We start from the raw sequence: 72,089 nt of genomic DNA, 5'->3' as shown, positions 1-72,089 counted from the left end.
GAGGGCTCGTGGAGCCAGGACCCAGACCTCTGGGGAGGGATCTGCTAGGCTGGTGGTTTTGGGGACTGGAGTGTGAGAGGTGGGGGTGGGGGACTGTCATAAAGCTGCTTTGGAAAGTGCTAAAAAAAAGCTGCAAACTGGATTCAACTGCTGCTGTAGGAAGACCCCAGCCCTGTTGGAATAAAGAAGTGAGGCTGGGGGATGCTCACAGGAATAGGAAGAAGGCAGGAGGCTAACAGATGGGAGCTTCCTTTTCCTTCCTGCCTCCTACTCTCTCTTTCTAGTGCCCTCTATTGGCAGATCCTAACAGGGAGCAGCTGACAAAGTAGAAACACAGAGCCCCAGCCCCCGCACCAAGGGGCTGGGTATTAAAGAGTAGATTTGGAGCCAGGAGACAATAGCTTATAACTGGCACAAGGGGTGTGTGTTAGAGAGAGAGAGAACAAGCAGTGCAAAGTAGGACGTTCATCTCTGAAAGTGAAAAGTGAAAGCAATTGCTCAGTCGCGTCTGACTCTCTGTGATCCCATGAACTGTAGCCCACCAGGCTCCTCTGTCCACGGAGTTTTCCAGGAAAGAATACTGGAATGGTATCCATTCTCTTCTCCAGGGGATCTTCCTGATCCAGGGATTGAACCTGGGTTTCCTGCATCGTAGGCAGATTCTTTACTGTCTGAGTCATCAAGGAAGCACTAATAATTGGCACAAGGGGTGTGTGTGAATGTGAGTGTGTGAAAGAGGAAGAGAGAGATAGTAGTGGGAAGGAGGAAGTTCATCTCTATTTCTAGTCTGATTTTTATCATGAAGGCATTTGGTTCTCATGTGGTTTCTGTGTTTATTCTCAACTGGTTAAAAATGGAAAAGGAAGAACATTCTGATTGATTACTCCCATTGTAAACTCCAGGAGATTCCTTACCTGATTCTTGTTTGCTGTGAGAACAAAACTTAAAAACAGAAGTAAAATTCCAACTACAGTCCTGATCATACAGCAGCTAGTCATTCTTTTTTCCCCTCATCCCTCTTCCCTTTAAAACTAACGCACCAGATAGAGAAATTTCTTCCAGCAAAATAGTCTTTCTATGAATAAAATATTAAACAGTTGATAGAGATTAATGTTTTAAAAAATCTTTCACGTGTATTCCATTTAACCCTCAAAACAGCATTGTGGGCAAATTAGTTATTTCCATTTGACAGATCTATACCTCAAAGGAGTTGATAAATGACCCCAAGGGACAAAGCTGAACTGCAAAGTTAACTCTGTGCCAGTGTTTCTGAAGTGTGGCCCTTTGACCACTTGATTTGGAAACCCTTCTGACATTTGTTAAAATACATATTTCTGAATCTCACAGTTAATTGATGGATTCAGAATCTCTGGGATTCTCCAGGACTTAGTATTTCTCACAAGCTACCCAGATAATTGTAATGCACAATGAAATTTCAGGCTCATTGGCCTAGACCATATGTTTCTCTAATTGGTGATAAAATGTATTCTGGCAAGGGCCCTTTAATTGATTTCCTGATAGTTAAGATTCTACTCCTGACATGATTTTCCATGATTTCAATATCCTTGTAGATCAATAATTCTGTAAGTGTGGTCCCAGAACAGCAGCAAGAGGATCTCACGGGAACATGTTTGGAGTGCAGATTCTTGGACTGTGACAGATGTGGGGGCGACCCAGGGTGTAGGGGAGGCTTCCAGGTGATGGTAATGCAAGCAAAGTTTGTGAGCTGTCATTCTAGAAGAGTCGTTCATGGAATGGCCACTGAATTGTTTGACTTACTCCCCATGACTAATCAATTGCCCAACCTAATGCCTCACGCCATTGGTTTTCCCCCCCTAGACCTTGTGCTTATCAGGAATTGCACCCTGTCCACAATCACCATGTTCTATCCCATTCTTCTTTTTGTCTAACTTTCCAGTTCATTCTCTCTAGTTCTCCAACTCCAACTCTTTTTTTCTTAAAATTGGAGTATAGTTGCTTTACAATGTCATGATAGTTTCTGCTGTACAATAAAATAAATCAGAGATATGTATACATAAGTCCTCTCCTCTTGGACATCCCTCCCATCCTACCCCTTCCCACATGTCTAGGTCATCACAGAGCACGGAGCTGACCTCCATGTGCCGGGCAGCAGCTTCCCACTAGCTATCCATTGTACTCACGGTGCTGCACTTATGTCGAACCCAGTCTCCCGATTCATCCCGCCCTCCCCTTCCCCCGTGTCTGCAAATACTTTCTCTGTGTCTGTGTCTCTAATGGATAAAGAATATGTGATATATATATATATATATGTATATATATATCATGGAATGTTACTGGAATATATAATGGATGGAATATATATATATATGATGGAATATTACTCAGCCATAAAAAGGAACAGCTCTTCAACCCCACGGAAGCCTCCAATTCATTGATTCCATCTCATTATTCTCCTTCACTCTCACACATTGGCTTTCCAGGCTGGATATCAAAGCCCATCATTAGATTCTCCTCCCTGGATATCCCCTCTCCTCCCTTACCTACGCTCCTTTCATTGTCTTAAGCCCAGCAGAACCTCAGTGCTGGTTGCACTCAATGTTTTGCCTACTCTAGGCTTGCACCCAGAGAGCCAAACATACTAAGAGAAAAATATAACCAAGCTGACACATCTCACTTTAAATTCATGGCCCTGAACCACGGTGAGCCTTGAATGCAGCCTGGAATTTCCAGCTATGATAACTGTGATGGGACTTGGGAGTGTCTAGAGGATGTTGGACCAAAAATCAAGGTGGACGCACTGATGAGCCACATGAAGGAATCTCAGCTCCACAACCGCTGCTCTAGAAGATAGCTAATTTCTCTGAGTCTCAGTTTTTCAACTGTGAGAAAAGAGTGAAAATATTAAAAGTGGTGAGGTTTGGTGATGGGGTCAAGACATGATGGGAGCTGAGACACCAGTATCTACAAGTATCTACAGTTATAATTAGAAACTTGTAGAATCCAGGAGTTTCACAATGAGCAATGTTGACATTTCTGTGTTTTATGTTTAGGAGAAAGAAGAGAGAATCAGCCAGTGCCTAGTTGCCTCCAACTCACTTTTCACCACAACCCAGCTTGTAGAACAAATCCTGATCGTTTTAAGAAGAAATTAAGGTCCCAGGACCCTGATGCCACACTGCAATACAATGTCTCTGCCCGGTCAGATTCATCCAAGCACAGTGATTGTTTCCATCTCCTGAGAGGTGACAATAAGATAGGATTTGCCTGAGACAACAAAGCTTGACTTTACAGAAATGTATTATTTTTTGCACATATTGACTAGAAGCATGAAAGAGGATGGAAGTTTGGGTGAACTAATCAACTGATAAGAGTTGAATAGATAAAATATTATGGATGGCTCCAATCTTGCCTTGTGTTCCCTGAAAGAAGCCTAGCCAGTTTGTAGAACAATAATGTTCAGTCCTGATGTTATGATCACCTAGAAAGCTTTTAAAAAATACGCACATCTGGGACTTCCCTGGTGGTCCAGTGGTTAAGACTTAGCCTTCCAATGCAAGGGGTGTGGATTTGATACCCAGTTGGGAAGCTAAGATCCCACATGCCTCATGGCCAAAAAACCAAAACATTAAACAGAAGAAATATTGTAACAAATTCAATAAAGACTTTAAAATTAGTCCACATTAAAAAATCTTTTTAAAAAATTCATTCATCTCTTTACAATTTTTAAAAGAAACAAACAGATAAAAATTTAAAAGATAAAAAGTCCCACATCCGAGCTCCATCTTAGATCTACTGAAAGAAAATATTTGGGAGGTCAGGTTCTGGCATTGCTTCATAATTTTTGCTTGTTTGTTTCCCAGATGATTCCAATGAACAGCCAGGATGAGAGTCATTGTATTAATAGCGGACAAGTAATTCTCAAGGTAGTGATTTCCTGACAAGCAACATAAGCATAACCTGGGAATTTTTGAGAAATGCAAATTCTTGAACTGCATCCCCATCCCACTGAATCAGAAATTCTTGGGTTTGTGTCCAGTGAGGCTTCTAGGTGATTCCAATGCATGCCCAAGTTGATGAACCTCTTGCTGTGACAGTGATATAAAGAAAGTGTATATTCATGTGTGTCTGTAAAGAGTTATCTGGAGTCTTCAAACTTCATGTCATTTCCAAATATCACAGTCACATCTTTGATGGGCTCCTGTTTCTTACATTACTCACCTAGAAAATGATGTATTTGTAGAGACACAGCGCCCACTGTCTAGTAACAGAAACCGGGGAAAGTTCTCTCTGCACTGCAGTCTTATCTTCACAGAGCCCAGCACTGCCTTCGAATATACCTGCATGTGACACCAACCTGCTTTATAAAGCCATCTGCTCGTTAGTCTTCCTCAGGTCATCAGACCTTGATGCTCTCAAAGGCAGTGATAATGTCTTACATGCACTTGGTGTCCCAATATCCTGTAAGAATCTGACAATAAAACAAAAATGGGTCAATAAATGAATGAGGAAACAAATTGATGAATTGCTGTTGTTGTTAAGTCATTAAGTTGTGTCCAACGCTTTGTGACTCCATGGACTGCAGCATGTCAGGCTTCCCTGTCCTCACCACCTCTCAGAGTTTGCTCAAACTCATGTCCCATGAGTCAGTGATGCCATCCAACCATCTCATCCTCTGTCGTCCCCTTCTCCTCCTGACTTCAGTCTTTCCCAGCATCAGGGTCTTTTCTAATGAACTGACTCTTCACATCAGGTGGCCAAAGTATTAGAGCTTCAGCTTCAGCATCAGTCCTTCCAGTGAATATTCAGAGTTGATTTCCTTTAGAATTGATAGGTTTGATCTCCTTGTAGTCCAAGGGACTCTCAAGAGTCTTCTCCAGCACCACAGCTCAAAAGCATCAATTCTTTAGTGCTCAGCCTTCCTTATGGTCCAGCTCTCACATCATACATGACTGCTAGAAAAGCCATAGCTTTGACTACATGAATGGTGAGTAAAGTCCCCTAAATACAAATTATGATCATCATTGTTTATCGAGCACCTCTTTAGAAAGGGATGCTTTCACCATGATAATAACCTCACATACACGACCTATTGAAACCTCATTGACACCGGGATATCACTGTTCCCTTTTTACAAAGGGAAAAGACTTAGACACATTATCAGAGGCCACATGACAAGTAATTGACAGAGCTGGTGGGGGTGGATTTGAAGTCAAGTGTCTCAGAGCCAGTTTTAGCCACTGCTCTGTACTGCTGTAGGTTTTAGAAGAACCAGAGTCTGGTCATGGCTAAGCAATCACTCTCTTGGTGACCTTGGACAAGTCACTTCTCTCTGGGTCTCAGTTTTGCTATTTGCTAAAAGAATTTTTCTGATCATAGCAAGGACTTGAAGCATGGACCTCAAATTCCTAGAAGTGATAGAATTACTATAAGAAATCAATAAATCCAGCCATTTGGGGACTTAAGCCTATGCCTGCATGCTAAGTTGCTTCAGTTATACCTGATTCTTTGTGACCCCATGGACTGTAGCCCACCAGGCTACTCTGTCCATGGGATTATCCAGGCAAGAATACTGGAGTGGGTTGCCATCTTCTCCTCCAGGTGATCTTTCTGACCCAGGGGATGAACCTGCATCTCTTATGTCTCCTGCAGTGGCAGGCAGGTTCTTTCCCACTGGCACCACCTGGAAAGCACCATTATGCTTATATGCAGTGTTATTTTTTTTTTTTAAGTTATTGAAGTATGGGGCTTCCCAAGTAGTTCAATGGTAAAGAATCCACCTGCCAATGCAGGAGTTACAGGAGGCGTGGGTCTACTCTCTGGGTTGGAATGATCTGTTAGAGTAGAAAACGGCAACCCACTCCAGTATTCTTGCCCAGGTAGCTCCGTGGACAGAGGAGCCTGGCAGGGTACAATCCATGGGGCTGCAAAGTGTCAGACACAACTGGGCATGCAAACGCACAGCATGGCTGCTTTGCCGTGTTGTGTTATTAATAGTTTCTGCTGCAAAGCAGTGAATCAGCTATACATGTATGTCTATTCCCTCCTTTCTGGATTTCTTTCCCATTTAGGTCACGACGGAGCATGGCGTAGAGCCCCCATGCTATATAGCAGGTTGTCATTGGTTATTTATTTTATGCATAACGTGCATATATCTCAGTCCCAGTCTCCCAGTTCCTCCCACCCCTGCTTCCCCTCTTGGAGTCCATACGTCCATACACAGAGTCTACCTCTGTGTCTCTATTTCTGCTTTGCAAATAGGTTCATCTGCACCACTTAAATGTATGAAGAGAGTGTGGAGAATTGTATTCATTCCTCAGCAAACATTTACTGAATGTCCACTGTAACTCACACCCTCTGCTAAGCGCTCTGGGCCCAGTAACTTCCTTCATGGACTTCCCACGGAGAACAGGAGACAAACATGAGCACGCAGGCCGCGTAGAAAGGACCAGTGCTGGGAGTGCTGTGAAAATAGCCACCTCTCTGTGAGGGAGACTGAGGCGCGCGGAGGCCATTGTCTCGGACTGGTGGTCAGGGATGGCCCCTCCGAGGTGGTGATGATCAAGCTGAGGCTGAGAGATGAGAAGGCATCAGCCAGCCACGTGGGAGGAATGTTCCCAGCAGGGACAGCAGTAAAAATGCCCCGAGCCGATGGAATTCAAACATGTTTATTCCTAAACACTAAAAATAAAACCACTGTTATTCGAGGGCCGGGCATCATTTCTGAAGATAAAAAAGAGCTCACATATGGTCTTCACGGTAAGTAATGCTGATTCCCATGGGGAATGAGCCCAATCTCAGCAGCTTAGCACTGAGCTCACTTGTTCCTTACATCCAGTCCAGGCCAGCGTAGGAGTCTACGGGAGGCTCTGGTCCATAGGGTCTTCAGGGACCCAGGCCCCTTCCAACTGTGGCTTCACTGGATTCTGGGACAGCCCTCCTCCTTTTTTCATATTTTTAATTGGTGGGTCATTGCTTTACAGTGCTGTGTTGGTTTCTGCCATCCAACAACGGAATCCGGTCATCATTCTACGTATATTCTCCTCACTCCCCTCCCCACCCTACCCCTCTAGGTTGTCACAGAGCACCAGGCTGGGCCCCAGGTGGCATGTAGCAGCTCCCTACTGGCTATCTGTTTTACACGCATGAGAGTGCGTGTACGTCAATGCTGCTGTCTCAGTTCACCCCATCCTCTCCTTCTCCCACTGTGGGACGCCGCTGCTCTTAACTGCTTCAACCTGGGAATGATACACGTTGTCCCCAATCACATTTACTCCAAAAGAAGCAGCCCCTCAGCCCCGCTTAGCAAGTGCAGCATAGCCCATCACAGTACGTCCCCTGCATACAAGCCTTCACGTTGGGAACTTAAGACGCAAACCCGTGTTCACGTGTCCAATTATGCCGGTTGGTTCACGTGTCTGATGTGCACGGTCACCTGTGTGCACCCTCTGCACTGTGTGCCTGACTGAACAGGGCTGTGTAGAGGACAGAAGCACAGAGTCTTTACTTCAAGCCCAAGATGTCCAGAAGCAGCGGTAATGTAGATGGTACTACTGTATTTTTCAAAGTACTATACTACAAGACTGAAAAAATATATTTTTTTGTCTTTATTACCTGTTTTGTTGTGTGAAAAGTATTACAAACCTATTATAGGACAGTACTATATAGCTGAGTGTGTTAGTTGGAGACCTGGGCTAACATTGTTGGACTTAACAAATTGGATTTACAGATGCACTCTTGGAATAGAACTCATTTGTATGTAGGGGACTTAATGTATTAGAAGAGCCTGCTTCAAAATGTGACCTACCAATTTTCAAGAGAAATACACACGGTCAATAAGTAGATGAAACATCAAAATTAGAAATCAGGGAAATGGGTATTAAAACAAAAGAAACAAAAATATTCTTGTTAATCAAATTGGCCAATTTTCTTAACATTAGGAATAGTAAATATGTATATGGAACCTCAATATTCGTTAATTAAGAATAGCTTTCAAAGATGGTGACACGTGAATTCTGTAGAGTACTACTATGTGATTGTTCAAAAGAATCATCTATAGGGACTATCATGGGAAGAGGTTTGAAATATGTTAGGTGAAAAAGGAATGCAGGGAATAGAGTGGGTTCCACTCAGGACCAAGTCCATGCAATTTAAATGCATAAGTGCATGTTCTGGAAGCAAGTCCACAAACAAATTTTAACAGAGGTGGTCCTTGATATGGAAGTTGAATACAGGAGTCAGGGGGAGAAATAAAGTGAAAGAAAGGGCCTTTGTCCCTTTTGTGTGTGTGTGTGTGTGTGTGTGTGTGTGTGTGTGTGTGTGTGTGTGTGTGCGCGCTAAGACACTTGAATCATGTCCAACTCTGTGCAACCCTATGGAATGTAGCCTGCCGGTCTCCTCTGTCCATGGGATTCTCCAGGCAAGAAAACTGGAGTGGGCAGCCATGCCCTCCTCTAGGGGATCTTTCCCACCCAGGGACTGAACCTGTGTCTCTTAAGTCTCTTGGATTGACAGGCAGGTTCTTAGCTGCTAGCACTGCCTTTGCTCTTTATAAATTTGTACTATTGGATTGCTTTGTTGTGTTTGCTTTTTGATACAAGCATGCATTATATTTGGAATTAAAGTGAGGAAACAGAAAGAACAACCTAGGGTTGTGAGCAGTTGTAGGGAAATTGCTATTATTATATCCCACTGATGGAAATGTAAGTTGGCACCTCCTGTCTAGAGGGAAATTTGGGAATATATGTGATTGGAAGCTTTAAAAAACATTCATACCACCTCTAGGAATTAAATAGGAGGAAATACAATGCATATCCATACAAGTTTAGACCTAATGAGTAAGGAATAGTTTTTAAAAATTATGCAGCATCTTCTTATAAACTACTAAGTAACTGTCCAAAAAAATCCTCTATACATAAGGTCATGAAAAGATCCTTGAGATACTCTATTTCTAAGGGCAAAAAGGAAAGCCAGCAATAGAATATATCATTTGTAATAGAAGAACAGTGGAAACAACTGAAATGTCCAATGTTAACTTCACAGCGGACACAAATATTGGGTTGGAAAAAAGTTTATTTGGGATTTTCCCATAATATGTTATGGAAAAACTAAACAAAATTTTTGGCCAACCCAATAGCTGCTGTTGCTAAGCCAGTTGCTTAGTTCAGTTACTAAGCCATGTCCGACTCTGTGTGACCCCACGGGCTGAAACACCAGGGACCCTGACCTTCACCATTTTCCAGAATTTGCTCAAACTTATGTCGATTGATTCCATGATGCCATCCAACCATCTTATCCTCTATCACCCCCTTTTCACCCTGACCTCAATCTTTCCCAGCACCAGGGTCTTTTCCAATAAGTTGGGTGTTCGAATCAGGTGACCAAAATATTAGAGCTCCAGCATCAGTCCTACCAATGAACATTCAGGATTGATTTCCTTTAGGATTGACTGGTTTGATCTCCTTGCTGTCCAAGGGACTCTCAGGAGTCTTCTCTAGCACCACAATTTGAAAGCATCATTTCTTTGGCTCTCAGCCTTCTTTATGGTCCAATTCCCAATAGTACTCAGGAATTTAAAGTGATGCTATACTAAAACTTCTAGTGACATACAGCTTTCAGTGAGTAGGTTTTAAATTAAAATCTCGTTCTAAGTATAGTGATATAAAATAGGTGTGTAAGATACATTTAATATATTTAATGGAATATGTACATGCATATGTGTGTGTGTGTGTCTATTTTATGCTATAGTAATGTGTGAACTCATGTCAAAACAATTGGCCAGAGAACAGTGTGGACATTGGTCACTCACAGGTAAAGAGCTTGGTAACAGCCACTTCATCTAAAACTAATTTTCCTAGACCAGTGCTCTAAATATCTACAAGTAGTTTGCAAAATTATCCCTCTTTCAGATGCTTTTCATTACTTATAAAACTGTGATTTTGATAAACCCTAATTAGATACTCTAAAATTAATCAAGATTGGTCTCAAGTTAGAAGTAATTTTTGTTAAAAATACTTAAATACAAAAAGAAGGAAAGACAAAGAGTAAGGTTCAAAAAGATGCAAAAGATGTTGAATTTTAGACAAAAACATGAACTGACACATAACTCATGAAGAAATATTTTTTAGCCAAACCAGATTTAGGCAAAGGAATCTATTTTTTTTTCCTTTTTCTTTCTTTATCTGTTGTGTTTTTGTCTGTTTGATTTCCTTCTTTCTTCCTCATTTTCTTCTTCCTTATCTATACTTTCTAATTTTTCTGCAGAGATATTAATAATAAGCTTTTCATGATTTTAATAATAAAGTTAAAAAAACAAACTTATTTTTTAAATAGTAAAGGATGATTATCATACTGATTCAGTTCAGTTCAGTCGCTCAGCTATGTCTGACTCTTTGCGACCCCATGAACTGCAGCACACCAGGCTTCCCTGTTCATCACCAACTCCCAGAGCTTGTTCAAACTCATGTCCATTGAGTCAGTAATGCCATCCAACCATCTCATCATCTGTCGTCCCCTTTTCCTCCTGCCTTCAATCTTTCCCAGGGTCTTTTCTAATGAGTTAGGGTCTTTTCTAATGAGTCAGTTCTTCATATCAGGAGGCCAAAGTGTTGACGCTTCAGCATCAGTCCTTCCAATGAATATTCAGGACTGATCTCCTTTAGGATGAACTGGTTTGATCTCCTTGTAAGTCCAAGGGATTCTCAAGAGTCTTCTCCAACACCATAGCTAAAAGCATCAATTCTTCAGCGCTCACCTTTTTTTATGGTACAACTCTCACATTCATACATGACTACTGGAAAAACCATAGCTTTGACTATATGGACATTTGTAGGCAAAATAATGTCTCTGCTTTTTAATATGCTGTCTATATTCGTCACAGCTTTTCTTCCAAAGAGCAAATGTCTTTTAATTTCATGGCTGCAGTCGCCATCTGCAGTGATTTTGGAGCTGAAGAAAATTAAAATCTGTCACTGTTTCCATTGTTTCTTCATCTATTTGCCATGAAGTGATCCTGCCATAAGATGATAAAGTAGAAGGACGTGTGCTCATTTTCTCCTGCGAGAATTCCAAAATTTCAACTTGCTTCTAAACAACTGCCAATAGGAAATGTTGGATCCCACCAGAAAAAGATATTCAAGGTCAAACAAGAAGCCCTAACGAGAAGGTAGGAGGAGCAAAATCAAATTTAGAATCAAAACCCATATCCACCAGAGATGCTCAGAGGGCCAAACAAAACCTTGTGAGCACCAGGACCCAGAGACCCCACAAGAGACTGAGCCAGACCTGCCTTTGAGTATTTGAGTGTCTCCTGTGGCCTGCCACAGGGACAGGGGCTCTGGCTATAGCAGACCTGGGAGGTGTAGTGTGTGGCATAAGCCCTCTTGGAGGAGGGCTTATTAGCTCCACCATAGAGCCTCTGAGCAGATGATCCACAAACTGGAGAATAATTATGCAAAAGAAGTTCTTGCACTGTTGCAAAACTTCTAGGGCCCACAACAGTTTTTCCAACCTGGGGGTCTGGCAAACGGACTGAGAACCCTCAGGGAATTTGACTTTGAAGGCCAGTGGGACTTAGTTACAGAACTTCCACAGGACTGGGGCAACAGACTCTTGGAGGGCGCAAACAAAAACTTGTGTGGGCCAGGACTCAGGAGAAAGAAGTGACCCCACAAGAGACTGAGCCAGACTTGCCTGTGAGTGTCCAAGAGTCTCCAATGGAGGTGTGGGTTGACAGTGGCCTGCTGTGGGGTCACGGGCGCCGAATACAACATTCGTAAGAGCTGCAGCATGCTGGCATAAGTCTTTTTGAAGGAGGTCACCACTGTTGCCTTTATCCCTACCATAGTTTGGCCTCAGGACAAACTACAAGGAGGGAACACAGCCCTACCCATCAACAGAAAATTGGATTAAAGATTTACTAAGCATGGCCCTGTCCATCAGAGCAAGACTCAGACTCCTCCACGGTCAGCCCCTCCCAACAGGAAGCTTCCACAAGCTTCTTATCCTACTGATGAAAGGTGGGCAACTCTGGGCTCTTGAGATCCAGCCCAACTATGATGTACTTTATTCTGTGAACATGATCCATATAGTACCTACCGTGTGCTAATGTTGAGGTCAGCGTCATTTGAGCAATCCCTTATTGCCACGAGCCTGATGTGATGTCACCAGTGTGGCAAATCCCCTTCCCCACTACTGCCCACGTGCCGGACTGGTGGTGGTCTCGGGGGGATGCTCAGTCTGTCCAGGGCATCCATGTGGCTGATGGCATGCTGACTTCTGCAGCTTCTAGTAGGAATCTGGGAGTCATTATACCCCACTCATTAGCATTGAAAAACCATCTGGTGGTCATTAAAAAGCAAACATTACATATAATATATTAAGCTTGAGAAACAATTTAATTAACATCAAGATCTAGTCAAAATCCTCCACATAAGGGGGATTCCCAGATAAGGGGTGACTTTGCTTTTCCCTTTATCCCTTGAACAGATGAGGAATTATGTCAGGCAGCAGTCCCGCTGGCTCCAGGCAATGCCCCCTACAGAGTCATTTCAGAGCTCAATTCAGAGGTCATTGGCCAAATGGCCATTTCTTTTAGGAATCTATGTAGTTGAATTTTTAAAACTTCTGATAGCTCTGTTCATGAGTAGAATGATGCCATTTCACAGATTCCCTGAATATGCTGCCACAGGGGCACGATCATGCATCCCCCTGGCAGGCACAGATCCAATGAATTTCTACCCTGGGATTCCACGTGTTGCCGTTGAAAGAGCTCCAGATAAGGAATCAGTAAAGTGTATCCACTTGGAGCAGCTCATTTGCCATGGTCTTAGGCAAGTTGCTCAACTTCTCAGAGCCTTTCCCTCCTCTCTCAATAGGCTGTCTCACAAAACCAGAGTTGAAGTAGCCCAGGCTCCATCTACCTTCCAGGAAGCAGCATCTCAGAGTGTGAGGACTGCTCTTGAGAAAGCAGTTTGCACCCCAGTGTACTTAATTAATGACACAACCAGAGGGCACTTTTGTGGAGCATCCACTTTGGTGGAGCATTTGAATGAAGTTAACGCATCCCATCTCAGACATGTGTACTCCTAGTTCTAGACGCAGGTCACCCTTGCCCATGATATCTTTCAAGGTGCAACTCAGTGTGAGGAGACTGGGCAGACAGCAGGCTAGAGCATCCCCATTCCTAGGGTCCAGCAGGTTCCTTCATGGCCCCACACAAGGCTCTTTGGTTACTAGATTCTGGCTGGCCCTCAGGTGTGAATCCTGGGACCCTCTCTAGGAATTCCACTTTTTGTGCATTCAAGAGGAATCCTTCTGTGCACAGACTTGGGGCTGTATGCCCTCCTAGGACTGGGAATACACAGACTGGGAACATGGTCCCTATTGTTGGAGAATTCACAGGTTCGTGGAGGAAACCAACAAACAGGAAATTACTGTCCATTGAAAAAATTACTGAGATACAGAAAACAAGGCATGCTCCCATCCCCCGCCACTCAAAGTGTGGTCCTGGCTCCAGAGGGGCCACCACCAGCAGCAGCGGCACCTGGGAGCTTGTTAGAAATGCAGACTCTCAGGTCCCATCAGATCTACTGAATCAGAGTCTGCATTTTAACAAGAGTCAGGTGACTTGTGTCTACAGTCAAGTTTGAGGGGCACTTCAGCAGAAGACTAAAGGACATAATCAACAATCCCGATGGTTATGGCGTGCAGAGCTAAAGCCAAGATGGACTCAGGCAAACCAGAGCAGGTAGTCATCCTAAGCCCCTGAACTATGACCTAAGGGATAAGGAGACATTTTTAGGAAGACGTGAAGCCTGAGATGACCATAGAGGAGCCAGGTGGGTAGAGAAGGATAAGGTGGGCAGTCAGTCTTAAAGCAACAAATGTGTTTGGTGAAGGTATATAGCCTTATCCCCAGAGGTCTAGTTTAGCATCAAACGCCTCAGGGGCTTGGGTGTGTGGGACCATATGAAATAATCCAAAACCTTCCACTCATGCTTCAGTGAAGTTACCCTATTTTTAGTAGTTGATTTGCATGTTGAGGGTTCTGTTAAATTTTCATTTTATATCTCCCAAAGTATTAAAAAGTGCTAAAAAGAAAAATGGTTTGAGAACTTCTGTTATAGGGAGAAAAATAAGGCTTTACAGCCAGGAAGACCTGGGCTTAAACCTCACCTCTTTGGATTACTGGTTGTGTAAGTGTGAGCAAGTCACATAAAACCTTCTGAATTTCAGTTGCTCATCTGTAAAGTGGGGTCCTATTGAAATCCACAAGATGACCCTAAGGTTTGATGGTTCACCAAAAGGACTCATGGAACACCAGAAACCTGTTATACTTGTGGTTATGGTTTATTCAAGTGAAAAGATACAGATTAAAGTATCCAAAGGAAAAAGGTACTTAGGACAGAATCCAGGAGAGACAATGTCAGGTTCCTATTGCCCTCCCAGCAGTGGGATCATATTTTTTGTTGTTCATTTGCTAAGTAGTGTCAGACTCTATGTGACCCCATGGACTGCAGCATGCTAGGCTCCTCTGCCCTTCACCATCTCCAGGAGTTTGCTCAAACTTATGTCCATTGAGTCAGTGATACCATCCAACCATCTCATCCTCTGTCCCCTCTTCTCCTCCTGCCTTCAATCTTTTCCAGCATCAGGGTCTTTTCTGAAGAGTCAGCTCCTCACCTTTAGCAACAGTCCTTCCTGTGAATATTCAGGGTTGATTTCCTTTAGAATTGATTGGCTGGTTTGATCTCCTTGTAGTCCAAGGGACTCTCAAGAGTCTTCTCCAGAACAACTTAAAAGCATCAATCTTCAACACTTAGCCTTCTTTATGGTCCAACTCTCACATCCCTACATGGCAACCAGTTCCATCACTTCATAGCAAATAGAAGGGGAAAAAGTGGAAGCAGTGGGGTCATGCGAACAGCACTTAACCATCCCAGCAATGATATGCAACAGCAGGGACAAACTATTGCCAACCAGAGAAATTTACCTGAGCCTTGGTGTCCAGGGTTTTTATTGGTGTTCCATCACATAGGCTAATGTTTGTCATGGTGCACCCACATGACTGACCTTCACCAGGTCTTCAGGGTCCCCAGAGGTTGTACTCATATAGGTCCTGGAGAACCAAAGCTGGGGCCCACCACATGTCACACCATTAACATAAGCTGTCTAGATGAGCTGGTGTGAGCCATGGTCAGGTACACAAAGTCAGTCTTCCTAGGTAGGATAGCCCAAGGATTCAGACATCATGTCCCAGAAGCAGGTCCAGGGCTGTTCCTCTCTTCGGTAGGTGTAAGACTTGAACACCCTGAGTCTGCTGAGTTAACCCTTTACCACACATGGGGATAATAACCTTCACCTTGCAGGAGACCGGTATTTGTGTGCTAACACACAGCAGGCAATGGATGTAAGAAAACTTTTATAATTCCCTGAATAAAAAAATACCTGTGTCTGAGCCTTTTCTGTATGATTCCACAGCTCCAAACATTTATTTTTCCTTAGGCAAACCAGCTCTTTCCCATTGGTAACTGTTCTGTTTCAAGCCCCTCCCTCAAGAAAGCCTCGTACAGGACAATTCCATCATCATTTTTCTGGCTTGTTGTTGCAGCTGCTTGCAAGCCATTTCTTATGGTTTCTTTTTCAAAAAAGAAATGTAGTATATTTTTGAAAAAAATGATGTATACTCGTTGTGAATTCAAGCAATATAGAAAAGCACACAAAACAAAATATCACATCAAATTAGCCCGCTCAAAACTAACCATCAGTATTTTTAGGTGAATGTCATTCTATATTTTTTCTATACAGAAATATAGATAGAAGACAGAATGATAAGATGTTTTCCTAAAAATATACTATAAAGTACCATTTTTCATTCAAAGTGCTTTTTTTCCCAAATTTACCAAAATAAAGAAATTAAAACAAAATGGAAGGAATTGCTAGTCTTGAAGCTTTACCATAATAGATATTTTAAAATACTCTGGTATTAAGAATTAAAATTAGGAAAATCCTAATTAGAGACATTAGGTGATTTTAAACTACAAGTTGCAATTTTCAGCAGCATTGATTGACTCACATAAATGATGAAACCATTAGCACTCACAGGCTTCCTCCCACCATCTCTCCTACCATCACCTGATTTTTGCTAGTTAGACACTCATTTTTACACTGTCAATGTTTGTAATATTTGCATTATGCTTTGTAAGAATCATTTCCCCACTATTTAGTATCAGTTCTATATATAACTGGACTGAATGCTCACTGTTACCACATCCTCCACTCCTGAGTTCTGTATACTTTGATTCATTTCTTAAGTGACTTTATTTCATTTTTAAGTAATTTTTTTCCAGTAAGAACTCAGGGGTGCAATATTTCCTGAGCTATGTGAGTTACCTAAGAATATCTACTGTTGTCCTGTCCTTGAACAATGTCTTGGTTATCCCTGGTATTCTTGAGTCACACTTTCCTCCAGAAAATATAGACACTGGTCTATTACCTTTGACTATTGAATAATGCTACAGTCAGCCTCTGTCTCCTTCCTCCGGGACGTCCTTCTCCTTCCTGGGTGCTCAAAAAGCTCACTCTTTATCCTTGAATTTCAGCAACTGAACCAGGATATGTCTCTGCAATTGCATACTCTTTGTGCTTAGATGTCCTGCATCAAATTTCCTTGAAGTAGGGCAAGTTCTCTTAATCTGCAGAGTCATGGATTTTTAAAATTATGTCCTTGAATATTTTTTCTGTTCTATTTGGTGTGTGCTCCACCTCAAGAACTACATACAGACAGCTCACACATTCATATCTTTAAAGCCGGACCTCTCCTTGGCATTCCGGAATTAGATATCCAACCACCTGCTTATAGCTCCCCTTAAATTAAGAGACACCCAAAATCAAATTCTAGATCCCACTGAAAGCCTGCTCATGCCACAGTTTCCTCAGTCTCATAAATGGGAAATTTATCCTTCCAGATGTTCAAGTCAAAAGCCTTGGAGTTATCCTTGGTTCCTCTCTTGCAGAATGGAAGTTCCCCATATCTGATCCTTCTGCAAATCTTCTCCTTCAATATATCAGATTCTGACCACTTCCTACAAGCCTCCCTTTACCCTGGTCTAACCCATTACCTCTTGCTGCAGGTCTGGTGGTAGCCACTGAACTGGTGTCTTGCTTCTACCCTCGCTTCACAACGATCTATTTGCAACACATCAGTCAGAGTGATGCTGTTTTCCTCTGCTCAAATCCACCTATGGATTCTGTATGCAAATACCCATGATGGCCTAGTAATGCATACTTGGCTCTTCTGGAGCTCTGGAGCTCTTCTGGAGAAGAGGTAGCTCTTCTCCAGCCTCATGTCCTAGCATCATCCCCACTGATGAGTCCATTGCAGTTGCAGAGGCCATTTTGTGCTTCCAAACTGATTGGGCACTTTCTCAACCACCCTGTGGTCTTTACACTTGTGTTCTCTGTCCCCAGAACTCTGGACTGGCTCCCTACCTTCACTCAGGTTTCACCTGCAGAGTTACCTTACCCCAAGGGTCTTCTCTGATCACCTGTGAATAATAGCAACGCCTCCACCACCACACCCTCCATCCCTTGTGCCTTGTTTTCTGCTTCTCTTTAGCATCTATCACCATCTGACATGTTGAACTGTTTGTTTATTGTTTGTAAATGCATTGAAGACAGAGACTGTCCACATGGATAGACTCCATGTTTGTAAAATGAATATGAATGAACATTGGATTTAACCTTTTCACTCTCCCTATATGTTAGCAACTATCTGAGTTTTTTTTTTTCTCTTTTTAATCTGCCTTCCTTGTGTTAGTTTTAAGTCTTTTCACATTTTCGGTAATTGAATTTTCAACGATGTCTGTTCCTTTTCTTCCTTTTTTAATTTAATTTTTTGGTTCTGTAATGAAAGTATATTTTATTTGACTATTTTTCTTCCTTGAGGCCACAACATCCCTTTTCATCATGTTCTATTGCTTTATTATGTCATCTTTGAACACTTGTTTGTATTGAATCCACACTCTCATTAGACTCCTCAATAACTAGGAACACTGGTGGGGAACTGCCTTCTGTTTCTTGGGTTATGCTTTCTTCTAGACTGGGTTCTCGGGTTACTCTTTGCATGCATTTTTCTTTCTGCTTTTTTGTGTGGTTCGTATAGTTGCTATGTGCCTGCTAGGTCGCTGCAGTCATGACTGACTCTTTGTGACTCCATGCTCTGGTGTCCACTAGGTTCCTCTGTCCATGGGATTCTCCAAGCAAGAATACTGGAGTGGGTTGCTGTGCCCTCCTCCAGGGGATCTTCCCAACCCAGAGATTGAACCCAAGTCTCATGTCTCCTACATTGACAGGCAGGTTTTTTTTTTTTTTTTTTTAAAACAGACTGGCTCTGGACAGAACTTCTTTTGCTCTGATATTTTACTAGTGACTTTTCATTTTCTTCCTCGAAGGCATCCTTTGAGAATAGATCCTGAGTGTTCCTTTTGGTGTATCTTTTCAGGCTTCCCTGGTAGCTCAGTTGGTTAAGAATCCACCTGCAGTGCAGGAGACCTGGGTTCAATCCCTGGGTTGGGAAGATCCCCTGGAGAAGGGAAAGGCTACCCACTCTTGTATTCTGGCCTGGAGATTTCCATGGACTACAGTCCATCAGGTCGCAAAGAGTCGGACATGACAGAGCAACTTTCACTTTCAGGAACCTGAGGTTGTGGATGGTGATGGGCAAGGAGAAGGGGCAGGGTTACAGAGGAAGGGAGATCTGCCAATGAGTGTGGAAACTTCTGTCAATTAGACAGAAACTGTTAGAACCCGGAGCAGTTGCTCCCACCTCTGAGCTTGTGCTGAACGTCTTCTTCTGGGGCCCACTTACTTGGAGGGTAGAGGAAAGTGAGCTATTCTATGTTGGAAAAGACATACCTTTAGCTTCATTCCTGAGTCAGCCCTGGAGCTGTATTTCATCAGAGCAGATCGGCCTCTGATGCCTTTATTTCTGTGTCTCACTAGTCCCACCTTAAAAGCTTTCACCATTAATTCTCAATTAGAAGAGGGAAAGGAGAAAATTCAGTTTGCATCTCCCTAGATTTGCATGGTGTGTGTAAGAATTCTTATATTTGTTTGCTGCGGCTGCCAGAATAGAATACCACAGTATAGGTGGTTTAAATAGCAAATGTTTATTGTCTCACCATTCTGGAGGCTAGAAGTCCAAGATGGAAATGCCAGCAGGGTTGGTGTCGCGTGAAGCCTGTCTCGTTGGCTTGCAAAAGGCTGTTTTCTGCTGTGTCTTTTCCCTGTGCACAAGCTTTTCTGGGGATCTTCCTCCTCGTATAAGGTCACACAAAACTGATGCTTTTGAACGGTGGTGCTGATGAAGTCTCTTGAGAGTCCCTTGGACTGAAAGGAAATCAAACCAGTCCATCCTATAGGAAATCAACTCTGAGTATTCATTGGAAGGACTGACGCTGAAGCTTCAGTACTTTGGCTACCTGATTCAAACAGCTAACTCGTTGGAAAAGACGCTGATGCTGGGAGAGATTGAGGCCAGGAGGAGAAGGGGGTGACAGAGAGATGAGATGGTTGGATGGCATCACTGACTCAGTGGACATGAATCTGGGCAAACTCTGGGAGACGGTGAAGCACAGGGAAGCCTGGAGTACTGCAGTCCATGGGGTTGCAAAGAGTCAGACATGACTAATCAAACAACAGTGAGATTGAATTATGGCCTCACCCGAATACTGTAATTTTAACTTAATCACTTCTTTTAAGATAAGATGTTGAAATAAGGTCACATCCTGAGGTACTGGGGGTTAGAGCTTTGCACGTGAATTGGAGGAGGAGGGCACACAGTGCAGACCACAACCTTTAGAGAGATTAGTTGACCTCCTGGTTACACTCTTGGAGTGAGAGCCTGGTCAGGAGGTCACCACTGTGCTCCCTGCGTGTGGCTGCCCTCAGGAGCACTTGTTTCTTTCCGGGGCTCACGTCGTTGGGCTGTGGTGGAACTGCTTTGACTTTTTGCTCATTTTGTTAGGAACCCACGGTGTGTGCAAAGGGGGAGTAGACATTGTTAGTCCTGATCTGAGATTTATTTTCTGCTCTAAATCCATATGTAGTGCCCACCAAGGATCGGGTACTGTGCAGTGATGCCAGGGCTCAGTCACAACACGAGAGTCTGCCTGACCCCTCCTGCTCACGTTTCCTGCCTGGCACCTTCTCTCTCCAGCAGATCATGACTGATTGGGAGGGAATGTCCACATCTCCCTCTTATCCACCTCCATGATGAGCCCAGTTCTTTGCTTGGAGTGTTGGGTATTCAGTAGAAATCACTTAGGAAAAAAGAAACGCAGGTAAAAACTTTAAACAGCACTGTAACAATGTCATTTGTTCTTAGCCCCCAAAAAAGAAAAAAAAAAACCTGCCTATTTTTTTTTTTTTTTCTGATTTCAAAGGAAGATTGCAGAAAAGAAAGACTCCCATCTGGCCAGATTTTAGCTCTGAACACTTTGCATAATCAGTTAGAAACCCTTTGTTAATGGGCCAGATGGCTGTTGAACCCCAAAAAGAAATTAATATGTAGGCAACGGCAACTGAAGGGAGGAATTAGACATTCCTTTCTGAAGAGAAAGGACTTCATCTGGAGCTGCCCTGTAGGTGTGGTTAATATCGGGTCATCGGTTTCCTAGCAACCAAGCCCTTTCCCTCTCTCAGGGTCTAGCAATGTTCTGCATAGACATTGAAGGATGCAGCCAGCACCCATAATGCCTTCAGAGGAACTGGAAAGGCCCAGAGTAATGAGGATGGGTGGGGATGGCCCTTGCCCTCCCAGCGTGATTTACCTGTTGCAGGGGATGGACCAGCCCCGCCTGTTTTGTCTTGGAGTCCTGACATGAGCAGGGTGCGGAGTCCAAGATTGAGGATTTAGAACTACTCATGGCATGTAAGGAATGTCTAAGTCAAATCCAGGAGGTTTCTGTGCCTGTAATTGAGAGGGCAGCTCATCACAGTTGTTCAAGTTCAACATCTCTCTGGGGAACCACCTCCTCATGGATTCTCTCCCAACCCCAGGTCCTTCCCTCCTCTGTGCATTGCAGGCAGAGTCATCTTTGTGAAAGGACAGTCTAACTGTGACTAGCTGTCACGACTCATGTCTGTCCCACGAGGACTTTTGTGATCTGGCCCTTGCTTTATTCTCCAGCCTGCTCACTTGTTCACGTGCCCTCTGGCTTTGGATAGACCATACTACTGTAGTTTTTTTAATTCACCGGGATGTTTCACACCTCCTACTTGCCTTACAACCTGCTTTTCTTTTTCTTAAATGGTCTCATGAATTTGTTTTTTAAAGTTTAACTCAAGATCCAAATAATATCCACATATTGCAGTTGGTTGATAAGTCCCTTGGTCTCTTAATCCTTCATCGTCTCTTCTTTTTTCTCCTTCCCTTGAAATCAATTTGTTGATGAAACAGAATTGTCTGTCTTAGAGACTCTCACAACCTGCCTTATGAAGGTTACACCTCGACCTCACCTCTGAATTTGCTCAATTCCTTTTTGTCATCCAAGATTCAGCTCACTCGTAGTCTCTCCTTGGAAACTGCTCGTAAGCCTCTTTTTCTCCCGTAGTCTGTTTCCTGTGCTCCCTGTCTCTGCTCCTCTAGGAGTCTGGATTTACTCCCGCCTTAGCACTCAGAAATATACTCTAGTTGTCGATTTACTTATCTGTGTCCCCAACTAGATCTGCAATCGTCAAGGACAAGGAGCTGTGTTTTGCGGTCTCTACACCCAGTGCAAGGTTTAGGATACAGTGGATGCCAAATAATTGCGCAGTGGGTGAATGAGCACAGGCCCAAGTCAGCAATATGGCTTGGTGACCGATCCTGATTTCCCATCTCTGTTTACAGTTTCTTTCTACACTGGAGTTCTACTTTTAAGAGATGTCAGAATAGTATGGAGGGAAAGTCTATATTATGGCTTCAAGCTCCAGGCACGTCCACACAGAAAAGTGCAATCTAACTTCCCTGGGTCTGGGGTCTAGAAAGCATTCATGAGCAGGAAAAGAACCAAGAATTTCAATAATCTGAGCTTGAAACCTAAGATGCCATCTGAAGCCATCTATCATCTACTAGAAGAGAGGGTTCTTTATACATGATCCCAGAGATGTCTTTAAAACCTTCCATTTCTATGAGCACCGGACCCATTAAAGAAAGCCATTGCATCTTTGAGTGTGCCTCATTAGAGCCTTGGGCTTCCCTTGTGGCTCAGTGGTAAACGATCCACCTGCCAATGCAGATGTGAGTTCAACCCCCGAGTCAGGAAGATCCCCTGGAGAAGGGCACAGTCACCCACTCTAGTATTATTGCCTGGAGAATCCCATGGACAGAGGAGCCTAGAGGGCTACAGTCCATGGGGTCGCAAAAGAAAAAGACAACTTAGCAACTGAGCAACAGCAATTCCGACTCTGAGCCTTTATAATTAAATCCAGTTCACTCATGTGCATTAGCTGTAGCTCCTTGCAGGTAAGAGTGTACCCCCTTACTCATTGGCTGAAATTTGCTTCATTGTATCTTCCCTATATTGATTTGAGCTGAGTCTTCTGTAACAGTCCAGCCAAAGAGACTTCTTTCTTTTCTATTGCTCTTCACAGAGTATAAGACCATCCTCAAGCCCGTTCTTGGCCTTTTGTTCTCTGGGCTGAACTCTGGGTCCATTCAACTGCTTTTCATAAAAGGTGGTTTTCTGGTACTTCATCCTGGTTACCGGCTTTTGTGAATATCATCATTACAGGTCCTGCTTAGTCAACAAGAATGTGTCAAGTATCAACTGTCAAGACTGTGAAGGTGTGAGATTTTATACTCTTTGTAAGTAAATAAGTTAACCCGCCACTGTTTTGTGGATGCTAGCAAAAGATAGGAGACTTCTGGGTTTGAGATGGGAACAGCAGGAGCAATGGCCAGAGTAGCAGGGTTTTACTGTACCAGTTCTCCAAGCTCCAGTTACCCCACAGAGATATGAAGGGGAGCAGGCAACATGTGAATCATGGTGGGCTGTGTTATAGAAGAAGCACCATAAGATTAGGAAGCCCCATCTTTTCTGTAATGGAGTGCAAACAAACCTAACTTTTCTCCAAGGGGTGATGCTATCTTTCTCTTCCAAGGTCTTTCGCTGTCCAAATTTTCTCAGAAAGATAACTCAGAACAAATGATTGCTACTCCCTCTGTTTGCAAGCTGTGCAGAAATGCAAAACTTCTGTGGAAAACTGTCTCCCAAAACCCTCTGCTGCATCAGCATTCAAGAGATGAACCAGTTCTATGGCTATGAGTGAACCATACAAAAGAGACAAGTTATCTGCAGCTCTGGTCTCTGGAAACAATGACTGTGAACATCATTTTCAGATGCATGGAGTAGAAGGACCCGGATCTCAAACAAGCTGTGGTCTTGAATTATGGAGGACGGCAGCCAGTGGACACATGCCCATTCGTTCCTTATTTATGAGCACGTTCCTTCCTCTTCTGAAGTCTATATTTAGTGAAACAGGGGTCAAAACCCACAGAATCCCCTGAGGAATGGACTCCAGGTCCCGTGTGGTTGGTGACATTTTTATTTATTGCTTTAATTATGCCTATTGTAACCAGCCCACAAGACCAAGCAAAGGGCACATGTCTGTGAAAAATGGGTTTATTATGGAAATTGCTAGTGATTTTTTTTGTGTGTGTGTGACTGTAACAGTATCAAGCCAGCTTGGTCCTGTGAACAGTTGTGAAATTATAACAGCATGTTTTGCTAGGATTTTCAGGTCCATTTAAACAGTTATTTGTCTCTGTCTTGAGGAGAACTTGGGTTTTATTCACTTATTTATTCAACTGATATTGAGAAGTATCAAGCACTGTGAGAGGTTCTGAAGGTTAAGTGATGAAAAACACTAAACTCCTGCCCACCTGCATGGAGCTCCCGTCCTAGTGGGGAAGGTGGAAGACCAATTGGTAAACAGACAGATGAACAACATCAGGTGGAGGTAAGTGCAGGGGAGGGAAGGAAGCAGGACAAATGGAGAGCTGGGGAGGAGGGTGCTGACTGAACAAAGTGAAAATGAATCGCTCAGTCGTGTCTGACTCTTTGAGACCCCATGGTCTATACAGTCCATGGAATTCTCCAGGCCAGAATGCTGGAGTGGGCAGCCTTTCCCTTCTCCAGCAGATCTTCCCAACCCAAGGATCGAACCCAGGTCTCCCTCATTGCAGGCAGATTATTTACCAGCTGAGCCACAAGGGAAGCCCAAGAACACTGGAGTGGGTAGCCTGTCCCTTCTCCAGGGGATCTTCACAACCCAGGTCTCCCGCACTGTAGGTGGATTCTTTACCAACTGAACCACAAGCGGAAGCCCGGGCTTTCTAAAAGGAGATTTGCATACATGGAAAATGCTTTGCCCTGCCAGGATCTGAAGGAGGAATAGCTCGGCAAGAAGGAATAGCACATGCAGTCCTCTTGAGAAAACCAAGATTAAAGGAGCTAGAGTGGAAGGAGAACAATAGAGGTGGTTGGAGATAACGCTTTGCTTTTCTCTGGAGCAACAGGCTTTATATCACATGGAAAATCTGAGCCCTTCTCCATAGAGAGAAAACGTTTTTCCTTTGTCAATGTATTCATCCTTATGAACAAACTTAAGACATACAAGCTGTCACACTACAGCTTAAGATAGCTTCATGGAACTTTATTTATACTCAATATTATGTAATAACCTATAAGGGAAAAGAATTTGAAAAAGAATAATTAAGCTATATATATATTCAGTTTTACATATATATTCAGTTATTTATATATATGTATATATATATATATATATATATACACACTCACATATATTTTATAGTAAGACTGTTACATACAAAGGAATCCCATTCAGAAAGCATGTTTATAAGTCCACTTTGTTCATAATTCCAACAAAGTTAACCTAGGTATCTAACTCACACTATCAGCTATAGAGTACTGTACTATAATAGGTTTATAATATTTTTCACACAAAAGTAAAGTACAAAACGCAAACACTTGTCGAGGATGCATAAACACAACAGTGTACACCAGCCAAGGAGCTAACTACGTGACTGGACGTGCAAACCCACGTTCTCATCTTCGAAAGTTCACAACTTGAAGGTCCGTATGTAGGGGACTGACCGTAACTGCACTGCTGGGCTGTACACCGGAAGCTTACATGATATTGTAAATCAACTGTACTTTGATAAAAGATTAAAGATTAAAAAAGCTTTATCTTATTCCCTTGCTTAGAACTTTGCATTGCTTCTCTCTTGAGTTATTATTAAATGATTTAAATACACACAGGTTGGCAGCTCATCCAAACCCGTTGGCTAGTTCTCCAACCTGAACTTTTTCACGCAGCATCACCTTTATACCACAGGAAAAGTAAGTCCTTAAATAAGTCCTTGAAGTCCCTACAACAAGGCACCAAGCAGGATCATCCTCCTGATGATACTTCTCTCTGGAGTGTCTTTTCCTTCCCTTCAATCTGCCATCTCATATGCATCCTTCAAGAGTCAGCTGGGATGTCACAGCTCAAGGAAACCCCACCTAAATACCCAATCTGGGAAGGAATCCCTAATCTGTCTTTACTTCCCTCCTACATCTTTCTATTCTCAACTGCAATTGTTTTCTTGCGTGCATTACATTTGATGCTGAGCTTCTTGAGGGGAGAGAATCTTGAATTTCATTTGTATGTTTCCTATTCTTAATGCTTTTCATGGGAGGTGCCTGATAATACTTTTGGCAGAATAGATAAATGAATGTATGCATGAATAGATTACATTTGAAGAATTTCCCCATTAACAGGAAGCATTTGAATACCTTCTTCCGGACCACTAAGCTGCTCTCATTATACTGAATACATTTACTTTTAGGCTGCTCAGAATATAATTCAATAGAATTGTTTTAAATCTGTAATGCATTAATCAACCACATTTCAAACATTTCACACCACTACTCTTCTCTAATAATTTCAGAATCATTGGATATAATCTTCTTGATTCCCTTTTCCTCCTAAGAATTAAACCCACTATTTGTTATTCCAGGAATGGCTGTGCATTTCATGGCCTGAGAAACCCACTTAAGAGGGGTGAGCAGACCCTGAGACCCCCTAGAGAAATAGAACCCTTCCTTAGGTAGAAAGGTTATTTATTGGGCTACTTGGCAGAAAACTTAAACCTTTGAAGTCTATGATCTCACTTACATGTGGAATTTTTTTAAAAAGCTGAACTCATAGTAACTTAAAGTAGAATGTTGGTTACCAGAGGCTAGAGTATGAGGCATGGGGGAGATGAAAAAAGTGTAGAATATTGATTTCCAGGGGGTGAGGACATGGTTATAGGGGGTTATTGTGTAATGGGCACAGACTTTCAGTTTTATGAGGAAAAGAGTTCTGGAGATAGATGAGGTGATAGTTGCACCATAATATGAATGTACTTAATACCACTGTATTGTACACCTAAAATGCTAGGATTGTACATTTTATGTTATGTCTGTTTCATCACAATAAAAAAAAAAAAAAAACATTGGGGAAAATAGTGAAATTCAAAATCCTTTGCCAGTGTATCTCACAATAGAGGATATTAAGTGGTTAAATACAAGGCCCCCAAAGTTGCTGCTGCTGTAAAGACGTGTAATGCTTGTTTCAATTTTGGATATTTCAGAAAAAGACCCTGAGACAAACATTTGAGTGAGACAGCTTATTTGGTGTGTACTGGGCATCCCAGTAGGGGGCCAGGGGAAATAATAGAGAGAAGAGAAGATGGTCAACAAAGAGTGGGCAGTTAAGCCAGCTACCCTGGAGGGTGCCTGGAGCTTCATCTCAGGAGAAACTCTGAGAAATGATGCAAAACATACTGCTCACAAGTATCTGGCTTTGCCGATGATTCAGTGGTAAATAATCTGCCCTCAATGTAGAAGACTCAGCAGATGTGGGTTTGATTCCTAGGCTGGGAAGATCCTCTGGAGGAGGAAATGGCAACCCACTTCAGTATTCTTGCCTGGGAAATCCAATGAACAGAGGAGCCTAGCAGGCTACAGCCCATGGGATTGCAGAGTCAGAAAAGAGGAAGCAGGCATGCACCACACACACATATCTAGCTCAAGGACAGAGGAAGCTGGGGTATTTCTACTACAAACACAAGTGTCATTGACTTGTGGGGATAACTTGGAGGTCGTTAATTTCTGGACATTTCATGCTTACCTCTCACTCTGACTTTGCAGTTGGAGTAAGACAAGCAAAGTCCCCAGGGACAGAGATGCAGATACTGGAGAGGGATACAAGCAGAATACCAAGAATATTCAGAGCAGTGATATGCTCAGCCAGTGTCTCCCCTGGCTCTGAACAATTCAAGGGTCCATTCTAAGCTCCCATCTCGAACAGCTCTCTTACCCAACCAATGAAACTAAATTCCCACCCTCTGAAACCCCCCAGGAGGGTGAACTCGGGTAGGACCCAGGACTCGGGTTACAGAGAGGGTTGCAGCACCAAGCAAGCCAACAAAAGCCTTCTTTGGAGTTAGAGAAGGAGCGGGCACCCAAGATTCTAAACAGGATGTCAAAGGCAAACAAAAGTAAAATTAAAATAAGTGGAAAAAACTTTGCTTAAAGTGAAAAGCAATGAATCACAGAAGTCAGGGCTGAGAACAAAATCATGGGGACAAGATGATATAGGACACACACGGGAGGAATCAACCAGAGGGGACAGAAAAGCAGAGAAAGGAATCTAAGCGAGGCCCGTATCAGAGATGCTTCATTGATCCAGTTGGATCAGGCTTCCTCATAGAGCCTTACAAAGGAGGACCTGCATATCGATATCAGAGCATCCTGGTACTCATGCCTGTTGTATCATCTGCATTTGGTTCTTTTTCCACAATAAAGGATTAGTCCCATTCAACTATTCTTTTTATCAACTTTGTAAAATCCTACAATAAAGAACTATCAAAGTATTTCTGTGTTTGGATACCAAGTCTGGGAGGATCCTGTGTGATTTTTGTTAAGTGGAAGCACCCAGAAGCTGCAACCCACAAGAGCATCCCCCTCCCCATACACACACTCACACACATGGATTTCTGCTGGGTAGGTTGACTGCACATCACAAAATGTCTCCTGAACAGCAGGGATTTTAATTAAATCAGGAGAAATCTAATTTGGCCTAAATTGGCTTGCAACAAAAGGTGTTAGGAGGAACAGAGATTGTTCTGCAATATAGATGCTTGTGGAAGGGACAAGCTCAACCCATTGCCAACCGTAATGAAAAGTCATGTTGAAAATATGAAGCCTGTTGAAGAAGGCAGAAAGTCTGGCAGTGCTAACCTGTGATATTCTGATTACAGAAAGAAGTTTATTATAAACATTAATGCCAAAAACTGATGGCATCAGAAGGTGCAACTATTGGTGATGATTTCTGATAACCTTGGGAGGATATAGAAGTGGAGGGAAAGCTAACCGTAACCACTGTGACTAGAACAGATGGGAAGAAAAGGAGCAGAGCATCCCAGTTTGGACAGAGAGAGTAGTAAGTATCATCTTCCTTTGTCCTTCCGAGCAACAAACTTTGCTGAACTGAGAAGAAGACCTTTAGTAGCAGGATTGAAAGAATGACCAAGCAGAACTCCAAAGGTCTAACAAAAGGGATTTAAAAAACTGAAGATACCAGCAGTGGAGTTGCAATTGTGAAGCACATGATCTAGACCCAGTGGAAAGAGAGGGAGACATGGGGAAGAGGGATGATGGACCATGTGACAAAGGGAGGCTTGTGAGTGTCATGGTGGGAAGAATAAGAAGCACTGCAAAGAAGGGAGTAAGCTGGAAGGAGGGGAATTTAGGTCATGGTGGGCTGCCAGAGTTTACATTTGTATCAGTGTAGGACCCCTGGCAATAAAGCAAGGTCATGGAGAGTCACAGAGGAAAAGGAGCCCCAATGTCTGGCTATTGTTGGGTGGCTCATCTACAGAGATGTTGCCCAGGACAGTTGGAGGAATTACGGTGGAGAGGAAAGTAGCTATGCAATTGCCAAAGTCTCCATGAAGAGGAAAAGAGGTCAGAAGTGAAGCGAATAAAGGCAGTGAGAAGTGGTGGAGAGTGGCGTGGATGGATTCACACCTTCAAAGGAAGAAGGCTTTTATTTCCATGCAGATCAAAGAGTAATGGCCTAGAAGTAGCAAGAGGAACTTCCCCCAAACCTGTGCCCCCACGAGGCACGAAGTGTGGAACATAACTCAGCCTCCAGTCAAAGAGCAAGTACGTGTCCTCTCGGGTCCATCTGCTACTGAGTACCGTGGGGTCCTTGGTCCTGCCCTGCACAGCGGAAGATCCTGCAGGTGTTAGGGACCTACAACCAAATCAGTGAAAGAGCTCAAGATCAGATAAGTAGGAGATATACTGCATGACTGACCCTCTTCTAAGAGAAGCATGCTCAAGCTAAAATATTCAGGAAAAAAGTCAAAACGTCTTTTGTTGTAATGTTTTCCTGTTAATTCAACCACCAGATCATGGTCCTGGGGAGATACCAAGTCAGCCTCACAAGATAGGCGTCCTATGGCAAGTGGAGAAAGAAGAACTAATGTAAGAGGGAGGAAAGAGATTTCAATGAAAAGCTACAGAGGCTAAAAATAGAGAAGTACAGTGTGGGCTGCGAAGTCAGCCTTACTTTTGCTGTGAGCCTGTGCTCTGTCGTGTCCGACTCTTTGCAACCTCCTGGACTCCTCTGTCCATGGGATTCCCAGATAAGAATACCAGAGTGGGTTGTCATTTCCTAATCCAAGGGGTCATCCTGACCCAAGGACCGAACCCACATCTCTTGCATCTCCTGCATTGGCAGGCAGGTTCTTTCTGCCTGGGAAAGCCTGCCTGATTTCCAATCCCAGCTCAAGCATTTCCCAGTTCTATAAATTTAGGCAAATGACTTGCTCTCGATGCCTCGGTTTCTTACTTACAGAAGACGAAGATGAGGAAGAGGGTTTAGAGGAAGAGGAGGAGGAGACTTATAGTGTAGGTGGTGGTGGCAATTAAATTAAAAGGGAATGCTTAGAATATGAAATGTGGGTCCCAGGTGAGACCTGCTGCTACCGCAGTTTATTTGCAATGAAAGGAGAGTTCCAAGTGACAAGCTGGTTCAAAGCAGAGGGGATTGCCAGGAGAAGGTAATCCTAGCTCCAAAGGAGGAAGGTAGGAGAGGGAAGTCATAGTTGAAGCTGAACTGGGTAGGAATGCCCTGGATCCCAGGGGCATTTCCCCAGAAAGTTTATTAAAAATCCTCCCCACCTGCACAGCTTAGGGGCTGACAGTTTAACCATTCCATAGCCACTGCTGGGTGAGCTACGCAAGGCAAGATGAACCTGCTCTAGCATGTTTATGATTTAAATTTCCTCTGATGTGAATTTTTCATTTGTTTCCTCTGCCCATTTTTATGTCAAGGGTTTACATGATTTTCAGATCCAAATGAAAAAAAAAAATCTCCATCTGCCTCTTAATCTTTGCTCAGAGAAAAACCCCGAACCGGTTCCATTCAAACCAGTCACATCAGTGACCTTGTCAAGGAGAGTACTAAGGCATAATCAATTTCTTTTTTAATAAGGATAATGGGTGAGAAACACGCAGGCCTTCCTGGTTGGAGAATCTTTCCCTCGGCCTTGCAACTATTTTCTTCTCTTTTCACTCAATATCTTTTCAAATTACTAACCCAGGACTTCAGTCCTCTCTTTTTAGCTGACAGTTTTGAATCAGGAATGTTGTACTGTGTCCACGTCTCTGAAATCTAATAAGATGGAACAAGCTTTCCCTGTTCTGTGAGAAGGCAGGGGAGGAAGTGGAGGAGCCCTGCCCCTCTCAGACATCCTTCCTGGAGGAGACGGCGTGGATCTTTAGCTGGTTGGTTATTCAAGGCCCAGCCTTAGAAAGCGTGGTGGCAGAGCTTCGAAAGATGACTTGCTAGGACTTCCCTGGTGGCTCAGTGGTAAAGAAGATGCAGGAGATGTGGGTTCGATCCCTGACCCAGGAAGGTCTCACGTACCGTGGAGCATCTGAGCCCGTGAGCCTCAACTACTGAGCCTGTGCTCTAGGGCCTGGGAGCTGCAACCGCTGAGCCCACACTCCACAGCTACCGAAGCCTGCGTGCCCTAGAGGCCATGCCCCGCAACAAGAGAAGCCACTGCGATGAGAATCACAGCTAAAGAGAAGCACCCCCTTGTCACAACAAGAGAAGCCCGCCCAGCAGTGAGGACCCAGTGCAGCCAAAAATAAATAAATAAAAATGCAAAACACAAAGCTCCCTGGCCGGTACCTCACACCCACGCAGGACCTCACTCTTTGTGATTCCTATAATTTTCCCATGGATCAGAAGCAGTATATCGAGGTCATTAGCTTTGCTGCGGTAACAATTCCAAAATCTGAGTGAACTGAGACCATAAAGCTGCATTTCTCACTGATAAAAAAAAAAAAAATTCAGCCTCTGGCCCAGGTATCTTTTTTAGGGCAACCATTCTCCACGGGATGACCTCAAATTCCAGGCTGTTGAAATGCTACCATTCTCTGCAACCCCCTTGGTTAATTCAGTAGGGAAGCTGGGTGATACATGGTCCTTTTATTGCCTCCACCAAGAAGTGGCACTTTTCACTTCCGTCTACAACAGAACACATCACATGGCCTCACTGAGCTGCACAGGATCTGAGGAGTCCAGTAGTCCATACACCAGGAGTGGGCAAAGGACTGGACATTGGTGGGCACTGGTATCCCTTCTACAAGAACCTCTAGAGTGTTCTCAATGACACGCTTACTGCACAGTTAGTTAGTTCAGTCACTCAGTCATGTCCGACTCTTTGCAACCCCATAAACCGCAGCATGCCAGGCCTCCCTGTCCATCACCAACTCCTGGAGTTTACTCAAACTCGTGCCCATCAAGTTGGTGATGCCATCCAGCCATCTCATTCTCTGTCATCCCCTTCTCCTCCTGCCCCCAATCCCTCCCAGCATCAGGGTCTTTTCCAATGAGTCAGCTCTTCGCACTGCACAGTAATTTATTAGAAACCCACAATTTGAAAAGTGCCTCCCATCCTCCACTGGGGGTATCAGCTGATACAACTGTATTCATTACACTGTCCCAAACTCTGGCTTATTAGCCGCTGAGTCCTAAGTCCTCTGACTCAAGAAATACCATTCTGATTCTCTTCCAGAACTGGAACACAAATTTTGGGTGTCTCTGTGTATATCCAGGCTTCCCTGAAGATTCAGTGATAAAAAAAAAAATCTGCCTGCCAATGCAGAAGACGTGTTTGACCCCTGGGTCAGGAAGATCTCCAGGAGAAGGGGAATGGCTACTCACTCCAGTATTCTTGCCTGGGAAATCTCACAGACAGAGGAGCCTGGCGGGCTAAAGTCCATGGGGTGGCAAAAGAGTCAGATGTGCCTTAGCGACTAAACAACAAATAATAAAAACTGTGTATATCCTTAAAGGAAATCTTTTATGTGCACCGGAGTTCAGGATGGTTTCTGCTCCTTCATGACCTCCTTACAGATGAATGTAAATAGTTAGCTCTGACTGAATGACTGACAGCAGAGACATTGCTTGGGTAAGTTGAGGAGGGTCTGTTTACTTTGAAGATTCCAAAGAAAAGTTCATAAAGTCAGGATTCAAAATAGACAGATTAGCAACATTCTCCAGGAGTGACTGAGATGCAAGCTTGTATACCAAAAAGTCCTCCTTCTGGATCCTCAAATCTGAAAGAGAGCGAGGGTCTCATCAGAACGTGTGAAAGTCCAAATATATCTCTGCGAGGAGTCCGCTTTACACACATATGCAGTCTTGTGTGTGGGCTGGTCTGGAAGCATGCTGGAGACCCTGTTGTCAAAGGCAGATTCAACACGTTAACCTTAATGTTTTACAATAGGCACCACCCTTACAGCCTGCAGAGCAGTTCTGGAAGCTCAGAGAAATGACCAGCAGCCTCTGAAGGGGCCCTGCTCGGCTGGAGTCCTAGGGCCATCTCTGTTTCCATTGCCATGTATTCAGTCACGTCTGGCTCTTGGCAACCCTTTGGACTGTAGCCTACCAGGCTCCTCCATCCATGGAATTTCCCAAGCAAGAATACTGGAGTGGGTTGCCATTTCCTTCTCCAGGGGATCATCCCGAGCTAGGGAACCAACCTGAGTCTCCTACTCTGCAAGTGGATCTAAGTCAGGGTTTTCACCTTCACCAAATGCAGACATTTGAATTCTAAGGGGGGAAGAGGTGGCACGGTGGTAAAGAATCCAGCTGCCAATGCAGGAGACGGCAGCAGGTTCAGTCCCTGCTACGCACAATGAGGTCAGGAGCCATGATCGTCCAGATGCACACCGTTCTTCCTTGTCTTTCTTTTTTTTTTTTCTTTTCTTTTTTCCCCTGTAATAACACTCATGGCTGAGAATAAAAGGGAAAAGGTCATTATCTTCAGAGTCTTTAGTGGCAATTACACACAAGCCGTAAGAATACACTTGACTCCATCTGTTCTTCCCGTGTGTCTCCTTAGGAGTGAGGCTGCTGTCAGCAAAGCTCAATCTCACCAGTGGAGCACCATCTTATGGGATGGAAATTAAAGACAATCATCGCCAACCGAAGTTTAACAATTTCTTCTGCTTAAGGACCCGAGCAAAGCAGTACAGAAAGAGAGGGATAAGCAAAAATGACAGAGGGTAAAATTTAAAGAACTTGACTCTCTCAAAAGACCTATAATATCTGGGCTTCTGTCTGTAGAGCATTGTGTACATTTACTGAGGGAAATAAAACATATCCAACAAGTTCTTTGGTGCTTTTGCTTTTCAAGGTCAATGACAATGATGGAATAACATCTACTCATTGTAGAAAATTCAGAAAATACAGATAAGGAAAAGTGGGCAAATTTAAATTATTCATAGTCTTGCCACGCTGAGTGATTCACTGTGGACTCCATAGATGCACATTTGCATTTGTCTCTATCTATCTGTATATCTGTCTACCTATCTATCTGTATCTATCTGTATAGACATATATATCTATCTACACATTCACATACAAACACCCAAATTTTACAAACTGTATTGTCATTTTAGACTCTTAACAATACATCTTTATGGTAAGCGATACTAGTATTCATCAATATCCAGTTATCCTCTAATTTCTGACTCACTAGATGACTTCCTTCTCTGTCCTTTGACATAGGGTGCAGCCACTGACTTTGGCAAATGAAATGGAAGCTGAAGCTTCACATGCCACCTGGAGGCAGAAATATCCTGAAATGCTAAGTCAACACATGGAGAGGAGCTGCCCTTGAGAGTGACCAGTTCATATGGTCTTTGTTGTAAGACATTAAAAACTCAGGAGTTGTTACTGCAGCATAATTGAGTTTATCCCCACCAAAACAATCTTTAGCAGTGTTCTGACATTAAACACTATACTGAAAGAGCCATAAAAGGTTGAATTACAATTTATTATAATTAATTCAACTAGACTCTTACAGTTGAATATTTAAATTATTTCCAAATTATAACCAATTTTGTAAGGAACACATTTTTAGTCATATTTTGCTTATATTTGTGATTATTTCCTTATGTTGCAGCTATAGAAAAGAAAGCCATAGTTCAGAGGATATAACCATGAAAGTGAAAGTGTTAGTCACTCAGTCGTGTCTGACTCTTTGTGACCCCCATGGACTGTAGCCCACCAAGCTCCTCTGTCCATGGGATTCTCCAGGCAAGAATACTGCAGTGGGTTGCTATTCTCTTCTCCAGGGGAATCTTCCCAACCCAGGTATCAAAACCTGGTCTCCTGCATTGCAGGCAGGTTATTTACCCTCTGAGCCACCAAGGAAGTCCATGTGCTTTTTAAAAATATAGTGCCAAGTCATTCTATTAAAAAAAGATTATTGACAAAATCATCAATGGCATGAAGAGTAGACGGTTTATCTATTTGACATAAATATTCTATCTATCTAGTCATCTTTCTTTTAAAGATGAAAATGGTGCTCTATGGTTTCTGATTGCAATTCAATGAGTTACATACATTTTCATAATTGCATCAGTTATTTGTATTTTCTCTTCTATGAACTTTTTAAAAATCATTTTCTACTGATTTTTTATCTTTCCACTTGTTAAGTATATAATTATAGATATTAGTAAAACAATGATATATTCATTAAAAATTAACCTTTGCCACATGCACTCTGTACCCTTTTTCCAACCATTAATTTGGTTGGAAAAATTCCACGGTTATTTATGTTTTTTAACATACAGATGTGTTGATTGTGTTGTTTTTCAGGTTATTAGATTTATTAATGTTTTTCTTTAAGGTTTTGCCTCTAGTAGCATGTTATAAATATCTTCTTTATCTCCCAAATATAAATAGTCACATATTTTTTTCTAGCACTTTATGATTTTGTTTTTATATTTAAATCTCTGATCCATATGGTATATAAGTTGAATATGGAATAAAGTTCAGATCTATTTTTTCCCCAGATGGCTGGTTTTTCTAACGCTGCTTATTGAAAAATCCTTCCTTTCCATACAAGTTTTAAATGCCACGTTTATCCATACACCAAGTTCTGAAGAATTTTTGAGACTGGACTTTTATCTTAGTGACCAATCTGTCAATGTCAAAATTGGTATCAGGCTGCCTTTATTATTGTATCTTTATACTCTTCAATATCTTATATCATATTGATGTAATGTATAAATGTAATATTCTGCTATTCTTTGAGAAATTATCTTGCCTATTTTTAGTATTTATTTTTCAAGTTGAATTTTTAAATTTCATTAGGATTTTCATCTTTCCAAGTAATAGAATTCAAGTCTTATTTTATGTCTTTTCTTCATTAATTCACTTAGAAGTATTTATTTTCTATGAGCCAATAATCCTTCTAGATATTGAGGATATAATAAAGAACAAACAGAATTCCTTGCTCTCAGGGAGCTTATATTCTAAAAAGAGAAAAACAATAAACAAGATAAACAACTACAATAGAGCTTATTAAATAGTAGTAAGAGTTAAAGAGAAAAAAATAAAGCTGGGAAGGGAAATATGAAATATCATTGTTGATGGTTTTCATTTGGATTTTCTTTGAAGCGGATGTTGAGAGAATCAAGGTTCAGAGATTGGGGCGGTAGAAGTGAGCCTGTGAAGAATGAGGTAGCTGGAAAAGGCAGAAACACCTTCAGGCAACAATGAAAATCTGGTGCTCATTAAAAAAGAGAAGAAGGAACAGAGAGGGAGGAGGAAATGAGTAAAAAGAGCCTCTGACTGCCGCGAAGCCTTTAGAAAGTCTCAATGGAGCTGATAGGGAACCTCAGTGCAAGGACTGAGCTTTAGAAGGCACCCTGGCAGAATTAGCCTTGAACTGTTTTCAAGAGGATAGATACCCCACCGGGCTCGCTCATTTGCGGGGCGCAGCCGGGGGCGTGGCCTCCACCGGCCAGAAGTGTGGCAGATACAGGCATCAAGTTCTAAGGGGCGGAGGAAGCGCTGAGAGGAGACCCTCCCGGGCCACCAGGATGGAGGAAAGTGTTAGCGTCTTCAATAGGTTAGTCTTGTAGTGCACATATCTTCTTTATTTCACTCTTATTCATAACTGTTCTAAAATTTGGGCTGATATTATTAATAGGCTGTTTTTTCTGTGTCATTTACAATTAATTGTTGCTGGTTTTCCAGGTAGCTCAGTGGTAAAGAATCCACCTGCATTGCAGGAGACCTGGGTTCAACCTCCTGGAGAATGAAATGCCAACCCACTCCAGTATTCGTGCCTGGGAAATCCCATGGACAGAGGAGCCTGGAAGGGTTGCAGTTCACAGGATCACGAAGAGTCAGACACGACTTAACAACTAAACAACAGTATGCAAGAAACTTAAACTTTGGATATTTACTTTGCTGACAAAGGTCCTTATAGTGAAAGCTATGATTTTTCTAGTAGTCATGTATGGATGTGAGAGTTGGACGATAAAGAATGCTGAGCACCAAAGAATTGATGCTTTTGAACTGTGGTATTGGAGAAGACTCTTGAGAGTCCCTTGGACTTCAAGGACATCCAACCAGTCAATTCTAAAGGAAATCAATCCTGGATTTTCATTGGAAGGACTGATGCTGAAGCTGAAACTCCAATACTTTGGCCACCTGAAGTGAAGAACTGACTCATTGGAAAAGACCATGATGCTGGGAAAGATTGAAGGCAGGAGGAGAAGGGGACGACAGAGGATGAGATGGTTGGATGGCATCAGCAATTCAATGGGCATGAGTTTGAGCAAGCTCTGGGCGATGGTGAAGGACAGGGAAGCCTGGAGTGCTGTAGTCCATGGGGTCACAGAGTTGGACATGACTAAGTGACTGAAGAACAATGACATAACATACCACCTTGCTGAATTCCTATTAATTTGGTTCTTAGGCTGTAATTCTTACATTATTAAGAATGTCATTGCAAACATTTTTCTCTCTTCTGAAAATTGTGTTTTATTTCTTTTCCTTATTGCCAAATCAAAACTGAAATATAGTGATGGCAATGAAAATATTCATGTTAATGAGAATCCCTTTAAGTTTTATCATTAAGGATTATACTGGATGTTCTATTCCAAGAAAATGTGAAAAAAAATTCCTAGATCAATTGATCTAAATTGCCAAAAGTAACTTAGGAAGTTGATCTAGGAACATTGTTGTCACACGCTTTGCTATAGAATTGCAGATAATATACTCATACATATACTGCCTTCTCCCTATCTGTGATCATATCTTTGATCATTCCTCATGTTTGTCATTGTGCTTTTACTTATTCTTTTTCTTCATTAGACTTCAAGAAGTTTCCTTCTTTTATGTGCTTTTTTTCCCCCAAAAAAACAGTTCTTGAAGTATCTATCATTTCTGCATTTTTTCTTTTCTAATGTATTGATTTCTGCTTTTATCTTCAGGATTCCTCAATTCGTTTTCTGCTTAATTTAATTTTCCCTGGCTTTTAAAAGAGAAAAAAGTGGTATCTGTCTGTACCTTTCATAGCTAACACCAATCTAGCTTTATCTGTAATCATGATATTAACAATCACAGGCAGGGGTCATGACAAGCGTGGAGACCTGGGTCTGCGGCCAATTGCCTGGTTCATATCCCAGCTCTACCTTTGCCAAATGTGTGACTTGGACAAGCAGTTTCCACATCTGTAAAATGAGGATTATTATTATGATAAAACTTACCTCATTGGGTTAGTGTGAAGATTACTTGAGCTAATATTTGTAAAGATTTTGAAACAGGGCTTGGCTCACAGTAATGGCTATGTAATACACGAATAAATTACATTCATGCAGCACTTTATCCTTCGCAAAGCATTTTCACATTAATTTTCTCCCTTGGTTATCAGGACAACCCCATGTGGCAAACAGTTCTCACCCCTACTTCATGCATAATAAAACTGGAACTTCGACAGGTCGGTTTGTATGAGACCAGTGAATGGAAGATCCAGGTCTTACGGCCCTGTGATCAGTGTGTGACTTAAAGTCCAGATTACCTCTTTAATTTGTGGGGGCTTGGTTGGACAGAGAGAAGTCCATGTTTGGTCCAGCTTTAAGTCCTGGCAACTCTTTCCAGTTTTCAGCCTTTTGACTGGATGGCAAAGCACCCAAGGCTAAGACCAACCGCTCAGTCAACTATCAAGAAGTCTGGGGCCTCCCAGTCCTGAATCTGTGCAGCCAGTGGCAGCAGAAAAAGGCCACACAAGACCTGCTATGAGTGCAAGAGCTGTGAGATTCAGTCCCGGCCCTGCTCTGTCTTACTCCATGAGCATGAACACTGTACTTCGCTCTGCTGTCTCTCGATCTTCTTAAATTCCACAGTCGAAAAAATAGTGTCGGCCTACTTGTATCCAAAGGCCATTACAGGATTCAAAATAAGCTGATGGCGGTGAAACATATGGGAAGCTTATAACGTCTTCCACACATGCAAGACATCGTGGGTGTGAAAGGTATCTGCCCTACTGCTTTCTTTGCTTACACAACTGAGAAGAGAAAAACCAGATGTGGAAACTGCTCTCAGACATCATGCCTGCCCCCACATTCTTGTGCCCAGGAAACTTCCCTCCACCAACAGCGTCATTATCTTTGCACTGGAGGAAGAAAAAAAATCTGTCCAGTTGCTGAACAGAAATCTAATTTCCACCTGGCTTCTTGTGGGCTGTCCACCACAGGTAATGGAACATAACAAAATTTTCCACAGGCACTGTTCTCCACGGCACACCCAAAACCAGCAGGAAAGAGACGGAACCAAAAATTTCCTTTGGCATCTAGCTCTTCCCTCCGTGAGAGTAGGGGCTACCTGGGGGAAATAGTCAAATATAGGAGGGAAGGAGACACATCCAATCCTGGGTCATATTACCTGAACTGTTTCTGTATGTATATGTTTCTCTAAACTCTAGGAATCATCCACTGAGATCTTTTGTCAGTTTAATTTATTGTATTTAGGCTCCTTTTTCCCAACAGGAACTGAAACTACCTAGATTTTCTTGATGTTCAGCTACCTTTGATATTCCCAAGATGGCTGGACAGGGATTGGAAGGAGATATGCACAGTCCCCTGGATGAGGGTTTGGCAAGCCACTCCAGTATTCTTGCCTGGAGAATCCCATGGACAGAGGAGTCTTGTGTGCTACAGTTCCATGGAGTTGCAAAGAGACACGATTGAGCATGCAAGCATATCACAGCTGCAAGATGGGCTGGCGAGGGAGGTAGGTGCTGTCCTGACCTTTGCTCTCAATGGAATCCCCTTAGAGCTCGAGCAGGAGAAGTAGGCAGCTGGAGTCCTTCTTCCTGCAAACAGGAAAGAGAGAGAGGTTTTCAAAGAGCTGATGAGCTTTATCCATCATGAGTTTCATCCCTTCCTTGCTGTGTTGAGGGGAAGGAGGTGAAGAGGGACAGAATTAGGAGAAGCAGAGACAAAGAAACCCATGCCCGGGACTTCCTTGGTGGTCCAGGGGCTAAGAATCCATGCTCCCAATGCAGGGAGCCCAAGTTAGATCCCTGGTCTGGGAACAAGATCCTGCGTGCCACAGTGAAGATCAAAGATCCTCCATGACACAAGTAAGACCAGGCACAGCCAAATAAAATAAAAATGAATGTTAGAAAAAAGAGAGAGAAAAATAAATCCATGCCCAATGCATTGCAGTAGAGAACTCTGCCAAGATTCACCATTTGAAGAGAGGGCAGCAGTGGTTTGTGGCCACCCCTGGATGCTAGTGATACCCCCATTCAAGCTGGCAGGACCCCAAAGCAAAGGAAAAATGCCCCCAAAAGCTCTTCTGAAACTGAGGCTGCTCTTAACTAAGTTTAGATCACGTGCCTGATGAAGATGGTTCAACTGCTCTGGCCTCCTCAGTCCACACCAGAGCAGTGGAGAGTCACGGGCCAGCAAGACATAGAAGGAAAGTACTGATTCTTAGGTATAACTACATATCAGACACTTGTGCAGGGAGATGCACATGCACGTGCCCACACACACAGACACACACACACAAATCTCATTCAGTACTTTTGAAAGTTCCATGAGGGCCCAGATATTTGCCTGTTTTTTTATCACTATTCTATCCCTGATGCTTTACACATAGCAAGTTCACCAGAGATACTTGAGAAATGAGGGAATGAATCTTTACAACTCAAAGGGAGTGAAATAATCATTGATCTTGTTTTAGGCTGGAGAAGCTATGTTTCAGAGGATGTTATGGAGCAGACAAGCTGGGATTCAAACTCAGGTGTGTCTTAACGCCACAGCTGACATATTTCAGGATCACAAGCCATCCTCTGACAGCAAAGCAGAGTGTATGCAGAGAAGGTGAGGTCAGGGAACTTGAAATCGTGTTCTACAAAGAATCACTGAGCAAATGAGGCTTTCATCTGAGAAAAGGAACACCCCAAGCTAATAAGCCACGGAGAACCTCCTCCCCTTCCTGAGCTTCTGTCTTCCTTCCTTGGTGAGATGAAGGGATTGGGCAAATAATTGGCACATGGGCCACTGATCTCCACTTCAACTCCTGTGACATGCATTACTCATTGATCACAGCATTCTTTCCCACGGAACTTGGATACAGTTTCATAAATATTCTCGACAGCACTCCATGCAGCCTCACCCATTAGTTAAACCTAGAGCCTACTATACAGCGTGAAGTAAGTCAGAAAGAGAAAAGCAAATACTGTCTATTAATGCATATATGGAATCTAGAAAGATGGCACCGATGAACTTATTTGCAGGGCAGCAATGGAGATGCAGACAGGGAACAGACTTACAGACACAGGGAAGCGGGGAGGAAATAAAGGGTAGAATGAGTGGAGAGAGTAGCATGGAAACATACACGCTACCACATGTAAAACAGATAGCCAGTGGGAATTTGCTGAACCACTTGAGAACTCAAACCAGGGCTCTGTAACAGCCTAGAGGGGTGAGGTGGGGCGGGAAGTAGGAGGGAAGTCCAAGAGGAAGGGGACGGATGTGTACTTAGGGCTGATCCATGCTGGTGTCTGGGCTTCCCTGGTGGCTCAGCTGGTAAAGAATCCGCCTGCCATGTGGGAGACCCAGGTTCGATCCCTGGGTCGGGAAGATCTGCTGGAGAAGGGAACGGCTACCCACTCCAGTATTCTGACCTGGAGAATTCTATGGACTGTCTAGTCCACGGGGTCACAACATGGGGACACAACTCAGCAACTTTCACTTCCATGGCAGAAACCAACACAATATTGTCAATCAGTTATCCTTCAATTAAAAATAAAATCTTTAAAAAAGTTGGCGTGCATGGGAAAGGCTGACTTCTCCAGACTGAGTAAGCGCTAACATTCCATCACTGTGTCTATCCTGCTGTGTATATAGGCTGCCACACTAAGATACCATGAGCAAGGAGACTTTCCAGTCTCATCTGAAAGCAGCAGCATAAGAAGGAACCAGGAAGCCTCCAGACTTCGGGGTTATCCTGGACTACCTTCCAGATGGAAAATAATGTTTTAACTACAAGTCATCTAAATATTGTCAATAAAAAGATCCCCTTGTCTAGGATTAAGACAGTACCTATGACCAAGACTGTATTCCCAAAGCAAGCTAAAGTGAAAAGTTGGGACAGATTTTCGATTTGGCCTCATGGACTGGCTTATAGTCAACATTTTCTTGAGTTACACATACAGTAAAGATTGCCATGAAATAAAATGACACATTGAAAATAACATTATGTGAGTAGTATCATGTCTGGATTTTAGCCAAGTTCAAGCAATATAAAAAGCTGTTTTTTATGGTAGCCTCACGGCTGGGTATCTGGCTTTTAATGGTTTAGGAAGAGTAAGACACAAGATTTCATATTGATTTTTTTTCCAAGTGTACTTTTTAATAACACAAACAACCTTCAATAGTTCATGAAGTATTCCACCAATGCCATAAAAATATAAAACTTAAATTTCTTATTTAAAAACACTAACATTTGTTGTTCTACAGGGTCATTGGTTGCAGACAACAGAAATCAACTCCAGTCAATGTAAATAGGAAGGGAATTTATAGGAGGGCATTGAGATATTCAAGGACTGGATATACATGTTGGAAAAATAGGCACAGGAGATACTAACAGGGACTAAGAATAGCCAGGATCCTGTCCCATCACCACAAACCACATGCCCCCAACTCCCCACACTGCTAGACTCAGTTGCCCTGGGACATTCACCTTTGCATCAAACTCTTGAGTCTAGCATAGCTGCCATTAATAAAGTCTAAATTTCTTGTCTCTTCTGTCATCTCCTCCTAAATAAAAGTCCTGCAGTTTCTGATTAGTCTCACTTACATCTTGGTCCAGTCTCTACCAACTAGCCAATGGGGATAGGAAACATCTGTCCCTCTTTGGGCTTCTGCTCCAAGAAGAAAGTGTTCAGAAGCTGGGCAGCCTAAATGACTAAAGCCCACTGCTTTAATGGGCTAAAATGAAATGCATCTGCTAAAATGAAATGCCCAGAAAGAATAAAAAATGAATTTCCTGTCAGTGAAATATCCCAATAACCAATAACTATAATTTATTGAGCAGGTACTTTCTTCCAGGCAAAGAGTCAGATATAGCTAAGCATGCATTCACGCAAGCAAAAAATGCACTAGGTACTAAATATAATCCTCCTTATCTTATTTACAAAACAACCGTAACGAGGCAAACATCAGCATTCTCATGTTTAGGGCAAGGAATGAGTCATCCGTCCAGGGACACACAGCTTGTCAACACCAGAGCCGGAATTCAGTGGAAGTCTCTTCATGTGCCCTCACCATCACACCACACTGCCTCTCTGTGAACATTGCAAGGTGGCCTGAATCAGGGCTGACCAGGTATGTGATGAATGTTCATTTTAATGCTTCCTTTCAGTAAACACTCATTCAGTGAGTTCTTACTACATAAAAACCATTATCAAAAAAAAAAAAAAAAAACATTATCATAGGCATCATAGGGTACATTTCTTGTAGCAAAGCCCATGTCCACCTCTAACTACAATATGGAAGATAATGAAATACTTGCAAAAGACAAATACTAGCTAAGTCACGTGAGGAAAATTCCACGAGGGCAAAGACTGGGTCTTTCTTGCTCAACTTATCTCTCAGTTCCTCACAGTGTTTGGCCCCTAGAGAGCTCTCAGTAAATATTTAATAGATGGATAAAAATAACTAGTATTCATTAAGTCCTTACCATGAGCCAAGCACTCTGGCAAGCCCTCAAGAGGAAAGTACTATCAAGATCTCCACTGTGGATGATGCAGCTTAGCCCGGGTCTTTGCCAAGGATCACAGACAGGTGAGGAGGCAGAGTTAGAACACAAACTCTGCAGCCTGCACCTTACTTATGGTGGGGGTTCAACTCAAGGTTGACTTCCCTCTGGAGATCATGCAGGGTATAGAAATCAGGGCTCCACATTTGCACCTCACGACTTCCCTAAGGAAGAGAGGTCATCCCTTTCAACGTCTCTGTGTCTTAAGAGAGAGGTAACATCTTTCCCAGAATCCCCACCCCCATCCTGCCATGGACCCCCTCTTAGCATCTGCAGGAATTGGCCCAAGAAAATGAAAGTGTTAGCCCCTCAGTCGTGTCCAACTCTTTGCAACCCCATGGACTGTAGCCCGCCAGTCTCCTCTGTTCAGGGAATTTTCCAAGCAAGATTGCTGGAGTGGGCTGCCATGCCCTCCTCCGGGGGCTCTTCCTGACTCAGGGATTCTATCTGGGCCTCCATCATCGCAGACAGATTGTTTACCATCTGAGCCGCCAGGGACGCCTATAATTGGTCCTGCCCATTCCTAATTCCTAATTGGACTTCCCTGGTGGCTCAGACGGTAAAGCGTCTGTCTACAATGTGGGAGACCTGGATTCGATCCCTGGGTCGGGAAGATCCCTGGAGAAGGAAATGGCAACCCACTCCAGTACTCTTGCCTGGAAAATCTCATGGACGGAGGAGCCTGGTGGGCTGCAGTCCATGGGGTCTCAAAGAGTCGGACATGACTGAGCGACTTCACTTTTTTTCTATTCCTAATGGAGCCCTGTCACCAAAGTGAAGACGTGAGTTGATCGGTTCCAGTCTCATGGACGGAGGAGCCTGGTGGGCTGCAGTCCATGGGGTCTCAAACAGTCGGACATGACTGAGCGACTTCACTTTTTTTCTATTCCTAATGGAGCCCTGTCACCAACGTGAAGACGTGAGTTGATCGGTTCCAGCCAAAGTTGCCACTCAAACCAGGTCTGGGGAAGTATAAAGGGTTGGCAGGTAACCTTAACAGCATCAAGCCCTGCATCTGGACGTAGGCTCAACTTCCCCTGGAGCGTGTGAACTATTGGGGAGATGCCTGAAAGTAAACGGGTGGACACTCAGGCAGGGGTAACGGGCAGGCTGGGTGCTCTGCAGGCAGCTGCCTGTGTCCACTGTAACTCTTCCTTTTCCCAGGACCGCTCCCCACAACTCTCCGAACCAAGTTCAAATGCCTTGGCAATACCGCGTCCATCACCGTTCACCTTTGACATGCCTTTCTAGGCTCACCTCCGGCCACTCTCTGTTCCAGGTCCTCGCCTCTTAGAACTCCTCAGTCCCCTCCGAGGGTGTGGCTTTGCTGATCCGCTCCCTTGCTTTTTGCCTGTCCCACCTGCACCTGGAAAGCCAGTAAGAATGGCCGCTCAGGCCGGAACCCGTTCCTCAGAACCTCCCACCTCGCTCCACCAGCCAACGTGCCGCCAGAGCTGCAGTTCCCCAGGATCTCCATCGGGGGCGCTATGAAGGGTACGCACAGATCTTCCTCCATCCCTGCTCGGAGCGTCCCCGCCCCCATGCCCGACCTTATCCCCAGCCCCGGGAGGAGGAGAGACAGAGCCAGTGTTCTGAAAGCAGGTAGTGTGCCTCTAAAAAAAGAGATAAAGACTATAGATCAATTATACCTCAATAATTTTTTAATTAAAAAAATAAAATAAACAGTGAATGAACCCTAATGTGATATACTCTCTCAGCTCCCAAGCATTTCCTCCCCAACCCTTATCACAGTTCAAATTACATATCCAGTGATGCACTCACTCGCGTGGGATCTATGGCCCCATAAAAATATAAGCTCTGTGGGGGCAGGGACCGTGTCTCTTGTTCACTGGCACCTAACAGAGGCGTCTGGCACATTCCATAGGTTTAATAAATATCTGTTGGATGAATACAACAGCCAGGGATTTAAAGCTGCCTAAAATCTGTTTTTTGTTCTTTTTTCTTCTTCTTCTTCATCATATCTATTTCCTTCGTCAAGGAAATAATATGGCTCACAGGAACAGAGAAGAAATCTAGGCTTCATTCCAGACATTTTTTCACAGCTTCAATTGCTGGAAAGAGGCAAAAACCCCAAGTCACATGACCTTGTATTTAGAATATTAATTTTCCCTAGGTCATACAGAAACAGCGATACTCTCCTTAATGAAATGCTCTTGTACTAATTTCTATTTGTATGCAAAAGACGTCATCGGTTTAACACACGGAGACAATCTCCCCTGCTCGCACACACCCATATCTGCATAGCAGAAGAAGAGGGAAAGCTTCTGATTTATTATACATAAACAAAATGAACGAGATAACATTTTATTAGTTAGAAACCATTACAAAAACAGCAAGAAAATGAGACAGTACAAGTGGAAGATGCCCTTATCAATAAATCCTCGGAAGTTTAGGACCCCGTGCATGTTGCAATAATAAAAGAGATAATTAAAAGGATCGAATGGCAGAGCTGTATCATTTCATCAAGAAAGCTGCCTCTCAACAATAGGAAACATCAGGGCAGTGATGGTCTGTGCATCTCTAACTTTGGTGGAAAAGAAAGGCGTTTGAGATTCAAGTTGTTTCAGCAAATGTGAAAAGAATCCATTTTTAGGTTGTGTCATATTGAAATCATGCAAATCCAAGCAAGAAATGGCTCCCCTTTAAAGTCAGCATCGTTTTTAAGTCTTGTTTCTCGTGGTGAACAGTAAATAGCATGATGAAATTAGCCATGTCCAGCCTATCAATTATGGTTGATATTATAACTAGGTAAGAAAGACAGTTACGTTACTCTTTTTTACAAGACAGTCTTGGTTTTTCTTCCCTTGACTGAGAATCTTCATTTCATCCTAGAAAATCCTTATGACACATTGCAAATACTTTTTATATAAAAGCATCACAGGGAAACACAGAGACTTCAGAGGTTTTTTTCATTTCCTAGGGAGCCATAGTCAGTTTTTAGAAAGTAAATTGTGTCCCTACCATTCCACTCCCTCCAGGTCAAGGCTTCCCCTCCCCCACCCCGGTCAGTTTAATATAAGTCACTGCCTGGGCTTTGTTCTATGGAATAACATTTTCTCCTGGGAGTCGGGTCATGCAAAATGCTCCCCACCGAGAGACTGGAAATTTTTCCATAAGACATTCTTTCAGCAGCTAGACCCTGGAGGAAACCTGATCGGAATGTTTAAAGTCTTAACTCACCAGTTCTCCTTAACTCTCCCCACATTTCTCTGAGGGGAAAAAAAAAAAAAACTAAACCACATATTTAAGGTTTATAACACCTGGTGACAACAGACCCAATGAGATGTGGTCTAATTTAGAAGGAAAACTGAAAATGAGTAGCTAATTTCCCACACTTCTTCTGCTACTCTACACTGTTTTCTCTTCTTATTTTGGTTTAGAGTCACTCCGTAAGTCCCTAGACGGCTCAATTCAGAAACTTTTTTAAAAACAGCTGCTAGATATTCAGTAAGTTACATAAAGCCAAGTGGCAATTTTTTCACAGCATTTTTCTAAACTCAGATGCATTTTCTGTAGTGCAAGTGACATAGATTTACCACCAAATCATTCATGCGTTCCTAAATGGCATAGATCATGAGAAAGCTTGGTTGTGGTTTCTTTATAAAAAGTCTTAAAGCAATTGTAACTGTTGTTGTTTAGTCTCTAAATTGCTTCCAACTCTCTTGCCACCTCATGGATTGGAGCCCGCCAGGCTCCTTTTTCCATGGGATTTCCCAGACACGAATACTGGAGTGGGTTGCCATTTCCTCCTTCAGGGGATCTTCCTGACCCAGGGTTGGAACCTGAGCCTCCTGCATTGGCAGGCAGGTTCTTTAGCACTGAACCACCAGGGAAGCCCCTGACATTGTAACAGACACATATACATAGAATAGAATTAATACGGCAGTATGATGCAGTATCCGTGTAATTGCCAACATCCATTGGATCATAGAAAGAGCAAGAGAATTCCAGAAAAACATCTACTTCTGCTTCATTGACTATACTAAAGCCTATGACTGAGTGGATCACAACAAACTGTGGAAAATACTTAAAGAGATGGAAATACCAGACCACCTTACTTGCCTCCCAAGAAATCTGTATGCAGGTCAGGAAACAACAGTTAGAACCAGACATGGAACAACTGACTGGTTCCAAATTGGGAAAGGAGTACATCAAGGCTGTGTATTGTCACCCTGCTTATTCACCTTAAATGAAGAGTGCATCGTGCGAAATGCCAGGGTGAATGAAGCACAAGCTGGAATCAAGACTGCCGGGAGAAATATCAATAACCTCAGATATGCAGATGACACCATCCTCATGGCAGAAAGCAAAGAGGAACTAAAGAGCCTCTTGATGAAGGTGAAAGAGGAGAGTGAACAAGCTGGCTTAATCTCAACATTCAGAAAACTAATATCATGGCATCTGGTCCCATCACTTCATGGCTAATAGTTGGGGAAATGATAGAAACAGTCACAGACTTTCTTTTCTTGGGCTCCAAAATCACTGCTAATGGTGACTGCAGCCACAAAATTATAAGACACTTGTTCCTTGGAAGAAAAGCTATGACACACCTAAATAACATATTAAAAAGCAAGACATTCCTTTGCCAACAAAGGTCCATATAATCAAAGTTATGATTTTTCCCGTAGTCATGTATGGATGTGAGAGTTGGACCATAAAGAAGGCTGAGTGCTGAAGAGCTGATGTTTTGAGCTGAGGTGTTGGAGAAAACTCAGGAGTCCCTTGGACTGCAAGGAGATCAAACCAGTTAATTCTAAAGGAAACCAGTCCTGAATATTCATTGGAAGGACTGATGCTGAAGCTAAAGCTCCAATACTTGGCCACCTAATGCAAAGAGCCAGTTCATTAGAAAAGACCCTGATGCTGGGAAATCGAAGGCAGGAGAAGAAGGGGACAGAGGATGAGATGGTTGGATGGCATCACTGGCTCAATGGACTTGAGTTTGAGCAAACTCTGGGAGATGGTGAAGGACAGGGAAGCCTGGCGTGCTGCAGTCCATCAGATTGCAAAGAGTCAGACACGACTGAGTTGCTGAATAACAACAACAATCTATGTAACAGATAATGTAACATAAGGTAGTAGGTATGTGTGCATGTATCCCTCACTTTTTTTTTTTTTTTTTAAGTTGATTATCATGGAAGCCTTGGAAAGCAGCCTTAGAAAGCAGCCTTAGAAGATTTGGAAAGCCTTTGCTTTCCCCTCCTCTTTACCAGGGCTTCCCTGGTAGCTCAGCTGGTAAAGAATCTGCCTGCAATGCAGGAGACCCTGTTTCGATTCCTGGGTCAGGAAGATCCCCTGGAGAAGGGATAGGTTACCCACACCAGTATTCTTGGGCTTTCATGATGGCTCAGATGGTGAAGAATCCACTTGCAATGTGGGAGACCTGGGTTCAATCCCTAGGTTGGGAAGATCCCTTGGAGGAGGGCATGACAACCCACTCCAGAATCCTTTCATGGAGAATCCCCAGGGACAGAAAAGCCTGGCAGGCTACAGCCCATGGGGTCGCAAAGAGTCAGACATGACTGAGTGACTAAGCACAGCGCAGCATCTTTACCAAGGGCTTCCCAGGTGGCTCAGTGAGTCCATCTGCCGGTGCAGGGCATGCGGGTTCCATCCCTGAGTTGGGAAGATCCCCTGGAGAAGGAAATGTCAACCCACTCCAGTATTCTTCTCTGGGAAATCCCATGGACAGAGGAGCCTGGTGGGCTACACAGTCCATAGGGTCAAAAAGAGTCAGACACGACTAAACACGCACACATGCATCACCTTTACCAGATAGTGATGGCAGAAATCTAACATTTCACCCAAGGCAGTGCCCATCTTACAATAGACCTAGACAGAGCAGAAAAGAACTGGCTGACTTGAGACATCACCTGCTTGATGGCCAAGGAGCAGAGGCTTGATGGTCCTGGGCTAGGCATTTTGTCATCTTTTCTCTTTATTGAGAACATTGCTATCTAGCCTTTGAAAAGTGCACTTAAATACACTTTACTAAATAGTATGTAGACTCGCACAATGGATGCCTGTATAAAAACCCTGTGAAAAATTTCAAAGTTTGCAAACTGGAAGAATAAGTGAGTGGCTCATTTAATTTATTTTAATCAGTTACATCAGGAAAATGCAATTCTATTGAAGGGAAACCTTTGCAGAAGCAGAGAGCAATTATGTTTTGCGTGCAGAGTGCTCTTTTTAAAAACGACCATGTGTGCAGCATGAAAAAAAAGCTTAGTGATGTCAATCATCTTGATTTCAAATTCCTTCAGTGCATTTCTTAAACAGTGCAAAAATTATAGAAAGCAAAATCTATTTCTCTCAAGATTCTGTGCAGCTGTTTTCTGCAATTCTTGAACACTCTTGATAGAACTGTGTTTCCAAAGGTACTGGTTTGTAAAAGTAAAAATTACTGCAGTAGTGCTCTTAGCTTTGTTTAAAATAGATATTTTCGCATGATATCTTGAAGAGGGTAACTCACCAGAGGCCCCTGGATCAGGTTAAACTTTGACTAGAGTAATGGGATTCCCCTTAATAATTAACACCAACTTACACAAAAGAGTAGCTTAAAAGTTAAGAAGTAGACGGCAGCCTATTTAAAAGGTATTTGTTAAATTGTTGAAGATGTATGTAAGAGGCAGGTAAGAAAATGTTGCAGGAAGCACCACATTTCTAGACACATCAAAATGCTGTCCCTCGAGAGGACGGAGATCTCGGCTTTCAGAGATTCGGGCAGTTTTAAAATGAAGTGAAAACAATCCTGTTTCCTTACCGCCTAATGCAAGTAAATCAACTGTGAGCTCAATATTGAGTTGAAATCTCTTAAGATACAGTGACTTATAACCTGTCCAGATATGATTAACAAAGACCTGTGATTAAAAATGGGAATATAGATGGCTTGTGACAGGTAAATCTCTCTAGTTTCAGGGTGCAAGTTTCCACTGTTTCCTGTATTCTTAGACTTGGGTCATTTTCTGGTTTATTATGTGGGAACTTGTGTAGATTTCATTATTAATAGAAATTCCACCAGCAGGTTGAAACTTGGAACAAATATGTCAAGTCTAGAAGAAATGAATAACCTCAAAGTCCAATGTCAGTTTCATAACACAGGCAGCCTCCAGCTTAGAAATGGGCTGCACTCCAGAAGTTTGGTGGGAAGCTAACGAGTTAGCATTCAGAACACATTCTCCCGTTGAAACAGTTTCATCATCGCAGCTGCTTTCCTAAGTGAGCAAAAAATTCGATTTAACTCATCATGACTCAAAAGAAGGTGTTAATACTAAAGTAGCACTATTTTATTATTTTAATTTCTGTTATTATTTCATTTTATTATTTTTTTTGGCTGTGCCACACAGCATGTGGGGTCTTACTTTCCCAACCATGGACTGAACTCACTTGCCCTCCATGCACTGGGAGCTTGGAGTCTTAACCACTGGGCCACCAGAGAAGTCCCTAAAGTAGTGTTATTTTAAACATATCATTTGACCACTTATGATACTATAGTTGTGAAGAAATATATGTTAATTTTTAAATTAGACCAGTAGATATCTCCACTCTATTTCTCTAAAGGGTTAACAGATTACTGACATTAGGGAGGTATAACGCATCCACTTGGGATTCTCTGGTGGCTCAGACGGTAAAGAATCTGCCTGCCAATTCAGGAGACCCAGGTTTGATCCCTGGATAAGGAAGATGCCCTGGAGAAGGGCATGGCAAACCACTCCAGTATTCCTACCTGGAGAAGCCCATGGAAAGAGGACCCTGGCTGGCTACAGTCCAGGGGGTCACAAAGAGTCAGACACGACTGAGTGACTAACACACACAACACGTCTACTTGGGTCTTAAGACTATGTTAAGCCATGGCAATTCTGCCATTGAAGAATAACAGAAGCACTTAAAAAATGTTATTCATTACCCATTTATTTTGTTTTAGAGAATACAGTGATTATATACCTGACCACTCATTAGTTGTGTGACCTTTGGCAATTTACTGACTCTCTCGCTGACCCTCAGAGAGTTGTTGGGAAAATAAACAAAGCAATTTTTCTTGTTTATAATTTTTCTTTGCTAGTCCAGTTTCCACACCTCCAGGCTCCCCTGTCCTTCACTATCTTCCCGAGTTTGCTCAAACTCATGTCCATTGAGTCAGTGATGCCATCCAACCATCTCATCCTCTGTTGCCCCCTTCTCCTGCTCTCAATCTTTCCCAGCACCAGAGTCTTTTTCAGTGAGTGGACTCTTTGCATCAGGTGGCTAAAGTACTGGAGCTTCAGCTTCAGCATCAGTCCTTTCTATGAATATTCAGGGTTGATTTCCTTTAGGATTGACTGGTTGGATCTCCTTGCATATAAAGGACTCTCAAGAGTCTTCTCCAGCACCACAATTTGAAAGTATCAATTTTTTGGCTCTCAGCATTCTTTTATGGTTTGACTCTCCTTTCTGTATGTGACTACTGGAAACACCATAGCTTTGACTACACAGACCTTTGCTGACAAAGTGATGTCTCTGCTTTTTAATGTCTGGCAGGTATCTTCACATATACCCCAGCAGTTCTCACTGGAGGGAAGGAAGGGGATTTAGCTTGCCCTTATCACCCACAGGACATTTGGCCATGTCTTAAGATGTTTTTGGTTGTCATCACACTCCAGTTATTCTTGCCTGGAAAATTCCATGGACAGAGGAGCCTGGCAGGTTACAGTCCACAGGGTTGCAAACAGTCAGACACGACTTAGTAACTGAACAACAAGAACAAATGGAACATAACGCCTGACATACAATAGGCACCCAATATGAGGTTGCTATTTTCATAAAGGGGACAACTCACAGGACAGGGAATCCAGCATAACAACTTGTTCCCAGTGCTCATGGATGGGATGCCATCTTTGTAGGAATTACATAACAATTAGCTTCCCTGGTGGCTCAGAGGGTAAAGCGTCTGCCTGCAATGAGGGAGACCTGGGTACGATCCCTGGGTTGGGAAGATCCCCTGGAGAAGGCAATGGCACCCCACTCCAGTACTCTTGCCTGGAAAATCCCATGAACGGAGAAGCCTGGTAAGCTGCAATCCATGGGGTCGCAAAAAGTCGGGATAAGACTGAGCAACTTCATTCATTTTTTAGCTCCTAACAACACACACCTGTGCCCCCTGTTGTGTTTTCAGTCCTTTCCACATTTCTGGTTGGTCCTTGGAGAAAAATGTACATCCAAAAGGTAATGCCATTTTGGTCCAGAACCTGCAGTTTTCTCTGGTTCACAAGAAACTGGTTGACAGGAGACTGAATAATTAAAAGAGAAAGGTGCAAGTTTTGTACAGAATCACTGTCTTTCATTGAAAAATGACTACCAGTCTATCCATATGAGCCAGGATGGTAATTTAAGTTTGCATCTTAAAGTGAGGTTTAGGGTTAAAAAAGTATCTCATTTATACTCCATATTTTTCCTTTCGGTTCTTCTTCTTTTGGATCACAATGTGGAAGTAGACTAGGGGGTACTGACTGCATCCTAAACTTACTGAAACAAAAGTTAAAGATGGCTTTCTTTGTTTTTGATGTTGTCCCTTTCCCCACAGGTAGATTAAAAATATGTATCTCTATACCATTCAACCAACTCAAAATAATTATCACATTTCTTGATTTCACAATTCTGTAGCTTTAAGGGCATAAGTTTCACAGTATTTTCACTCTCTTAACAGTTTGTGCATTTTCATTCCTCTGTAAGGTATGAATATATTACACTAAGAGATATTATATAAATGAGACCATTATTCAAAATGAGAATCTTCTCTACTAACAGCATCACTATTTGTAGCACATAAGACTAAATAAATGTCTCCCATGAGTGACTAAATGCAAAATAAAAAGTAACCACTCAACTTTAATAGTTTAAAAATGCTATTAAACATAATGGCTTCTTGACATTCAAGTAGCACTATGTTTTAAGTGATCTTCATTTTTTAAGAACTACTTTATTTTCATTTAAAATATTGATGGCAAATCAAGTTCTCTAGAGTCAGGAGCCAGAGAGGAGAAGCTTTCTTAAGAAAATAAATGTTCATGGAGTCCAGAGTTCCAAGGTGCTATTTTTTTTTTTTGAACTTTGCTTTTGTTTGGTTTTGTTTTGGTGTTCTCCTGAGGCTAGGTAATAACATCATATAAATGAACAACTTGAAGAAACTGACTGAACAATCTTATTTCTGGAGATTTTCTTCAATGCCTGCTGTTACGTACTTTTGACCACATCCTGCCTTCCTCCCTTTAACCTTTAGGGGGAGCTCTCATCTCTATCGGGACACCCGAAGAGCAACATGGCCCCGTGGGACCACCAGAGAATGAAATAGTCTTGAAAGGGAGGAGACAGGAAGAGGAGGAAGGAGGGAGAAGCGGGGCCTTGAAGGAGGTAGTGACCCCGTTCCTTTCATATCCCTTGCTAACCCAGAAGACTAGCCCTGGAATTAAGCTCTAAGGGAAAAGAAGGCAAGGAGAAAGTGGCAGGTACCCCCAGACCTGCTTTTAGCCTGGAATTATGTGAAGACCAACCCAAGCTGATCAAGATAAAAGGAGAAAACTCTAGCTAGGATTAGTGGGCATGGAACTGCCATTCCCTGTGCTGCATTGTCGGAATGTGGGGGTACGTACCCAGGCAAGGATTTAGAGGGGGGAGTGATGAGGGAACAAGGCACCGGCATGGTTCCCAAATGAGGAATGCGTTGTTGCTCAGTCACTAAGCCCTGTTGGACTCTTTGCGATCACATGGACTGCAGCACACCAGGCTCCCCTGTCCTTCACCATCTCCTGGAGTTTGCTCAAACTCATGTCCATTGAGTTGGTGATGCTATCTAACCATCTCATCCTCTGCCATCCTTTTCTCTTTTTGCCTTCCATCTTTCCCAGCATCAGAGTCTTTTTCCAATGAGCCAGCTCTTTCATCAGGTGGCCCAAATGCTGGAGCTTCAGTTTCAGCATCAGTCCTTCCAACGAATATTTAGGGTTGATTTTCTTTAGGATGGATTGGTTGGATCTCCTTGAAGTCCAGGGGACTCTCAAGAGTCTTCTTCAGCACCATAGTTCATGAGTATTAATGCTTTGGCGCTCAACCTTCTTTATGGTCCAATTTTCACATCCACACATGACTACTGGAAAAACCATAGCTTTGACTATACATATAAATGAATAGTATGTTTAGGTGATTATAGAATGATGCCAGAGCAAAGCTCCTAACCTCTGCCTGCTTGACCCTAAGCTCTCTGAGGGCAGGGCCTGGGTATGTCTTATTCCTGACTATGTTCCCAGTCTCTACAATAGTGTTTGGCACACAGCAGAAAGGCATCCCACCAACCATCCATTTACCACAGGAAAACATGACTAATACTTGCTTAAAGACTTTGAGCAACTCATCTAGCTTTCCTGCATTTTAGTTTCCTTATTATCAAAAATGTAAGAGATGAATTAAATGATTCTTCTGGCACCTTATAGCCCCATGAAGCTACAAAATATGCCCCTAAATTAGAGAGTTTGGAATGGACATGTACACTCTACTATATTTAAAATGGATAACCCAGAAGGTCCTACTGTATAGCAGAGGGAACTCTGCTCAATGCTATGTGGCAGCCTTAATGGGAGGGGGTTTGGAAGAGAATGGATACATGTGTGTGTATGGCTGAGTCCCTCTGCTGTGCCCCTGAAACTATCATAGCATTGCTAATCAACTATACTTCAATATAAAATAAAAAGTTTTTTTTTTAAATTTGCTCCTAAGATTTAAGCATCTGTTGCTATTGTTCAGTTGCTCAGCCACGTCCAGCTCTTTGAGACCCAGTGACTGTAACAAGCCAGGCTTCCCTGTCCTTGCTTAGTCAGTCCAACTCTTTGAAACCTCATGGACTGTAGCATGCCAGGCTTCCCTCTCCTTCACCATTTTACTATGAAAAACACAGCAATCACAAAATCTACAGACATATGTGCAGAGATTGGACAGCCAGCCCCCCGTTTCCTAATACACCACTTGGAGTCGCAGTTGGGAAAAATAAGCGATGTGCAGGTATTTGTCAAATCACACATTTCTCCCCTATTCAGTGCAGTGCCTAGGTCCTCCCCACACGCCATGAAGGAGATCTGCACTTTGCCTGCCATCCACGCGGGGGTATTTTCATCTTGCTGGGGTCAGCGGCATTATTTGTCTGGAATTCTCAAAGATTTCATTCTTGGCTTAATGAACAGCATATTCGATAGTGTACAACAGGAAAACACTGCCAAACCACAAAAGTCCCATGGAGAGCAAGCCCCCTCTGACTGGCGTGGCAGTATAGCCAGATGGGCACAGGTTTTGGAGTCTGATCTGCCACAGTATGAACTCCGATGGGATGCTTGACCTCTTTGACTATATTCACCTCCTCTGTAGTCTGGTAATAGTTCCCGTCCCGCTGAGCTGGAAAGATAAAATGAAACGATGTATGTGAAACGTGTGTCCATAGTTAACACTCAGTGAATGGTAGCAATTACTAAGATCCCTTCACTTGCTCAGACACATCAAGAAAGAAATGATTTAAAGGACAAGAAAGGTGGATGATGAATTGTAGTTGGCAGATGAGAAATTGAAAGAACTGAGAAAGAGACTGAATTTAGAGTCAGAAAATCAGGAAAACCTCCCATATATACTTACAGGACATATGATCTTAGGCCAGTCACTTTATCTCTCGAACCCAGCTTCCTCTTCTGTAAAAACAAGATTTATCCCGAGCCACTAGAAAGCACTTTGCAAATTCTATGGTTATATTAAATTGTTCAGAGTTTTACTATTATCACAGTGGAGAAAAAGCTCAAGACACGCTAGTAACAGGATTACAGAGCTTTGACATACCTGCGGACAGACGGGAAGCAGTAGCTAAGGATTTGCCATGTTGACATTCTGGAACTGAAGAGAGAGTGATTTGTTTTAGTCTCTCTTGACAGTTGGGAAGCCAGGAAAGCAGAATTAGAATTGCAACCAGTTGTAGGTTCTTCCAGAGGAGTGGCAGCCTGACCAAGATGGGGTAGAGGAAATTAAAGCGCGCCTGTCTTGTGCTCTACTCAGAACTATTTCCTTAGATGTAACCGTCACCATCTTTCATTTCAGAAGAAGCGCTTTCTATGATCCCAAGGCATCTTATGCCCTATATAGATTTAAGAAAGTCACATAGCAGAAGACAAGAGAAAAAAACTTGAACAGCAAAGAAATTTCTTGTCAGCCCCTTTAATCACATCGAACTGAAAAGTGGAATGGCAGAAAGCGAACCTTAAGTAATTGTTAGTCACTCAGTCGTACCTGACTCTTTGCGACCTCATGGACCTCAGCCCACCAGGTTCCTGTGTCCATGAGATTTTCCAGGCAAGGATATTGGAGTGCGCTGCCATTTCCTTCTCCAGGGCATCTTCCCCATCTTAGGTATACGCTAAGTGTATGAAAGTTCACCTCAAAGCTTACTTAGGAACTTGTCTTCTTTAGAGATGTTGTTATTCTTATAAAAGTTCCAAGGATCCACAAATCACTAGTCATACACCAGTCCCCCAACCAGCTTTGACAAACCCTGACACCTCCTAGCAAACCAGAGTGAGACTTGGGGTACTTTTCAGAACAAGAATGACAAGCTGGGAGGAGCTGATGGTCCACTGGAGGGGCAGCCCAGGGCCATTAAACCTAGCTGGTCATTAATCTTCAGGAAATGCCCAGAGCCAAGGTCGGCATTGCTATTATAAACTAAAAATGAAAAGAAAAAAAAAAAGGAAGGCACATAGCTCTTTTTTATGGATGATACAGTTTCAATTGGCACATATTGAACATTTCTAGAGATTTAATTAAGCAATCAGATTGCTTGAGTGGTCTCGATATTCAGTGCCTTTTATAGAGTTCTTTAATGACTATGCATAGAATTATTCTGGATACTTTATGGACCATAGCAAGTGAAGTTTTATGCCTTCCCAGGAATGCGATGAACCTTGCCACCAAGACTGTAGCTTAAACAAAGTTTTTTGTTGCTGTTGCTTAGGGGGTTGGTGGTGGGATTCTTAGACATGTGTCTAGGAAAACATAGCCAAAAGAATTAGTGTGAAGATCATTTACTTACACCGAAAAGCATTTGCCTTTGCCTCTAGGATCCATTTCACTGAAATGGTAGAACCATTGTGCAATGAGGCCAGGAGAGGCAGCAGACTTAATACTGTAACCATCATTGATTTATTTTCAAGGGCACAGGGATATAAACAATATTTTCAGCATGAAGGATATAACAGTGAACAAAATCTATAAGATCCACATCTACACATAGGGCAGTCTAGCACAGTGATTAAGGGAACTGACTTTGGAGCTGACTCAGGTCACTTCATGTGCCGTATGCTCAGTCATGCCCAACTCCTTGCAACCCCATGGATTGTGGCCCACCAGGCTCCTCTATCCATAGGATTCTCCAGGCAAGAATACTGTAAAGTAATTAGCCTCCAACTAATAAAAATAAATGGAAAAAAATAAAAATAAAAAATAAAAAAGAATACTGGAGTGGGTTGCCATTTCCTCCTCCAGGGGATCTTCCCGACCCAGGGATCAAACCCAGATCTCCTGTGTCTCCTTCATAGCAGTGGATTCTTACCCGCTGAGCCATCGGGGAACGATCTGGCTCCTTATCTTCACATGTTCACTCACCAGCTGTGAGGCACTGGGCAGAGTCTTTAACCTCTCTGTGCCTCAGTCTTTTAAGCTTTAAGACAGAACTAGAATAGTTCTTTCTTCAATGAAGTCCTTGTAAAGACTTCATATAAATACACATGAAAGCACTTAGAATAACACACAGAAAGTAACATGAACTACGTCAGTAACCTATCACGATGACATCCTGGGGTGCAGAAACAAGACAAGATGCAAGGAAACAAACCAGTAAACAAGATATCTGTGAATAGAGATAAGTGGTGTCAAAAGTTACAACAATGCAATGTGACTGGTTCAGTCGTCCAGTCGTGTCCGACTCTTTGCAGCACACCCCGTGGACTGCAGCACACCAGACTTCCCTGTCCTCCAGTGTGGTTGGAGTGGGGATAAATTTGCAGGGGTATTCTTCTCTGAGGCATGACATTTGTGACTAGCCCTGAATTAGGAGGGTCTCTCATGCTGGGGTCTGGAGGAGGGCCATGCCCAGTGGCTAGAAGAGCAAGCCCAAAAGGCCATGGGACTGTGTTTGGGGTGAGTGATGGAAGAAGACCAGGGTGGCTGGAATGTGGTAAGGGTCTGGAGGGTGACATAGATGAAATGGAAGGAGTGACAGGGACCAACTCACACATGGCATCGTAGCCCAAGCTAAGGAGAGGAATCCGGTAACATACAAAGTATCGTCTGGGATCTCCATAGTAACTGTGTGCACATGTCCTGCCTTGGATGCACAGCTACTTCACTGTGAACAGTTCCAACACATAAAGAGTTTGGGTTCCATTTCTAATACATTGAAAACCACTGCAGTAGGTGGAAGGAACAGATGTCTGGTAATCAAGTTTTGTGCATTTAAAAGCTAACTCCGGGGGCTACGGGGAGAATGAGCTGAGTGTTGGCAGGGGTGGAGGAGGGGAGAAGAGTATTTCTGGCCAGTCTAGATTTGTGGATTGTGTGATACTGGTCCGCTCAATCCATTTCAGTTCATTGAATTTAACTCACATTGACTGAATAGCTATGGTGTTTGAAGTCTGTGTCAAGTGGGAGAAATACAGTTAAGGCCCCTGAGCTAAAAAAGCCTCGATTCAGTAGGGAGATGAACAATAAGAGTAATAAATGTACAAGTCCTGATGATTCTCTCCAAAGGAAAAAGAGTCAAATTAGGAAAGGAAGTCAAGAAAGGCTTCGGGAAAGAAATAGCACTAGAGGTGAACCTTGAAATGCAAACAAGTAGAAATGGAAACTCATTAGAGGTTGCAGAGTGAATGAGAAATGGAGGTGTGAACTCACCTGTTGAGTAGGGAACTGAAGATTGATGAGTAGAGTTGAGACAGAGGCTACTCAGGAAGAGTGATAAATGGTTCACCTGGAGAGGTTGTTGTTTCTCAGTCATGTCCAACTCTTTGTGACCCCATGGACTGTAGCACGCCAGGCTTCCTTGTCCTTCACCATCTGCTGGAGTTTGCTCAAACTCATGACAACTGAATCAGTGATGCCATCCAACCATCTCATCCTCTGTCATCCCCTTCTCCTCCTGCCTTCAATCTTTCCAAGCATCAGGGTCTTCATGAGTTGGCTCTTCACATCGGGTGGCCAAAATATTGGAGCTTCAGCATCAGTCCTTCCAATGAATATTCAGGATTGATTTCCTTTAGGATTGACTGGTTTGATCTTGCTGTCCGAGGGACTCTCAAGAGTCTTCTCCAGCACCACAGCTCAAAGGCATCAATTCTTCGGCGCTCAGCTTTCTTTATAGTCCATCTCTCACATCCGTACATGACCACTGGAAAAACCATAGCTTTGACTATACAGACCTTTGTTGGCAAAGTAATGTCTCTACTTTTTAATAATACTGTCTGTTTGTCACAGCTTTTCTTCCAAGGAGCAACCGTCTTTTAATTTCATGGCTGCAATCACTGTCTGCAGTGATTTTGGAGCCCAAGAAAATAAAATCTGTCACTGTTACCACTGTTTCCCCATCTACTTGCTGTGAGGTGATGAGACTGGATGCCATGATCTTAGTTTTCTGAATGTTGAGTTTAAAGCCAGATTTTTCACTCTCCTCTTTCACTCTCATCAATAGGTTCTTTAGTTCCTCTTCACTTTCTGTCACTGCGGTGATGTTATCTGCATGTCTGAGGATATTGATACTTTTCCTGGCACTCTTGATTCCAGTCTGTGATTCACCCAGCCCAGAATGTCACATGACGTACTCTGAATGTAAGCTATATAAGCCTGGTGACAGTATACAGACTTGACGTACTCCTGTCCCAATTTGGGACCCATCTGTTGTTCCATAACTGGTTCTAACTCTTACTTCTTGATCTGCATACAGACTTCTCAGGAGACAGGTAAGGTGGTCTGGTAATCCCATCTCTTTAAGAATTTTCCACACTTTATTGTGATCCACACAGTAAAAAGTCTTTAGCATAGTCAAAGCCCAAAGAGAAAAAGTAGCAATTGCTAGTAATTGTCCCAAATGAAGATAATTACTATTCACATATGAGTACATATGTCCCTATTATTTTGCAAAATATAGTTTAGCTATAATTGCATGGTAGTCCTAATATAGTGTTTAATCTGCTTTTTTTTTTAATACAACAATAGAGGAGCATCATTCCAGATGAAGGACCACATTTCAAATCTATCATGGCTTTTTATTTTGTTTCTGTTTTCAAGTTTTATTAAAGTATAGTTTATTTACAATATTGTGTTAGTTTCTGCTGTACTGCAAAGTGAATCAATCATATCTGTACATATACATATACACACACATATGTCCACTCTTTTTTAGATTCTTTTCCCATATAGGTCATCACCAAGTATTGAGTAGAATTCCCTGTGCTTCACAGCAGATCTTGTTAGTCATCTATTTTATATATAGCAATATGTATGTGTCATTCCCAATCTCCCCACTTATCCCACCCCTTTACCCCCTGGTAACTATACATTATTTTCTATATCTGTGACTCCTCTATTTCTGTTTTGTAAATAAGTATATTTGGACCATTTTTTTTAGATTTTACATATAAGTGATATTATATGATATTAGTCTTTCTCTGTCTGACTTACTTCACTTAGCGTGTCTTAGAGAATCTCTAGGTCCTTCCATATTGCTGCAAATGGCATTATTTCATTATTTTTTATGGTTGGACATTACTGTTTTTTTTTTTTTTTAATTGGAATGTGGCTTTCTGTCATATGGATAGCTACCATATATTCAAATCAACACCTATTCCTGGAAATATCAGTTATTTCCAGTTTTTGTTTTTTTCCAATTGCAATGCGTATGCTGCTGTTGCTGCTATTGTTTAGTCACTAAGTCATATCCAGCTCTTTGCGACTCCATGGACTGTAGCCAGGCTCCTCTGTGCATGGGATTCTCCAGACAAGAACACTGGAGTGGGTTGCCATTTCCTTCTCCAAGGGATCTTCCCAACCCAAGGACCAAATCCAGGTCTATTTGAAGTATTGTTGTAACATAGAGTATGTAATTTTTTTTTTAACTTTTAATACATGGAGTCCAAAATGTTGTCCCAAATTCATTCTGATCATCTGTGGTATGTCAACTTGTGTGACCAAGGAATGCCCAGATTAAACATCATCACTGGATGTGGCTGTGAGGGTGTTTCCAGATGAGACTGTCATTTGAATCAATGACTCAGTGAAGTGAATTACCCTCCCCAGTGTGTGCTGGCATCACCCAACACAGTGAGGGCCTAAATAGATCAGAAAGAAGAAGTCCCTTTTTTTTCCCCTTGCCTCACTTTATAAGCTGGGACATTTCATTTCATTTTCTCCAGGCCTTGGAAAGAGATTTATACTATCATCTCCCCTAATATGTGTAGATATAAATATAGATATGGGCATAGGTATACACCACTATATATAGGTGTATATGTGTATATATGATGCAGAGGATGAGATAGTTAGATAGAATCACCAACTCAATGGACGTGAATTTGAGAAATCTGCAGGTGACAGTGAAGGACAGAAGAGCCTGGTGAGCTGCAGTCCATGGGGTCACAAACAATCAGACATGACTGAGTGACTGAACAACAATATATGTGATTCATTCTTTGTTTCTAGACGTCTGTGAGTTAAAGTGTGGTCGCCAAAAAGATACATTCATACTGACCCTCACTGAACGTGACTTTATTTCAAAAGGAATCTTTGCAGAGGTGATTAAGTGAAAGACTTGACATAAGGTCATGCTGGATAATGGCAAGCCCTGAACCCAAAGACAAGTGTCCTTACAGGAGCAAAGAGAGAGGAGACAAACCGGAAGAGAATACACATGGCAGAAGGTCATGTGAAGTCAGAAACAGAAAGGGGAGTTTGGCAGCTACAACCCAAGGAACCCCTGGAGCCGCCAACAAGCTGGAGGAAGAAAGAAGGATTAATTTAAGACAATACATTTCTATTGTTTTAAGCCACTACATTTCTGGTAACCATACACAGCCCTATGAAGGAGTCCTATTCTGGTTCCTTCTCCCAGTCACTGGGAAATATTCCTTACAGGTAAGTGTCCCAGGGGCTGGCCGTCCACCTCCTTGCTGCTGCTGCTGCTGCTAAGTCGCTTCAGTTGTGTGCGACCCCATAGATGGCAGCCCACCAGGCTCCCCTGTCCCTGGGATTCTCCAGGCAAGAATACTGGAGTGGGTGGCCATTTCCTTCTCCAATGCATGAAAGTGAAAAGTGGAAGTGAAGTCGCTCAGTCGTGTCTGACTCCTAGCAATCCCATGGACTGCAGCCTACCAGGCCCCTCTGTCCATGGGATTTTCCAGGCAGGAGTACTGAAGTGGGGTGCCATTGCCTTCATTAAAGAAACATTTATTGAGTACCTACAATATGGCAGGCTTTCTTATAGGTTCTATGTACATGTGTGATCAGTCACTTCAGTGGTGTCCAACTCCTTGTGACTCCATGGACTGTAGCCCCCCAGGCTCCTCTGTCCATAGAATTCTCCAGGCAAGAAAAATGGAGTGGGTAGCCATGCCCTCCTCCATGGGATCTTCCTGATCCATGGATCAAACCTGTGTCTCCTGCATCACAGGTAGATTACCCTCTGAGCCACCTGGGAAGCCCCCTCTAGGCTCTAGATGAAAACAAAAGTAAGAAGACATGGTCCTTGCTTTTGAGAGGCAAACATTAGATGAACACCTACCAGCTCTCCATAGGGTTACTACGGGTTCATTGAGTCCAAGTTGAAAGCTTGGACTTTACACAGTGGATGATGGAGCTCTTAGAAAGTTTTAGATGACTATTACCCACACCTCAGTCTCCTCTGATACTGGGCACCTTTCCTGCCATCTCTTCTAGGGCCAACCTGGACATCTTCCTCTGGCCCGCTGCGAGTCCCCCAGCTCTACACCTGCTGGCTCTGGCTTTCCCCTATGACCATGTATAACATCCCTCCATGGTCATTGCCCCAGAGTAAATATCTGGTCTCAGCTCCTAGCTTCATCTGATCGCTCATTGGGGCCAAGGTGGAGCTATGTTAATTAATTTTTTTCATTCAGTCAAGAATCATTTACTCAGCATCTATTATTTTCCAGCCCCTGGTTGTACAAAAATGAGTTAAATAAAGTCTTCACCCTTAAGATATTTACCAGCTATATTAGCCTGCTAGGGCTGCCGTTACAAAATACCACAACAGTGCGGCCTAAACAACAAACATTTATTTTCTCACAATTCTGGAGGCTGAACTTCCAAGACCAAGGTGTCAGCATGGTTGGCGTTTGATGAGGCTTCTCTCCTTAGGTTGTGGGAAGCAGCCTTCTTACTGTGTCTTCATGCCTTTCCTGGGTGAGTGCATGCTCATGGTGCCTCTTCCTCTCCTTTTAAGGACACTGATGCTGTTGGATCAGGACTCTACCCTTACGATGTCACTTAACCTTAATTAGCTCCTTCAAGGCCCTCTTTCCAAATTCAATCATTCTAGGGGTTAGATTTTCAACATACAGATTTGGGGGAGGACCCAATACTGCCTCCAAGACCATCTAAGTGAAAAAGTAAAACGCAGACAGACAATTGTCATAGTGTGGCACAAATCCTATAAAAGTATTAGGTATTTCTCAGAGTGGAGCTTCTAACCAGTCTAGGTGGCTATTCAAAGAAAAGAGGGAGGGATTCAAGTGGATGAGATGAGGCAGAGAATCCAGGCAAAGAGGACAGTCTTTTTAGGACCTGAACAAGAAATAGTGTGATCCACTGGGAAGAGGGCTGAAATACAAAGAGATGGTTGGGGTATAATGGACTGGGGAGTCATGCTGTGACCTCATGGACTGGGGAGTCATGCTGTGACCTCATGGACTTGGGAGATGCTGTGACTTCATGGACTTGGGAGTCGTGCTGTGACCTCATGGACTTGGGAGATGCTGTGACTTCATGGACTTGGGAGTCGTGCTGTGACCTCATGGACTTGGGAGTCGTGCTGTGACCTCATGGACTTGGGAGTCATGCTGTGACTTCATGGAATTGGGAGATGCTGTGACCTCATGGAATTGGGAGTCGTGCTGTGACTTCATGGACTTGGGAGTCGTGCTGTGACCTCATGGACTTGGGAGTCGTGCTGTGACCTCATGAAAACTCCTGTCCCTCTGTCCTCTCCATCACTGTCTTGTTTCCCAGATTACAGTCATCACACCCTCCCTCCTCACTCCAATCAAAAGATTAAATCCTGGATCTCACTCCTAGAAATATTTAAAATACAATCTATAACACTTTACAGTTTGCAAAGGCACCTTCACCATGTCATTTACCCTTTAAAACTGACCAATGGAAGAGAACAAATATTATTATATCCATGTACATGATGAAACCAAGATTCTAACAATAATAAAAATATTAATAATAACAACTGCCTTGGCAGAGGTCAGAGGGCTGTGTTGGAGTTAATGTACAGCTGAAATCCAGGGGGTCTGCCTGCCGATCGAGTTTCTCTTTTCAACGCTACCTGTATTTTTCTCTGCTCTTTACCTCATAGTATGTCACATTTCTCCAGTAATGCATCTACATTTTGACAGAGCTTTCTGGAAGTGATGTGTTAACCAACAGAAGAAACTCTCCAAGTGGGAATGCTGGGCCCGGCAAAGCATTTTTTGGCCATGCAGGCCTGTCAAAGTCCATCGAATCACACATGGGCCTCACAAAGGGCCAACCCAGAGTGAAACCCTTGGGGATAGTTTGCCAAAAGGAGCGAATTAAAGCACTTCCAAGTCAGGAAATGCCAGGCTAGACTTTTCTGTGGTGTTAACTTACTGGCCCAAAGCAGACCAAACAGTAATTTACCTACAGCCTGGCTCGTTACCCACAATCCTTCAGTGGACCTTTGTCAGTGTTGCCAAGGTAACGACTGTCACCACCATGGTCATTTTTAGTTTCAAATACAAACTTCCTATGGACTTGGCTGAAAGTCTGAGGCAGGAAAACTTTAAGTCACTGAAATGTGGGAGGAACAAGCTCTTTAAGTTTCCAATAAATCTGACATGTGGAGTCCTTTGAAAAACATTGCCATTTTGGATGGATGTGTCTTTCAAATTCCTTCCTGTGTCTCTGTCTTCTTGTGTGATCCATGGAGTCAAATTTACCTGAAGCTTTTCTGGGTGACTCAGGTGCCCGTGGCCTTTCCAATACACACATCTGACTCCAAGATAAAATCTAAGCTCCTCTAGCTTGGGAAGATGCCTTCACTGTTCCCCCTAACCTGCCTTTCTGAGCTCACGTTCTCTTTCTGCAGACCCTGTAATCCAGCAATACGGAAGCAGTCATTATTTTCAGAACATTCATAGGACACACCATGTCCTATCTCATCATTGAGTATTTATATATAGAATGGCTCTTATGAGCCCTTCACTCTTTTCTCTGCTTACAAAATTTTATTCAGCCTTGACTGTCAAGCTGGTCTGCCACCTCCTACGTGAAACCTACTTCAAACCTCGCAAAACCTCTCCCTTGCCATAATCCCAGAGCACTTTGCACAAACCCCTTTATCACAAGTATTCACGAGTCTGACTCCCTCACTTCATCTTTGTACTACAGTGTCTATTTAGCACAGCCTTGGCCTAATGTAGGTGCTAAATACATAGTTATCGTTGTGACCAAATAAACAAGGACGGAAATGGCAACCCATTCCAGTATTTTTGCCTAGAGAATCCCATGGACAGAGGAGCCTGGCGGGCTACAGTCCATGGGGTCGCAAAGAGTCGGACATGACTAAGCGACTAATACTATACTATACTAAACTCCTATTCATAAATATCATTTACTTGGTGTTTACTATGTGCCTGAGACTTCCAGTGTATGTCTCACTTAATTATTATAACAATCCAGTAAGTTCAGAGCTTGAAATCAAACTCCGCTCTCCTGTCTCCCAAATCCAGGCTTTTCCTTTGTGCTCCACAGCACAGCACATTCTGAACAAATCAACATTCTAAACCAAGAACAGACTGGGTGTTAATCAATTGGAGAGTGATGTGTGGCCTTAATGCCTCGCTGCTGCTGATAGTAAAGGGACAGAGTGGGTTGAATGAGACCAGGAGCAAGGGTTTGGATAGATAGCGGGGTCTGGGCAGGAAGTAGAGGTCAGAAGGCAATATGGAGGGTCAGAGGAGAGAGCTGCTCCCAGAAAAGGCAAACAAGTATTAAAAACCCATCACATAGAGACAGACTTGTGTGTGCCACAGGGAAAGTGGTGGGGGCGGGATGGATTGGGAGGTTTGGGAGCAGACACAAATTAGTATATATAAAATGGATAAACAATGAGGTCTTACTCTATAGCACAGGGAACTGTATTCAATATTTTGATAAAGCATAACAGAAAAGAATATGAAAATATATATATATATGTATAACATTGGGGGTTTCCCTGGTGGCTCAGAGGTTAAAGCATCTGCCTGGAATGCAGGAGACCCGGGTTCGATCCCTGAGTTGGGAAGATCCCCTGGAGAAGGAAATGGCAACCCACTCCAGTACTCTTGCCTGGAGAATCCCATGGAGGGAGGAGCCAAGTAGGTGTCCATGGGGTCCCAGAGAATTGGACACGACTGAGCAACTTCACTTCATGTGTAACTAAATCACTTTGCTGTACAGAAGAAATTAACACAACATGGCAAATCAGCTATACTTCAATAAAATAATTTTTTTTTAAATATCTAGAACTTAGACAATGGACTTGTGGTTGCCATGAAGGAAAGAGGTAGGGGAGGGGTGGATTGAGAGTCTGGGATCAGCAAACACAAACTCCTATATATAAAATGGATAAGCAGCAAGTTCCTATTGTATAGCACAGGGAACTATATTTAATATCCTGCAGTAAGCCATAGTGGAAAAGAATATGAAAAAGAATGTGGATGTATGTGTGTGTAACTGAATCACTTTGCTGTACACCAGAAATTAGCACATTATAAACAACTATATTTCAATAAAATAAATTTTAAAAAAGATCTAGCATCTATAGTAGGAATCCAATATTCAAATATTTATAGTGCTGGGAAAGCAACATAGATGATTAAAGTAAAACTGACCACTTCCACTGAGAAATCTTTTTTTTTTTTTTTTTTTTCGTTTCTATGACTCACATGGCCCTCTGGGTCTAACTTTGGTTTGACTACTTTTGAAAGCAATATATGTGCAAGAAGTATCTGACATCCAGCTACCTGCACACCAGGAAGAACAATGACACATGCATGATGAAAACTGGCAGGCGATACTGTACCTCTGCATGGAGACCATCACCAGGCGGGGCCAGGGGAAGGAAGCACTGGCAATGTGGATTCCAGAAGGGAGGTGAAGCCCAGTATTTCCAGATAGAGTCATATGCTAAAATGTTTGAAGGATTATGGGAGGCCCAGTTAAATCTCAAACTTTATTGGGCCTGAGTGTCAGTTGGAGACTTTGTTAAAACATACTCTAGCTTCCCAAGTGACTCAGTGGTAAAGAATCTGCTTGACAATGCAATAGATTCAAGAAACTCGGGTTCAATCCATTGCATGGGAGAATCCCCTGGAGGAGGGCATGGTAACCCACTCTAGTATTCTTGCATGGAGAATCCCATGGACAAGAGGAGCCTGGTGGGCGGCAGTCTGTGAGGTAGCAAAGAGTCAGACATGACAATTGCAGGAAAGGAAAAAAAAAGTAGATTCTAGGACCCCACCACAAGAGCTTCTGATTCACTGGGTGTCAGTGGACCTAAAAATGTACATTTTATACAAGGTTTCAAGTAAGCTGATGCTGCCAGCCCAGGGACCACACTTAGAACAGTATTGGGCAGGGTATGAAAGGTACCAACTCCAGTACTGGGTAGCCTATTTGGCATATCCGTTCTAGAGATTTAGAGAAGGAAACTGGGAGCAGGAGACAGCCCAGAAAACCCTGGTCCCGGGACAGAGGCTACTGTGTTACAGACACTTTAGTGCTGCTCTGGGGAATGTGCTTAAAAATAAGAGAGGGGTTAGCTGTGAGACCTCCAGAGGAGTTCTTCTACCATGACTGAGGCTAGGGAGATTTCAAGAAGCCAAAAGATGCATGTAGAATTTATTGGAAATCAGAGAACCACAAATGGTATGAAAGAGGAGAAAGTTAAGAACCTGACATAATTTGGTTTAAGGTGGAAAAATCCAAGAGGTGGCTCACTAGCAATTTTTTAAGTGTAAGAGGGGGATTTGGGGAAAAAACTGTGAACAGCAGTTCTCTGTTTCCACTGAGAGTTGGTTAATATAACCTGAGCATCCAGAACAGCATGGTGGGTTGCAGAAGGAAAAGAGCTGCAGCACCTGACAGCTGTCAAGGACAGACACAGGCTGCCCTGGGACCCGCTGGGTTCTTACAATTCAGGTCTTTAAAATCAGAGAAATGACAGACTGAGCACCCTGGAGAGACCCATCTCCCTGCCAGTGTTTCTCAAAGTACCTGACTCAGGCCACTGCTAGTAGAGAAGAAGTTTGGGTGCGGCAGAGACAGAATTAAGTGACTGTGTCAGAAAGCAGGAGAGGTATTCCCTTTTCAATTCCACCTCCTTGTTGTTGTTGAATCGCTAAGCCATATCTGACTCTGTGACCCCACGGACTGCAGCATGCCAGGCTCCTCTGTCCTCCACTATCTCCTGGAGTTTGCTCAGATTCATTCCACTGAGTCACTGATACTATCGAACCATCTCCTCCTCTGTCGCCCTCTTTTCCTTTTGCCTTCAGTCTTTCCCAGCATCAGGGTCTTTTCCAGTGAGGCAGCTTTTCGTATCAGGTGGCCAAAGTATTGGAGTTTCAACTTCAGCATCAGTCCTTCCCCTTTCATAACTTGGTCATTTAAAGGAGAAAGCCTTTCTGAGGTGATGTTTTTCCCACCTAACACTGGCCAATAGGTTTTTTTTTTTTTAAACTGAGAGTCCTCTTCAATGGCAGAGCACACAATAGCATGTGTGAAGGTTGATTGTTATTTTGTTTCATGGTATTTGTTTCCTCTATGATGGATAAGACTGGGTTTCCTTTTAAAGTAGCAATGAAAAGTGTCCCTCTAAATAATAAATTTAGGAAGGCAGCATCCATTGAATTATAGCAGCCTAACAAGCCAAGAATACTGATGAGTGATTCTTCAGGTAGTATGTTGAGGGATGGTGTTTGGAAGTAAAAGTCAGTCATGTCCCACTCTTTGCGACCCCAAGGACTATACAGCCCATGGAATTCTCCAGGCCAGAATACTGAGGTAGGGTAGCCTTTCCCTTCACCAGGGGATCTTTCCAACCGAGGGATCGAACCTAGATCTCCCAAATTGCAGGCGGATTCTTTACTAGCTCAGCCACAAGCGAAGCCCAAGAATACTGGAGTGGGTAGCCTTTCCCTTCGCCAGGGTATCTTCCTGACCCAGGAATCAAACCGGGATCTCCTGCATTACAGACAGATTCTTTACCAACTGAGCTATCAGGGAAGCCCAATGTTTGGAAAATATTCATCAAATCTAGCCTCTTCTTTACAAATGAGAAAACAGAAGCTGAAAAATGTAAAGGGCATTGTCAGTTTCATATAGCATTTATAAGCAGAGATGGGGCCAGAGATGGGCTTGGTCAGGATGGCGGAATGGGAAGTTGGGGATTGCATCACATGTGTCTAAAGCACCTTTTTGTCTAAAATAGTTTCTAGTCCATCCCAGCTTGTAACACACACCTGTTCCCAGTCGCCCAGTTGTATATGACTCTTTGCAACCCCATGGACTATAGCCTGCCAGGCTCCTCTGTCCATGGGATTCTCCAGGCAAGAATACTGGAGTGGGTTGACGTTTTCCTCTCCAGGGGATCTTCCTGACCCAGGGATCAAACCTGCGTCTCCTGCATTGGCGGGCAGATTCTTTACCCCTGAGTCACCTGGGAAGTTTGTAACACATATCGCCCTGGATAAAATGCATCCTATCTCCCCAGCACTGCGGTCATCTCTCTATGTGACTTGACAAATGAGAACCTCTCTGTCCTGTCTGTAAAGTGAGCATTAATTTAGGATGCTACTTGAGCCCAAAATGAAGTGTTACACATGTACACTTCTCATTAAATCTAAAAGGTCTCAGAATATAGAGGAGATAGAAACCCATATCCTACTGCTTCTCTTCACAATCCCCTAATATTAATAATTTAGTGACTGAAAAGTAATATCAGTGTTTCTCACTGACCTTATCCTGTTTTGAATAAAAAGAAAATAATTAAACATAGCTTGCAAACATTGTATTATTTCCTGAATTGACCCTCCTGCATAAATTATTGTTCAGCAGTGATCTAAATTATATAATATTTTTACTAGAACTGTAGGCTTAATTTTTCAAGGTTTTCTTCATTAAAAGGCAGGAATGATTCATAATTAGCACACTCAAGCACCAGCTTTGGCGGAGATGACCTTTGATTATGTTGTTTGGGGGCAAATAGGTGTTTCTAAGGCATTAGAGCAGATTAAGTTCTTTAGGAGATGTTCATTCTCCTAGAAATAGAGTTCAAACCATTTTATGATTTATTAATCCCATCTTTCAGAGGTCACTAAAAGATGAGCTTTGGCTTTGTCTAAATAATAATAGATTCCTAATGAACATGGCCAAATTAATACGTTTTTGCTATAAATGCATTCAGCAAGATTCAGTCAACATAAATGCAGTTTGGAAACTGAGATTATTAACAAACCTTCAAGTTCAGTTCAAATAAAGAACCAAAAGAAAAAAAATGTATGTGCAATCAGCCTGCCAGAGATATTACAGAAATGAGTGATTTCTAACCTCTGGTAAGTCAAACCTGTAACATCCATCCTATTACACAAATAGATCATTTGGAAAGGTAAAGGTTACTTTCAGAAATAATAGTTGTATAAGGGTGTTGCGATCCCCAGTAAATTACAGAGGCAGCCTCCCACTTTCCACACTGAACGGAAGACTGGAAGAACCTATTAATAGCATCGTTAGTTTCAAGGAGGCAGCTTACATGGAATTTGGATCTTAATGTACAGAAATAGATAGTCATCTACTCTCCCAGCAATGCAACAACTTTAATGGAATAATCTTTTCAAAATGAAAACTCTGCCTTAATGAAAGTCCCCTTTTTCACTGAAATAAGAAAGTGAGGCAACAAAAGCAAGTCTCTTAATTTACATGAATGATCTCCTGGCCTCACCAGAAATGTATACTTAAGCCTGGGAATTATTTTGTTG

Source organism: Cervus elaphus, chromosome 6 (assembly GCF_910594005.1).
Source record: "Cervus elaphus chromosome 6, mCerEla1.1, whole genome shotgun sequence".
Lineage (NCBI taxonomy): Eukaryota > Metazoa > Chordata > Mammalia > Artiodactyla > Cervidae > Cervus > Cervus elaphus.
Note: the sequence above shows the minus strand (reverse complement) of the source record.